Genomic DNA, 72,089 nt, shown 5'->3' with positions numbered 1-72,089 from the left:
AAAAAGGATTTTTTTTATTAATGTTAGACTTGGCTTTCCAATTTAAATTTTTACATGAAAAGTTATTAGTTAGTGGGTAAACAAAATAACTGAATTTGAATTCGCTCAAACGATCCACCGCTTTTGCTACAATTATAATGTTAATAAAATAAATTTAATTTGAACTCAAAAAGTTGAAGCTAGGCTAAGTTGGCAAATCGTTCAATCTTATGTAGTGCTCCAATGTGGTCGAAAGCGCCAACTTATTGAGTGCTTAGTTCGTGTTGAGATCAAACCGTAATAATCATGAAGAAATCGCAAAAGACAAACTGAAGAAAAATGAGAGAGGAGAGAACAACACCATCCATGTCAGCAACCGGGCCATGATTGGTTGCTGCTAGCATCGACAAGGCGAGGCCGAATTGGATGATGTTGGTTTAGTTGACATTGTGCTTGACATCGGCATGCGTTGTTCGTCAGAGGCGTGGCTGGGAGTGTTGCGGAGAAGTCAGGAAACTCGATGTCAATGGTGACAATAGGGAAATAGTGAAGGAGATCATTAATCACTAGAGAATGCTCTGTTGTATAAAGAGAGCACTAACATAATAATAAATTGCACCAAAATAGCAAGCATGCAGTAAACAGGAAAATAAAAGAGAGGTCGAGAAAATATATCTCCGGTTGAAGCGTCGGCGTGCCGACTATCTTTAGAGAATTTATTGCCGCCCACGCTGCAAGACTCTCCAGCAAAATCCTCCCAAGATCCGACAACCACTCGCGTCGTCCGTAGGTGCACTCTAAAACGAACGACGCACTCGGACTCAACCTCAGATCGCTAAAAACCAAGCCTCTGTAAGGAAGAAGACAAAGAGAGGGAAGGAGAGAAAGCAGACTGCTTCGGTGTGTCTTGAACCAGGAACAGAGGCAGTGTAATTATACACTCTGAAGCAGTGCATGAAGCAAAGCGTGCGTTGCTTCCGCTTCCTGACGCGTGGGTGCGTCGCTTCCTCACACGCGGGCAGGTGCGCCGCTTCCTCACGCGCGGACCAAACCCAAGTGTGCTTCCTCACGCTCAGGATAGAACCAAGAACTAGACCAAACCAGAGACTGGCAAAAATAAACCAGGCCGCCTGCAAGCGTGAGGCCCACGAGCTGGGGATTTGTACTCCCCCCCCCCCCTGCGCGCGATGATCGCGTGCGTCGCGCCTGATTTATGGATTTCCGGCTCGAACCCCCTGAAACCACTTGATTTGGGCTCGCCCCGCGCATGCGTGTAGGCCCCCTTAACATTGCTAAACAAGGATGAAAGGACTCCATATATAAGCTCTTTCAACCTTCTTGGCTTAGCAATGTGGGACTAAATGCATACACTTATGCATTACCAAAACATGAAAAATAGTTTGAATTAAATACATAAAACTCAACAATCCCCCACTAATTCAAATTATTTTGGTTGAAAACAAAGACTTGTCTTGAGGCTTGGTTGCAATGAGCTTTTAGTGAAAATACCTTTCGGTTTGAATTTTCACCTAAGTACACCAATCTTATTCACATAGGTTTGAAGTGAATTCAGTATTGAACTTAAACCTTTTATATATGAAAATCAATTGGTAACAACTCATCAAGAGCGACGGTTGAATCCTTCTGGGTTGGTGCATTACGGCCATGCTACCGAATCTTGTTTCATAAGTGTTAAGGAGAGTTGCCTAGACCCTCCACACTGCGGCCACACAGTTACACTTACATAAGTGAGTTCTCCAAGGATGTACTGCGAGCATCCTGTCATTAAGACCTTGAACTCATTAAGAGCTTCTAAGCTCATCCTTACTAGCAGTCAAGCATCTATCCAGGGAAGAGACTATGAGATTACATCTCAATCAATTTGATGCTTACGGTTCACCCTTATAACTTGTTTATACCACATTGAATCTATTTCTTAGGATCTCCATTCAGATAGGTTGGGTTGCCGCTATAGGTGAAACCAGGATAGGCCTCAGTCCCATTCCCTTACTGGATCTTTTGATTTTTTCAGAATCAAGTCCTTTAGTGAGTGGATCAGCAATATTATCTTTTGAACTTACAAAGTCCAATAACACCGCTCCAAGAGACACTAACTCACGAATAGACTTTAATCTTATTCGTACATGTCTCTTCTGTTTCTGGTTATACTTGGAGCTTCTAATCTGAGCTATTGTTGTTTGATTATCACAGTGTACTGAAATAGAAGGTATTGGCTTCATCATCAAGGGAATTTCAGAAAGAAGACCCTTAAGCCAATCAGCTTCAGTTATTGTGGTATCCAAAGCACACAATTCTGCCTCAGATATAGAACGGGTTATAACCGTCTGTTTAACAGACCTCTAAGCAATTGCACCGCCTCCAAGTATAAAGACATAACCAGTAACGCTTTTACACTCAGCAGTGTCAACTATCCAACTAGCATCACTATATTCCTCCAGGACTGCAAGGAATCTCCCATACCACAAGCCCAAGGATATAGTACCTTTTAGGTATCTGAGTACTCTGTCTAATGCATCCCAATGTGTTCTGTCCGGATAGCTGGTAAACCTGCTCAATTTCGTTATAGTAAAAGAAATATCAGGTCTAGAGCAATTTGCTAAATACATTGGACTAACTATTATTTGTGAGTATCTTAATTGAGACACTGCCACACCACTCTTATTCTTGTGGAGAGTTTTTGAAGGATCATAGGGTGTGACGACAGATTTAACTTGGCTACAGCCATATTTCTCTAATACTCTCTCAACATAGAGTAACTAAGAAATTGCTATTCCATCAGTTGAACGAGTCAACTTCAGCCCTAAAATAATGTCAGCACAACCCATATCCTTCATATCAAACTTACCACTTAAGAGGATCTTAGTCTCATTAATAATAGAAAGGTTAGAACCAAAAAGTAGAATATTATTTACATATAAACATAAGATAATACAATTATCACATTTCATTTTAGCATACACACATTTATCAGAGTCATTCATTTCAAAGCCAAATGATAGCATAGCACTATCAAGTTTTTCGTGCCACTGCTTTGGGGCTTGCTTCAAACCATAAAGAGATTTGACTAACCTACAGACTTTATTCTCATTTCCAGAAACTACATGTCCCTTAGGTTGATCTATATATATCTCTTCTTCAAGATCTCCATTTAGGAATGCCGTTTTGATATCCATTTGATGGACCTCAAGATGATATATGGATGCCAATGCTATTAACACTCGAATTGTAATAATTCTGGTAACAGGAGAATAAGTGTCAAAATAGTCAATCCCTTAGCAACTAGGCGAGCTTTGAATTTATCTACTGACCCATCAGGTTTTAGTTTTTTCTTAAACACCCATTTACATCCTATAGTGGTACACCCAGGAGGTAAATCTACCAACTCCCAAGTGGCATTAGAGATAATAGAGTCCATTTCACTTTTAATAGCCTCTTTCCAGTGCTTAGCTTCAGGAGAAGCCATAGCATCTCTATATGTCACAGGGTCACCTTCTATATTATAGGTGATAAAGTCTTGGCCTAAATCCGTAGACACACATTGCCTCTTGCTCCTTCTCAATTCTATATGCTCACTAGATTCATCTAGTCTAGAGTGACTTGAGGAAGGTGTACCTTCTACGGATAATGGAGCATCTACGGAATTAAGCAGACTTATCTCTAGTAGGAATACTAGATATAGACTGAGGTGTTCTCGTCTTCATAGGAAATATATCCTCAAAAAATGTAGCATCGCGAAGTTCTACAATAGTATTTGGATCTATTCCAGAAATTTCTGATTTATTAATCAGAAACCTATATGCAATACTATTTTGAGCATAACTCAAGAAGATACCATCAACGATCTTTGGACCAAGTTTTTTCCTTCTATGTTCAGGTACTAGTACCTTTGTAAGGCACCCCCACACTTTAAGCTATTTCAAACTTGTCCTCCGGCCTTTCCAAAGCTCATATGGGCTTTTATCCCTTGACCTCATGGGGACTCTATTTAACACATGGCATGCAGTGTACAGAGCCTCCCCCCACATGAAGTTGGGTAACCTAGAATTGCATAACATGGAATTAATCATATCTTCAAGGTTTCGATTTATTCGTTCTGCTATACCGTTGGATTGAGGACTATATGGAGCAGTTACCTCGTGAATTATACCTGCATCTTGATAAAATTTTTGAAACAGGTTCGAGGTAAACTCTCCATCCCTATAAAACCATAACCTCTTAACAGATTTATTTGTTTGATTCTCAGCTTCAAATTTAAAAATCATAAATTTATCTAAAGCTTCATCCTTAGTTTTCAGCAAATAAACATAGCAATAACGAGAGTGATCATCAATGAAGGTAATGAAATATCGTTTATGGTCTCTCGTTATTACACCGTTAAACTCACAATAGTCAGTATGAATCAATTCTAAAATATCAGAATTTCTATCAACTGAATTGAAGGGTTTACGGGGTTGTTTATATTGTACACAAACTTCACATTTTTTCTTATCATTTATAGCATGCTTAGGAATCATGTCTAGATTCATCATTCTTTTTATGGTATTAAAATTGACATGTCCTAATCTGTCATGCCATATATCATAAGACTCAATATTATATGAACAACCAATATCAGTTGATTTATTTAAGGTAGCATTTTCTACATTGAGTTTAAATTAACCTTCATTAAGGTAACCTTTTCCAATAAAGGTTCCTAAATGTAATATTACAACTTTATTACATTTAAAGTTCAACTCATAACCAGCGCGGACTAACTTTGGCCCGCTAATCAAATTCCGACGGACCGCTGAAACATGATGCACCTCATACAGTGACAGGACTTTTCTAGAGGTGAACCTCAGGTCAACTTGTCCTATCCCAAACACCCTGGCTGCAGAATAGTTCCCCATGGCCACGGAAGTGTCTGTTGGAGCAATCTAGGTGCCCTAGGTTTTAATGTTTGGGCAAAGGTTTAAGTTAGGTTTATTGTTGTATTTGATATGCATTGTGAGTGTGCAGGATACAGGTACAACAAGGAAAGTCCAAGTGTGATCTTGGCAAATGAGGAAAGTCCAAGAATGAATCTTGGCGGTGTAAGTCCAAGCATGTAGTCTTGGCAACGTAAGTCCAAGTGTGACTTGGCAATGGATGAAGTCCCGGAGGTGAGGAGCCTCTTGGCAAAGGAAGACTCAACAATATGGACAAGGCCGAAGGAAGCTCCAAAAGGCAAGATGTGAAGGATGGGGAGACATCCGAGGGGTGCGAGGCTGATGGAGGAGGCTAGAAGGCTAGGTCTACGTTGGTCGGGCGAGGACGAATGCTGAGTGATTGTACTCAGAGCAAAATTCTATATGTTTTTTTAGGATTACTATAGCAGCATTGTAGCGACACTGTAGCAATACTGTTGTGACACTGTAGCAGTACTGTAGCAGCCGACTGGTACACTGTAGCAGTCGACTGGTACACTGTAGCAGTCGACTAATAGCCGAACGTTGGGTAACGGTCGGCTTCACTTAAAGGACCAGTCGACTGGTGCATACACCAGTCGACTGGTAGCGGGAAAATAACTTAGTGTTTTCCTCTCATGCTCTATTTAATAGAGCTCGAGGTGCTTGGGCATGATTGATGAAATAGACTTGGTTAAAGCCTATTAGAGTCTCCCAAGCCTTCGTGTGATCGGTGTGCTTATATTCAAGTGTTTGTGGCGAGGTTTCTCCACCGACAAGGAGCTTGAGCTAGCCAGAGGTCTTCCGGGCAATCATCCACCGACGGATCGGGATCGTCCATCTTACGGACAACCGTGGAGTAGGAGTTTTATCTCTGAACCACGTTAAATCAACGTGTTAGGTTTGCTTTCTCTTGTTAGTATTTGTTTTTATATTTTCGCTGTGAACTAACATTATAGGAAGCGATCGATTTGGGTGAGACGTTATTCACCCCCCCCCCCCCTCTAGCAGACGTCAAGGTCCCAACAATTGGTATCAGTGCGAGGTCACTTTTCTACGGACTAACCGCCAAGAGAGCAAGAAGCTAGAGGAAGAGGAAGATGGAGTCCGAAGGACCGTTCGGATGGGATATCCGAATTCCACCTCCGTACGACAAAGAAGACTTCAATTATTGGAGGAAGCGGTTGGAGACATGGTTCCAAATGGATTGGAACCAATGGGTTGTCTTGAGTGACCCATTTGAGCCTCCAAAGGACAAAAGGGGAAGTGCCTCCGACCTCGATATTGGACCGAGCAACAAAGGGAGCAAGCGGAGGTGGATAAGAAGGTAACAAAAATTTTGTTAAATCTATTACCCTCTAACATAATTTTGAGTGTAGGTGAGTACGAGAATGCAAACGACCTTTGGAAAAAGGTAATTGCACTTCATGAGAGTCCTACACAAATCCAAGAAGAGGAGGAACCCAAGGAAAAGGACTCATTGGTCCAAGAAGAGAAGGACCAATCGAATGTTGACACGAGTTCAACATCCGAGGAGGAGAAGGAAGATGAGGAGGTATCATCGACATTTTCAAGGGAGGAAGAAGTGGAATCATCCACATCTTTAAGTGAAGAGGAAGAAGAGAAATCCAAGGAAGAAGAGATCTTGGAAGCTCAACCCTCCACCTCAACTACCAAGAAGAGCACAAAGGACCACATCAAATGTTTTGAGTGTGGTAAGATGGGGCACTAGAAGAGTAGGTGTCCTTCGCTCAAGAAGGTAAAGGAGGTAAACCCTAAACTCACTAAAGTTAATTTAGAAACTAATGTGAGTTGTAGGAAGAAGAAGAAGGAGAAGAAGCACATTAGGTGCTTTACATGTGGTGAGTGGGGTCACTACCACACAAAGTGGCCAAGGAGAGGAGAGCTCAAGAAATTGGTGCACTTGAAGAAGTGGGAGAAGAAGGGAGCTTCAAAGGTAAAAACCAAGGTATCATTTAATGAATCCATTCCATTGACACATGATAAAAAGCATGCTAGAAATAACTCTTATCATCTTAATGCTATTTATCATGAGAATAGGAGGCATAATAACCATAAGGATAAATGTATTCCTCCTAATGCTAGATTTACCACACCTAAGGTTAGGAAGGTAAATAACAACTTAGGCAATAACACCAAGAATTTTAGATATATGCCTAAAAATAGAAATGCTCAAGGATTCAATGAAAAACCAAAATCTAGGGATTTATGGAGTGAAAATCAAGTCTTGAGGACAAGACTTGATAATTTAGAAAGGGCCTTAGCAAGAATGGAAAACATGCTTAGGGGTCAAAATGAGCATAATCTATGAAAAGCTAGACAAGAGTCATCCAATGGCGATAGGGGTTTGGGATACAAACCTAAAGCCAAGGAGGATATGACTTCCTTTCATAGGGTTCCATATAGCTATGGGGCCAACCCTAGGTGTAGAGGTCAAGTCAAAGATATTAGGGAAGGAATCCCTAAGAGTACTTTTGACAAGACAAATGTGACTAAGACTTCTAAGAAGTCTAATAAAGTCACAAAGAAAGTTACAAGGGAAGTTATTTCTAGAAGTGACCTAGTAGAGGTGACCAGGGCTTCTAAGAAGCCTAGAAAAGAGGTCCTTAGGAAGGTATCTAGGGAAGTCATCCCTAGTGAGTACCTAGAGCATCCAAGGAGCACCAATAGGTTGTGGGTTTCTAGGAGCATATTTTCTACACCCTAGATAGGTTTAGAAAGTGCCAACTCCAATTGGAAGGGTAATTAACCCAAACTTGTTAAAGTTGACACTTGAGAGCATTTTCAAGGTTATTGTTAACCTTTAAAAATGAAAAGGATTGTAGAGTTACTCTTTGAAAGAGTAATATATTTGCCAAAATTTGAAGAGTTGAATTTAATCTAACTTGGCACACTTAAGAAAAGTATAAGAAAAATCAAGTTAGAATTTTGATACTTTCTTAAGGAATTAAGAGAAAACTCATGCTTTAATCAAATGTGATTAAAGCCTTGAAGAGCAAAATGTGTTAAAATTTGAAGAGTTAAATCTAATTAAAATTGACACACTAGAGAGAAGCAAAAGTAATGTCAAATTTGGAATTCGGCATTTTCTTATGGAATTAAGGGAAATGTAAACCTTAATCCAAATTGTCACTCTTGGAAAAAGTAACATGTGCCAAATCTTAAGAAATTATGTTTGAATTAAATTGGCACAATGTGGAAAAACATAAGAAATACCAAATTGGGGTTTTGGTATCTTCTTAGGGTAATTAAAGGAAAATTTAGGTCCTAAATGTAAGATGTTTACTCTTTGGAAGAGTAAAATGTGTCAAACTTTGAGGTTTTGAACTTAATTTAAATTGACACATTTAGAAAAGGATAAGAAATGCCAAGTTGGGGTTTTGACATTTTCTTAGAAGGTTAAAGGCAAATCTAAGTCTTAATTTGATTTTATTTACTCTTGGAAAGAATAAAATGTGTCATACTTTGAGGAATTTGTTTAATTTAAAATGACACAAATTTAGAAAGAAATTAAAGAAATGTCAAGTTGGGGTTTGACATTTTCTTGATGAAATTGGGCAATCTAGGGTTAAATTTTGAGTTAGCTAGGGTTAAGAATACGTAGATAGGTAATCTAGGTAAATTTTATTTATGCTAACTTGCCATGATTATTTGCCCATCATATGCCATGACATCATATTAATCATTCACATTTTATTATGAAAAATATAAAAATATCATGTCATGTCATACATACATCATGTAGCTATAGCATGCTTTGCTTTTGAAAATTACTTATTTTGATGTATGTCATTAATCATCATGCAGTATGTCAATTTCCTTGTAATTAAGGACAAAAGACATTTATTATATATGAAAGTATCCCAACAAGAGGGATCATATCAAGTGACATCCTAGATGGATGATCATGATTTTTACAATGCCTAGATAGAGATGCATGATCCCTTAGTTTAGGGGCAAGACCAAATATACATCTCACAAAGAACTATAAGGTGACTTGTATGTGTTTTAATACACGTTAGATACAAGTGAGATGTTAAGATGGTGAATAAAACTCAAGATGTTGATCTAGTGCATCTTGTTGAGTTTTAGGTTCATCAAAACACATAGTTATGTGTCTTCCAATCATTGGGAAAGCTAATGTACAAGTCATGTGCATTAAGCCCAAAGAACATGGTTGAATATTGGTTTTTAAAATGATTTCAAAATACTTTTGAAAAACCTTGGTGAAGACTATCTTTTGATAGTAATCATCATTGAAAAGTTAGACACAAATTAGGAGAAAACATTGAAGTTTTCAAGAGTTTTCAAATTTGTGTCAATCTTTGAAAATAAGAAGTATTTTCATAGAAAACTATTTTTCCCTGATAAAGTATACCCTAAATAATGTCTACATGAGTTTTCATGATGAAAACAAGTATGGATTGATTAAGAAAAATCAAAGTGAAGTTTCGGTTGAGGTTTAGTTTCATTATTGAATTTTGAACCTCAAAACTTCGAGTTTTGGTTTTCCTAATTATTTAGGAACCCCAAGTCATTGTTGGTGCAATGATAGAAGTTTGACCATGTTTTTAGGGAGAGTTACTCTTTGAAAACATAAAAATCTTTTCCAAGACCAAAAGGAGGTCAAGTGTTAAGGTAGCACATGACATTAGTATGGGAGGTGTTACCAAGGACAAGGGAGAGTCATCAAAGGCCAATAAGAAGGAATATGCTAAGGTAGCATATAATTATAGCAAGGATGAGGTGTCCAAGATTAAGGACAAGAAGAAATTAATCAAAGACAAGGTGTCTAAGGTTAAGAAGATGAGTTTAGTAGGCCAAGTGTCACTCGAGGTGCACCGAAGTGACCTAGCGATAGTGGATGAGTCACCGAGGGAGGTGACAAAGGTTAAGATTCCTAAGGTTAGGAAGAGCCTTTGGGACCCTTGATAGATGAGTTATGAAATGTGCCAAGTGGTTAAGAGACGGACTTAAGTCTCTAACCTAGTGGGTTAGCACAATTGGGATGTGTTTCATACATGAAAATATGACATTGGGGGTCATATTGCATAAAAATTAGTTTTTGATGTATAGAAGTTAAGTACAATATTGCTAATAAGGAAAAATTACCAACAATAAAAAGACTTAGAACAGAAAGGAAAAGCTTGTCGGAGATCGCACCGCAGCAGGAGCACAAGGAAGCAGATTCTTCGTTCTGAGAGTTGTGTCCTTGAAGCTTGCTCACCCCCTCCTTTTATAGCCCTTTGGAGGGGTCTCCAGAGATTATCAGATCCCAAAAATTCGGATCAGATGAGGAGAGTTCGAATCTGGCTGATCCGTATCGTCTCCAACTACTTGTTTGACATAGTCATCTTCCGAAGGTCATAACTTTTGACTCCGAACTCGGAATCAAGCTCTGTCAGTTTCTACGCGTGCAAAATTTGAAGCTCTACATTTGTATCTATAAAATAGAGTTAGAAAAATATATATATAGACATTTTATATAGATTTATGAGTTAGGTCCTGTCTTCCCGAGACCAGAACCTAGTCAGGGTCTCAATTTAGGGATCCAAAATGGACCTAAACTGAACCGACGCCTACTGTCCCTTAACTGGGATGCGTCCTCACAGTCACTCTCCTCCAGTAACTTACCTTTACTTACCTGCCAGACGTTGGGTCAGCTCTTCGACCCGTCTGGACTTTGTGCCAGCTATCCGGTCAGCCCGTCGACCTAGCTGGACTTCGTGCCAAGCGTCCGGTCAGCCCGTCGACCTACTTGGACTTCGTACTAGCTATCTGGTCAGCCCGTCAACCTAGCTGGACTTCTCGCCAAGCGTCCGGTCAGCCCGTCGACCCGCTTGGACTTCGTGCCAGACATCCGGTCAGCCCGTCGATCTGTCTAGACTTAGCCTGCATACTCGATCAAAGCATTAGATAACGACAAACCTAACTTAACCTATTTGTCATTCATCAAAACTTGGGTTAAATCGTTAATGCTAACCGCACCAACAGAAATCACAAAAGAGAAATTGAAGAAAATGAGAGAGGAGAGAATGACACCAGCCATGTCAACAACCGGGCCATGACTGGTTGCTGCTAGCATCGACAAGGCGAGGCCGAATTGGATGATGTTGGTTCCATTGATATTGTGCTTGACGTCGACATGCGTTGTTCATCAGAGGTGTGGCTGGGAGTGTTGCGGAGGAAATCGGTAAACTCGGTGTCAATGGTGACGATAGGGAAATAGTGAAGGAGATCGTCAATCACCAGAGAATGCTCCACCATATTGCTCATCCAAATATCGTGGTGGAAGCCTTGATTGATCTCCATGAATCTCTCCACACTAGAAAAAAAACACTTATATAGAAGCAGTTTATTAAGAGCAGTTGTAATACTGCTCTTCAAAATCCAAGAACAGAATCGGTTTGAACTAAATCATTTCTATTGTCTTACTTTTTTCATAACGATTTTACAACCACCCTTACTAAATAACTTTAGCACCGATTTAAATAAATTGTCACTGTAAACCACTCTTAATGATATAACTATTAGAAGCAAGGTACTCCAACTTTGATATTATTTACTATTAGAAGAAAGGAACTCTTAATTATATAAACCACTTCTATTGCTCCATTATTTTATAATTAATTTTCAAACTGCTCCTATTACATAGTTTGAACGTCGATTTTCAATAATCGCTACTGTAAACCGCTCTTAATGATACAACTATTAAAAAATAATCTTGAAACTGGTGATAATGGATACTTTTAACCGCATTTATGCATCAAACATTATTACTAATTGCTTCTATTGTTCTAACTGTTGGTGCAAGTTGCACCAGAATCAAACCTAAGTTTTGATGTTGTCAAAGGTTCAAGTTAAGTCCTGTTGTGATCTAACAAGTTGACTGAGTGTGTAGGATGTTTACTCAACCGGGAAAGACCTAGTTAGAGGCTAAGCAGGAGAAATCTTAGCAGATCGTGGAACCCAGGTGCAAGTCCAAGTGAGTCGAGGGGACAGGATACTTAGCGGTGGGATCGAGAGGTCTGGAGGACCGAAGATCAAAGAAAAAGTCCTGGGGAGCCGATCAAGGCTGAGTGAAAAGTCCAAACTAGATCTGGAGGATCTAAGTTTGGCAGGTAGGTTGAGGTAAACAAACTGGAGGAGCGACAGTGAGGTCGGGTTCCCGAAGAGAACAACCTTAGGTCGTTGATCCAACTGAAGGAACCGGGAAGGTTTCCAAGTTGAGATCAAGACAGTTCTACTGTCTTTTAATATTATTCTTGCATTATACTGTTACTGCACTAATTTCTGTTTTACAGGATGTTTTGCCTAATACTGTTTTGCATATCTGAGCTGATCGGTCGACCGAATAGTAGGATCGGTCGACCGAACCAAGTAGAATCAGCACAGAAATTAGATCAGATCAGAACTGAGTCCAAGTCAGATCAAAGCATGATCGGTCGACCGAACCATAGTGACTCAGCACAGGATAGATCATCAACATCGATCAGCAGCAAAGGAAATAAGCTGATCAGTCGACCGAACCTGGGGATCGGTCGACCGATCCAATCAGCATTTATTCAGCATTAAATGATGATCTCGGTAGAATCACGAGGAACAGGGAAGGAAGTTGTTCGGTCGACCGAACCATTAAAGACCAGTAAATATGAAAGATCGAGCCAGCTTCGAACTTCAGCCAGGAAGGAAGGGAGCGGGTTCGGTCAACCAAATAGTGGGATCGGTCGACCGAACCTCCAGTACATCTATAAAAATAGGCTCGAAGACAGAGGCCAGATAGAACTTTCTGATCATCTTCAAGTCTTCTCTGTGCGTACGGATTGTGCTACAAGTCTTCGACTCCATAAAACTACTCCGTCCGAAAGTGCCGACCGAGCTTCAACCTATACGTAATTGTCGGTATATTTTTATATTGCACTTAATTTCAATAAGATAGTAGGATTGTTACTATCTTATTTTATTTGTACTTGTACGATCTGCTTCTCTCCGAGGAAATCGGAGAGAAGAGTTATAGTGATTTGCTCATCGATGCGGTCAAGGATCGCGAGCCTTCGAGTAGGAGTCGAGCTAGGCTCCGAACGAAGTAAAAGAACGTGTCTTTTTGTTTAATCTTCGCTGCTTAACTTTGATTTTTAATATACGAAAAGAAGAGTTTTAAAAAGCGATATTCACCCCCCCCCCCTCTATCACAACTACTCGATCTATCAATTGGTATCAAAGCAGGTTAGCTCTGAAATTTCTTAACCGATTTTCAAAGCAATTTCTTTTAAAACTTTTCTCTTTTCTTTTAGAAATTTTTTTATTTTATTTTTCTTCTCAAGCACTACTAATCCCAAGACGAAAGTCTTGGAAATATTTTTCTCTTAATTCTTATCTTGAAAGGATGTCGAATTCTTATCAAAAAGGTTATAGCACCGTAAGGCCTCCACTGTTCAAAGGAGAAAACTTTAGTTATTGGAAAAATAGAATGGAGTGCTACTTGAAGTTCGACATCGAGCTCTGGTTCATAATCCTAAAAGGTTACACTATACCGACGAAAGACGGAACAACCCTAGAACCAGAAGAATGGACTCCTCAAATGATCAAGAAGTCTCAACTAAATTACAAGGCAATCAACACCATTCAGTGCGGGCTCACAATGGAGGAGTTGAACCGAGTCGGTCCCTACGACAACGCCAAGGAATTGTGGGACTCACTAGTCAAACTACACGAAGGAACCGACGACTCAAAGGTAAACAAAAGTTACTTTTAAACAATTTATTTAATATAAAAATGTTTCCTGGAGAGATGGCCTCGCAACTACACGCTTGTCTGAAGGACATACTCAACGGCCTCCACCTAATCGGACACAACTTGGAAAACCGCGACACTATAAGGTACGCTCTGAACGCTTTTCCGAGGAATGCTTTGTGGGTATCGATTGTTGATGCATACAAAGTTTACAAAGATCTTTCAATTCTTAAGTTAGACGAGTTATTTTGTGAATTGGAATTACATGAATAGTCTAACACAAGCCATGTCAAGAAAGGTGTAGCGTTGTATGCAAGTTCAAGCAAGGAAACAAAATAAAAAATGAAGGTCGAGTTAGAAAGTGAACCAGACTCGGACTCAACGAACGAAGAAGAATTAGTCAACATGGTCTGAAAGTTGCTGACTAAGAAGAAGTTTAGAAGAAGCACCAAGAAGACCCCACCGAACCAGATCTAAAACAAATTAGAAGTGATCTGCTATGGATGCAACAAGAAGGGGCATTTCCAAAATGAATGCCCAAATCGGAAAGAAGAAAGACCCAAATCAACAAGACGAAAGAAGGCTCTCCATGCAACATGGGACGAAACTTCTTCCGACGAATCTGACACGGAGCAAGCGAAGCACTCGAGATATCTTGCATTCATGGCAAGAAACGAAGATTCTGGGTCTGAGTCCGACGAAGAGTACGAATCCGAGATCGACATCGAATCCGACGAAAGCAACGGATCAGAAGATCCAAATATGGTAACAATTTATTCCAAGTCTAATTTACTTAAAGTAGTTAAATGTTTGTTTAAAAAATTGTCGAAATCTGAAAAACAAAATAACTTGTTACTTAAGGAAATAGACCACCTTAAGCAACAAGTTAACTTAAGTGACTCGACTAACCGAGTTCAAGTTGGAACTTCAACTCAAGTTGAAAAACTTGAGGAAGAAAATTTCGATTTGAAAGGTCAAGTCGAGCGACTCAAGAAAACGTTGGAAAGGTTTGAAATGGGATCCAAGTGTCTAAATATGGTACTTGGATCGCAACGAGCCGTGTACAACAAATCAGAACTCGGTTACAAACCCAAACTAACAAATAAATCATACTTATCCTTAATCAGTCAAAATACTAGAAGGCAAGTCCAAGCATGGGTTCAAACAAAATTTTAACCAAACAAATTAAACCAAATCTATACTTGGTCCCTAAGAGTCAAATCCATTACTTAGATAGACCTTATCTAAGCTATGACTCAGGGGGAGCAAGTAGAAAAATAATACAACCAACTTGACTAACCAAATTCAATACTTTGGACTAGGTTTATTTTCTGCTTAGAACGATTAGATGAAAAGGTTTACCAAACCCTACAACATAGCATCGAATGGATTGGGATGAGAGTACGTCAAGAAAACTTTGTCGAAGGCATGTCTAAGCTGAATATGGAATTCTACCTGGTGCACTAGACTTAGTAGATTTGACCAAAGCTACCCCAGTCAAACATGGGCTAGTTAGACCAAAATTTAGTATTAAGTTCTTTGGGCAGGAACAGTTTAGAAAGCCTTCAGCAAGTGGTCTAATGATATCCAAGTAAGTTGTATGTCTCGCCACTGAACTGAAAGCTTATCCTTAGGACGCATGCTTGATTAACCCAAAGCTAAGTTTGAATCTAACATGGGTTCAAAAATCTTTCTCGATTAATTAAATCAAAATTTTAATTCAAAATTAATTAAATTAAAACTCTAATTCAAACTTATTAAAAAGTATTTTTAAACTTATTAAAAACTATTCTAAACATATCTAAAATTATTATAAATTATTTTAAATTATTTTAAAAATTATTAAAATTTATCTTAAAATTATTAAAGAATTATTTTAAAAAAATAAAATGTTCCGCCAACGGAACAAATGGTTTGGTCGACCGTTCAAATGGAACAGCTTTTAATCCCACTTAATGATTGATTCAATTATTCGGTCGACCAAACCGTTTATCGGTCGATCGAAAACTTAAAATTTCATCCGTTCAACTACCCTCCACCCACCCTGTATCTGTGCCAAAGTAAATATATCGGTCGACCGAACATTTTTATCGGTCGACCGAACGTCTGCTCACCGGTCAAAAGGACGAGAAATTTAAGGGATCGGTCGACCGAACCCCTTATCGGTCGACCAATCGACCTCTATAAATACAGGTTTCGGCAGACCGAAAACCTCATCCCCCAAAATCCTCTCTTTTCTTTCTTCCTTGCATACGGAGTTTTTTCGCCGGTTTCAGTTCGTCTAGCAGCCCGACAATGCCTCAGTAACGATTTCTTTATTCTAAATCTTTTAAAATATTTATGCACAATTATTTATAGCTTTTTTTTATATATAGTGAAAAAAGTAGAGCTATTGCGCAACGAGAGGTTAGCTCTTTTAATCCCAGTCAAGACCCTAGGTTTTCTACTGAAGAGTTAAGGCAATCTTTTCCTAATAAAAAATTTAAGGTGATAGGTACTCGTTGTTTGGATCTCCAATTTTACCAAACTTTTTGTCCTGAAGCCATAGAGATCAATCAACACTATCAACTTGATAGCATTATCTTTTGTAGACATGCATACAATCATATTCTCTGTTCGAAATTTTACCACAACTTGTGCGAGCTTGATCCTCATCACTATAGGACTAGGGTTGCCACTAGAGAAATGCTTTTTGATCTGGATATGTTTCTTAGGTTTTTACGGATATGACCCTTAGTTAATCGTATCTTTTTCAGTGCTTCCATTCCAGATCCATTACCTACTCCATTTGCACATCTTACTCTTGATATTATGTATGCTGACTTCTTTGAGGGACCACGTCCTAAAAAGATGTCTAATGTACCACTTAGTCCAAGAGACAATGCTTTTTATAAGATGGTTGTCTCCTGCATTCATCCCCTGTCATCTAGAGATCAGGGTGTTTTACGACCGGCCCATCTTTTTTTGATGTACGCCTTACGACATAGACTAGAGTTTGACTTTGGCTACTGGGTGTTTCGGTCCATTATCTATTATTCGGGGTATAACACCTCGAATAAAGTTCATATGATCCAGTGTCATATTCTTACTGCCTATATTGCTTCTCTGGGTGTGGGTGTTCATCGGGGTGAGTTGATTGAGTTATCAGATTTTAATCTTGTCGGGGTTAGGCAATTGTCCTTGGCTAGGATTAAGACTAGCGACGAGGGTCTTGTGTTTAAACGGACTCATCCACATTACATTCCACCGGCTGTCGATGATCCTATTGCTGAAGATGATCCAGTCCCGATTACTACACCTCCTCCAGTATATATTGATCCAGGATTTGCCATGACACCCTACTTTGATTTTCCTCAGAGCAGTTCATATGCTCCTCGTCCTCCAACTAGTGACTTCTTTACCCGTCTGCGAGATGATATTTTTAATCTCTTTGACTCCTTGGAAACAAAAATGGATGATCAGTATAGCTCTCTTCAGGGACAAATTGTAGATTTTCGTCAAGAGATGATGGATCATACTGATGCATTAGAGAGGGAGCAGCGGAGGATGTTTGGTTTTTATCGAGATGATGAGGATGAGGATGAGTGATTAGGATCTGTTGCTTTTGACTTATTGTATCTATTGACTTGGATTATGATTAAGTTTAATCTTAAGCAATTTCTAGTTAGCAATATCTTTTGCTAAATTTTATAGAATAGGTTCTTTTGTTTTGGAAATTATTACTTAGTTTTTCAATATTATTTTTATAAAAATCCCCTTTCAAATTTTTGGTTTTCAAAATTTCTTTCAAATTATTTTAAATTTTCTGGAGTAGCCTAGGTCTTACCGTAGAATTGCATGATCCTATAGTCCTAGGAGCCAGCATCTGACAAGCACAGTAGGGTCCCTTGTTTGATAACTTAAAATGGGTGAGATGCTTAGGTCTTAGCTCTAGATTTCAGATGCTTATGTCTATGCATCGTTATAAATCTGGACTTTAAACAACATACATGAATCAATTTGGGTTAACTAACTAGTAAAAACCTAGTTAGTACTAAATACTCAAATTGACCAACCTGAGTCATCAGCTACTATCTTGTGGTAGTTAGCCTTGAACAAAGGTTGGACATTTCATCATAAGGACAAATTTTCCTTAGTTTTCTTTTTCCTACCCATGCTTGGACTTTTAGGAATTTGTCAATTTTAGGGGGAGCTTCAAAACAATTTGTTTTTAGCTTTATCATTTTCAAAATTTAATTTTTCAAAAACTTTTTCATAAATTTTAATTTATTTTTCGTTCAAATTTATTTGACTACAATTATTCTTATTATATAGTTACTTTTTCAGTTCTTTGTCCTCTCATATTTTTCAAAAAAAAAAATTTGACTTAGTTATTTTATTAGTAATATTTAAAAAAATAATAATAATATATTTTTTATTTTTTTAAGTTAGTGACCAAATCATTTTCAAAATATAATTTATTGTCAAAATATTATTTTCAAAATGTTTTTCAAAATTTACTCTTTTCAAAATTTTTATTGACTTAGTAAACTTTTTAATTGTTATCATTTTCAAAATTATTTTGCTTAGTAATGTTTTTCAAATTTTTATTCAACTTAGTAATATGTTTAAATTTTTTTACTTTATCAAATTTTTCAACAATTTTATTCAAAATTTACATTACTTAGTAAATTTTTTCAAAATTTCACTTGGCAATTTATTTAAAATTTTCAAAATTATTTTACTTAGTAAAGTTTTTCAAAATTTAGTAATATGTTTAAATTCTTTACCTAGTAAAATTTGTTCAAAAATTTTATTCAAAATTTATTTTACTTAGTTAAATTATACTTAGCAAATTTAAACATATTTTAATCATTTTACTTAGACACATTTTATGATTAAAATCTTACTTAGTTTTTGAGTCTACCCCTATTTTTGATGTGTGTCAAAGGGGGAGAGATAGTGAATTCAGGAGAAGTTGTTTAACTTAGGGGAAGAAAAGTTAAATTGGTGGTTTATTTTTTGCATATGTTTAAACTTAACTTTGAACCTTGGTTGCCAAACATCAAAAAGGGTGAGATTGTTGGTGCAAGTTGCACCAGAATCAAACCTAAGTTTTGATGTTGTCAAAGGTTCAAGTTAAGTCTTGTTGTGATCTAACAAGTTGACTGAGTGTGCAGGATGTTTACTCAACCAGGAAAGACCTAGTTGGAGGTTAGGCAGGAGAAATCTTAGCAGATCATGGAACCCAGGTGCAAGTCCAAGTGAGTCAAGGGGACCGGATATTTGGCGGTGTGATTGAGAGGTCTGGAGGACCGAAGATCAAAGGAAAAGTCCTGGGGAGTCGATCAAGGCTGAGTGAAAAGTCCAAACTAGATCTGGAGGATCTAAGTTTGGCAGGTAGGTTGAGGTAAACAAACTGGAGGAGCGACAGTGAGGTCGGGTTACTGAAGGGAACAACTTTAGGTCGTTGATCCAACTTAATTTTTACTTGCCACCAGTTTAATTTTTTTATAACCAAAGTTAGATTTGGCCAATAATATGTAATTTTTTACTTGCCAAATTTATTTTACCGGTAATGTTTAATTTATTATTCATTAAAATAAGATTTGAATATTAATATTTAATTTTTTACTAGTATAAGTTAAATTTCACTGATAAATTAAAATACTTATTGGTTATGCTTATTATTATTATTTTTAAAATTTATTTTAAAATTTGGACATGATATTTTTATGTTTATTTTTTACATAAAATTATATTTAATATTAAAATAGATTATTTCTCTTTAAAAGTTACTAGAGAATGCTCCACCACATTGCTCATCCAAACGTCCATGGTGGAAACTTTGATAGATCGATCCATTTCTGGTAGAGGAGGAAGAAGATTGCGTAAAGAGAATTAAAAGTTAACCCGGACTCGATCGTATTTATTTGAACAATCAGTTAACAGAAATAACAAAAAATTTAGGAGTTTATTCCGGAACTAATCTTAATTTTTTTTTCAAAAAGGATTTTTTTATTAATGTTAGACCTGGCTTTCCGATTTAAATTTTTACATGAAAAATTGTTAGTCAGTGGGAAAAAAATAACTAAATTTGAATTCGCACAAAAGATCCACCGCTTTTGCTACAATTATAATGTTAATAAAATAAATTTAATTTGAACTCAAAAAGTTGAAGCTAGGCAAAGTTGGCAAATCGTTCAATCTTATGCAGTGCTCCAATGTGGTCTGTAACGACCACCCTTCTTGCAAGTACTCTCTAAGGGCGACCGCTACCTAACTTTTACTCTACTTACTAGTGTCACTTATGCTAATATTAGCAACCCTTAGATTTATCACGACCCCAGAGGAAGTTCTACCGAAAAATTTCGGCAGAGTCTCCCCTGTACCGGTGACCAAATCAACCATACAAACACTATATACACAGCCACAGGCGGCTGGAACATACTTTTTTCACAACCACGCAGTATAATAACACAATAAGAAGACGGAAACTATTATAGAAATAGCAAACAACTATATCACTCCAACAATAGGACCCAACTACAAGTGCGGAATAAACTTAATTACAATCTCAACTCATAATAATATTTAAAGAAACTAAAAGAACTCTAAACAGAAGAGTCTTGACAATTTGCCAACAAACTCTGGATCTCTCCATAGTCTAGTCATCACACACCTTCATCACCACCACCTTGTCGCCTTCCTTTCATATTTTAGCTTTTCCTTTATCTGCAGTAGGAGGAAAAATATATCTATAAGCGAAACGCTTAGTAAGTACTATACTATCTCACAAAAACTCGAAGTGCATAAAAATACAAATGATACTGAAACTGAAATGCTAAAAGAAATCTACTCATGCTCATTTAATAGCAAAGTACTCAAATAAACTACATACTCATGATATACAAGAATAAAGCTGAATACTGGAAATAATACTAAACATGCTCACTAAACTGATAAGAAAGTAATGAAACAAATGATGTATGCTAAGAAATAAAGAAACTAAACTTCTGTTGATTCTAAACACAGGTGATACTTGTTTCATTTACTTATAGCTTTATACTTGAAATTAATCTTTAAATTTCTTTTACTTTTACTTTTCTTTCTTCTTCTTTTTCTTTGGGCTCAGGCTTAGTACCATCTTATGTGCGCACCCTAATAAAGATTGTTGTAGTCCCACAGGGTAAAGACCTCAGTCTTATCAGGGCCGAGACCTCGGAAACGGTCACCTAGATTTGTTTAACGACAACCTTGGAAGTCGGGTACTAGCCTCTTACTTTAATTTACTTGTTATCTCTTTTTAACTAAACCTTGGTCTTTTTCTTACTTATAGCTGCTCATTATAGCAAGGAAAGTCCAAACTAAATGCTATGTGCATACATGTATATGCTAAAATCTGTTCATGCATATCTTAAAGCAAAAGGAAACAAAAATCAGCATACTACTATATGTTATAATCTGTTCATGCACATCTTAAAGCAAAGGAAAACAAAAATCAGCATGCTACAATATGCTAAAATCTGTTCATATGAATACTAAAAATCTCCACATGTGAATAACAAAAATCTGCACACGTGAATCATTAAAAATCTGCGAATGAAACAGAATTAAAAATTAATACTGCTCATGTTATTCTAATACTGCCTACTTTAAATAAAGGCTACCCTTCTAACTAAATAAGGGTTGTTTTTGCCCCTTTGAGTTGCAAGGAAAATGCTAAACCATTCTAACTAATTAAAGGGTTGTTCTTGCCTTTTTGAGTAGCAAGGAAAATGCTAACTGCATGCTTAAATAACAAAGGTCATTCATGTTCAGAAACATGGAAATCCAAGGCTAAGATACTAAACTTAAAACTAATCATGTGCATGGGATTAGCAAAGATGAACTAAGCTACAATGAAAAATTCTGCATACAAAGAGATCCAACTACACTAAAATTCTGCACATGATATTCTAATAGCAAGAAAACTAAATTTCCAATGCTACTAAACAAGACTGATCATGTTTATTAAATAGCAAGAAAGCTAACACCATGTTCCTGGATCTAAGGCTGTTCGTGCCCGCTACTTAGCACAAAAGAAGGGTCTAACAGGAATGCGGATTATAGGGCTGTTCTTGCCCAATGCAAAGCACAAAAAGGCCTATACAAACTTATTCACAGCTTAAGTTATTATAGAGTAAAGGGAACCTTTTAGCATGCTTTAAACCAAACTGAAACCAAGCAATTATACTTATCCAACAAGCATCCCTAGCTGTTCATTGTTGTTTACTCGGCCCCAACGATTTAAAACTGCCTATCTAAAGGAATGGACAGAAACTGTACCAATTCTAATACTTAGCAAACATCAAAGCTTAATCTGGAATACTCCAAGGATGTTCAACAGAACAAAGCTTTATTTATGCAACCAGAAATGGCGCCTATGGGAAACTTGCTGGAATTTAAACAAACCTATACAACCTGTTTCGTTTGTTCAAAACTCATATTTTCATTGGGCAGTAGAGGTCTTAAAGCACACTACAGCAGGGATGAAAAAGGTGAAAACAAATCCGAAACCACACTTAAGCCTTCAGCAATCTCAATTCTGCGTGGTATAATTCAAACACTCAAAGGAAATAAAACATGTCCCTAGCAACCACAATTTAAACTGTAGATTTCGGTAACAAAAGGAAACCTAAACAATCTCTTCTTTCTATTTCCAGATCCCTTCTCTTACGGCAGTAACATCAAAAACCCCCAATCTCATAGCATGCTTCGGATTCAAGAAACTCAGGAAACAAGGAAACGAAACTGAAAGATCGGAGCAACTCCTACCACATGTGAGTAGTACTTACAACGCGTTCTTGAATTCAAACTGAATGACAGGCTGCTAGGGTTTTGAGTGGAGCTGGAAACTCGGCGATCCTTTGTGTTCCTGAGCTCCCTTCGTCGAGGTGACTTCGTACGGGTGAGGACCGGCAGGAAAAAGCCTTCGCCGGCCGCCGGAGGGATGCTTGCTTGCTGCCGCGGTTTCGCCCGAGAAGGAGTCGCGCCGTCGCGTGAGCAGAGGAGAGGTTTAGAGCTAGGGAAGAAAATTTAGGTCTTTTTAAAACTAGGGTTTTCCATTATAACTATACCTTAAATCTATTTCTCTCCATACTTGGTTAACAAAACCCGCGTAGCTCAGTTGGTTGGTTGCGTCCGGTTGGGTCAGGTTCGGCCGAAGGTCTTGGGTTCGAGTCTCACCTTCAACGATTTTTGTCAAAACTTCGTTCTTTTTGTAAACCTACTAAACAACCTCCAAAAATTAAGTAAAAATACTCTAAAAATTTCTAAAAATCTCTAGAATATTTTAAAAGCATTTCCAAATATTTTTATGGACTTTTAGAACTTGAAATCGAGAAAATTGGGTCGTTACAATCCCCCATACCTTATAAAAAGTTTGTCCTCGAACTTAAAATAGTTTTGAATATTTCTATCTCATACTGTCCTCACGCTCCCAAGTGACTTCCTCGTGCTTCTGGTTCTGCCAGATGACCTTCACTAGTGGTACTTCTTTATTTCTTAGTCTCTTGACTGCTCTATCCACTATCTGTGTAGGTCTGCTCTCATAACTAAGATCCTCTTGGATCTGCACTGACTGAGGCTGAATCACTTGGCTCGGGTCGTGGAGACACTTCTTTAGCATGGAGACATGAGATACATTATGTATTGCTGACATGTCCTGTGGTAAATCCAGCTTGTAAGCTACTTTCCCAATCCTCTCTATGATCAGGTAAGGTTCTACATAGCGAGGACTTAATTTGCCCTTCTTGCCAAATCTCATTACTCCTTCATAGGAGCAACCTTGAGAAACACTGAATCTCCTACTTAGAATTCCAGTGGCCTACGGCGTGTGTCAGCATAACTCTTCTATCTGCTCTGGGCAGTCTCAATTCTCTGTCTGATTTTCTGGATCGCCTGAGTAGTCTCATCTATCAGCTCTATCTGAATGCCCAGGTCTACTTCCATTTCTTTTCTCTGACCTGCTTCTTGCCAGCATATGGGTGATCTGCACTTCCTGCCATACAATGCCTCATAAGGTGCCATCTTGATGGTGGCCTGAGAGCTATTGTTGTAGGCAAACTCCGCTAAACATAGATATTTGTACCAACTTCCCTTGAAATCTAGCGCACAAGCTCTGAGCATATCTTCTAAAATCTGATTTACTCGCTCTGTCTGTCCATCAGTCTGAGGATGGAAAGCTGTGCTGAACTTGAGTTTGGTGCCTAGTGCATTCTGAACGCACTCCCAAAAGTGTGAGGTAAAGCACCCATCCCTATCAGAAACGATAGATTTAGAAACTCCGTGAAGCCTAATTACCTCCTTAACATATAGCTGGGCCAACTGCTCTATAGAGTGGGACACCTTGATGGCTAGGAAATGAGCAGACTTGGTCAATAGGTCTACTATTACCCATATCGCATCATTTCCATTGGTGGTTCTTGGGAGGCCTGTTATGAAGTCCATGGATATGTCTTCCCATTTCCACTCTGTTATTGGAAGAGGCTGAAGAACTCCTCCTATCCTCTGGTATTCTGCTTTGACTCTCTGGCATGTCAGGCAGGTACTGACATATTTAGCAACGTCTCTTTTGAGTCTTGACCACCAGAACCTCTGTTTCACATCTTGGTACATCTTGGTAGAACCAAGATGCATGGAGTATGGGGTGCTATGAGCTTCTTCTAAAATCTTCTTTCTCAGTTCTTCATCATTGGGCACGCAAATGCGACTCCCCTGATAAAGAATCCTACTGTCCGTCACTCGAAACTCTGACTTGTCTTCTTTCTGTATCCCTTACTTGATCAAGGTATTCTTTCTGACTTGTCGATGAACACAATGACAAATTTGTCAAGGTATTCTCTGAACACTCTGTTCATCAAGTCTATGAAGACCGCTGGTGCATTAGTCACACCAAAATGCATGACTACAAACTCGTAGTATCCGTATCTGGTCTTGAAAGTCGTTCTGGGTATATCCCTTTCTTTCACTTTCAACTAATGGTACCCAGAGCGCAGGTCTATCTTTGAGAACACTGTTGCCCCTCTTAACTGATCAAATAAGTCGTCGATCCTGGGAAGGGGGTACTTGTTCTTGATCGTCACTTGATTCAGAGCTTTGTAATCTATGCACATTCGCATAGATCCGTCCTTCTTGACAAACAATATGGGAGCTCCCCAAGGTGAGTGACTAGGGTGGATGAAGCCTTTGTCAAGCAGCTCCTGAAGTTGATCTTGTAACTCTTTCGGCTCTGCTGGAGACATGCAATACGGAGCTTTTGAAATTGGACCGGTACCAGGTACCAACTCAATTTCAAACTCCACTTCTCTGTCGGTAGGTAGTCCAGGTAGCCCTTCTAGAAATACCTTTGGATACTCACAGACTACCCGAACATCTTCCTGCTTGGGTCTTTCTTGTTATCTTTGTCCTTTCAGTTCTGATTACTTGACTGGGTTCTCTATTTCCCCACTGTCTTGTCTTCTATCTTGACTGGCTTGTGTTGCGTTTGTTGTGCCTTGTTGTTGTTCAGATAGTGCTCACTAATGCCCTGCTGACCAGCTCTTCACCAATCTATGGTCGGTGAGTTTCACTACTCACATTAGGTGTTATTTCTGGTCTCAGCATTCGGAGCGTCAGTCTGACTCATTCTTTCACTGTACTTACTAACTCTAGGCAAAGGTGAGCTAGCATGTTAAATCTTTTGACCGCTTCTTTTACTGGTAGGTCACCTTGTCTGAATTCCATAAGCTCCTCATACTATTTATTGGTGATCCGTTGACGGAAGAATTCTTCGTAAAACTCTATCTCGAAGTCAACCCAGCTCATCTAGTTGACTGCTCTCTTACTCTTAACTCGCTCCCACCACATACAAGCACCTCCAGATAGGCAGAAAGAGGCACACTTACCCTTCTCGACTTCTGGTCAGTCAAGAAGCTCCATTGTGCTCTCAAGTGTCTTGAACCAAGCCTGGGCATCCCAGGGCTCAGTCGTGCCTGAGAATCTTTCTGGTTTCAGCTTCAGCCACTGGATGAGGTATGCTTCTTGTCTTCTAGGTGTTGTGGCGACTTCTAGGGTAACCGATAGGACTTCAGTCACCACTGGGGTCTCCACATTAATGGTTGGGGGAGTGGGAGGAGCTGACTTCTGATTGGCCATTAGATTGGCAATCACTTGCTGCTGCTCGCTACTTGTCTCTGAAGTTGAGCAACAACTTCAGAGAGAATAGGCCTAGGGGTTCTGGGCTCTTCGTTCTCCTAAACTCAGTCCTCAGTATGAACGGTACGGGGACGTCCTCTTCTTGACATCTAATTATGCAGAGGAAAAGGCTTGATAGCTTCTCTAACCCTTCTAATCATACTTATATATGAATATAGAAAGGGAAACAAAATCTTCTATCTTACTTGAGCATTCAAAAACAAATACTCTATACTGCAGTTAAGAATAAGGAAAGCAGAATAAAGAAAGAATTTAAATACTTTCTTACTTGGAGATGGCAAGGCTGATGCTGATGTGTGTGTGATGCTGGAGAATGGAACGCTGCTATGATACCAACTGTAACGACCACCCTTCTTACTACTACTCTCTAAGAGCGACCGTTACCTAACTATTACTCTACTTACTAGTGTCACTTATGATAATATTAGTAACACTTAGATTTATCACGGCCCTAGAGGAAGTCCTACCGAAAAATTTCAACAAAGTCTCCCCTGTACCGGTGACCAAATCAACCATACAGACACTATATACACAGCCACAGGCTGCTGGAACATACTTTTTTCACAACCACGCAGTATAATAACACAATAAGAAGAAGGAAACTACTCTAGCAATAGCAAACAACTATATCACTCCAACAATAGGACCCAACTACAAGTGCGGAATAAACTTAATTACAATCTCAACTCATAATAATATTTAAAGAAACTAAAAGAACTCTAAACAGAAGAGTCTTGACAATTTGCCAGCAAACTCTGGATCTCTCCATAGTACAGTCATCACACACCTTCATCACCACCACCTTGTCGCCTTCCTTTCATATTTTAGCTTTTCCTTTATCTGCAGTAGGAGGAAAAATAGATCTATAAGCGAAACGCTTAGTAAGTACTATACTATCTCACAAAAACTCGAAGTGCATAAAAATGCAAATGATACTGAAACTGAAATGCTAAAAGAAATCTACTCATGCTCATTTAATAGCAAAGTACTCAAATAAACTACATACTCATCATATACAAGAATAAAGCTGAATACTGGAAATAATACTAAACATGCTCACTAAACTGATAAGAAAGTAATGAAACAAATGTTGTATGCTTAGAAATAAAGAAACTAAACTTCTGTTGATTCTAAACACAGGTGATACTTGTTTCATTTACTTATAGCTTTATACTTGAAATTAATCTTTTAATTTCTTTTACTTTTACTTTTCTTTCTTCTTCTTTTTCTTTGGGCCCAGGCTTAGTACCATCTTATGTGCGCTCCCTAATAGAGACTGCTGTAGTCCCACAGGGTAAAGACCTCAGTCTTACCAGGGCCGAGACCTCGGAAATGGTCACCTGGATTTGTTTAACGACAACTTCGGAAGTTGGGTACTAGCCTCTTACTTTAATTTACTTGTTATCTCTTTTTAACTAGACCTTGGTCTTTTTCTTACTTATAGCTGCTCATTATAGCAAGGAAAGTCCAAACTAAATGCTATGTGCATACATGTATATGCTAAAATCTGTTCATGCATATCTTAAAGCAAAGGGAAACAAAAATCAGCATACTACTATATGTTATAATCTGTTCATGCACATCTTAAAGCAAAGGAAAACAAAAATCAGCATGCTACTATATGCCAGTGTTGCAGATTTCGGCCTAGGCGCCGCCTAGGCGCTAGGCGGCCCCTAGCCGAACCGAAAACCTCCTATTCGGCCAAATTAGGCGGTACTATTTATGTGCGGTCCTAGGCGCCGAATAGGCAGTCTGTTTGGCCTAGCGCCGCCTAGACCAAACAGATTTCTTTTTTGTTTTGGACCAAACCTTTTTTTTATAATTATTTATGGCCTAAAAGCCCAAAACTACTATGTTTCTTTCCAGTTTTCCACAACTCCAACCCTAATCTCGCCGCTGCACATCTTTCTCCCGCCCACCTGCACATCTCTCTGCCGCCCACCCATCTTTCTCCCGCCCACCTGCACATCTCTCTGCCGCCCACCTGCAAATCGCTACACATCTCTCTGCCGCCGGCGTCTCTTCTATCGTTCTCTGCCACGTCTCGTTGGAATCTCTTCGGCGCCCTAATCTCTCTGCATAAAACTCGAAGAAGCAAGAATCTGCACCACTGGTGAGTTCTTATTCTGCATTCTTCCATGCTTTTTGCTTCCGTCCTCTTTGATCCTTCTTGGTTCTTCAATGCTTCATCTTGCTGCTGCCTTCTTGCTTCTGAGTTCTTCACTTCTTCTTTGCTTCTTCTTGTTCTTGGTTCTTCTTGGTGCTTCTGACTTCTTGGTTCTTCGATGTTTCTTGGTTCTTCGATGATTCTTAGTGCTTCTTCCGTCTTGCTTCTTTGATGTTTCTTAGTTCTTCGATGCTTCTTGGTGTTTCTTTCTTCTTGCTTTTTCTTTTATGCTTCTTGGTTCTTTGAGTGTACTGTGGTATTTTTTCCAGAACCAAAAGATATTTTTTTCATGCATCAGTCAGAAATTATTTTCTTGGATTTTAAGACCTGATGAGCATCTTCATCAGTAGTGTTTCTCAAGCTTATGGCGATTATTTTCATGCATCAGTTAATCAGTTATGGCATCTTCAACTGCTCCCGAGGGTTCAGGTTCGGGCTCGGTTAGTGTTTCTCAAGCTTCTCAAGATTGTGAAGTACTAAAACGAAAATCGAATGATGTTGGATGGGTGTATGGGATGTTAATTGATGCAAAGAACTTGGACAAAGTCAAATGTATTTTATGTGGGAAAGTTATGTCTGGAGGAGTTTACAGAATAAAAGAACATGTAGCGCACATAATGGGAAATGTGTCTGCATGTCCAAAGTCTTCAAAAGATGATCAAGCTAAGTGTAGGAATGCAATTAATGAGGGAAAGATGAAGAAGAGAAATAAGAAAATTGAAGAGGAATCTTTAAGATCAGATGTGAATATTCGAAAAGACATTGATGTGGATGAATTTCAAGAGTCTTTTGGAACCATGAAGCCATCACGTACCCTTGGTCCTATGGATAAGTTTTCAAGTGTCATTAACCCCCAGACTTCTTTGAACTTAGCAAAGAGCAAGCGGGAACAAAACATCAATGATGCTCTTTTCAAAGAAAGAACAAGTTTGGTTAAAGAATATGTTTGTAGATGGGCATATGAAGCTGGTGTTTCTTTTAATGCTGTTGATAGAGATAGCTTTAAGGTGATGATGGAGGCGGTTGGTCAATTTGGGCCAGGGTTTAAACCTCCTACTAGATATGAAATGAGCGAGCCGTATTTGAAGAAAGAGGTTGACAGGATTAAAGGCTTACTGAAGACAAATGAAGAAGAATGGAAATTGAATGGGTGCTCAATTATGACAGATGCTTGGAGTGACAGAAAAAGGAGGTCAATTATGAACTTGTGTGTCAATTCTAGATTAGGCACCGTTTTTCTTTCCTCTAAAGAATCTTCAGATGAAACTCATACAAGTCAACTAATTTATGAGTATGTAGAGAAATACATTCAACAGGTTGGTCCAGAAAATGTTGTTCAAATAGTAACTGATAATGCCTCAAATAACATGGGAGCTGCAAAGTTATTGAAGGAGAAGAGGCCATCAATCTTTTGGACCTCATGTGCTACTCATTCTATAAATCTTATGCTTGAAAGCATTGCAAGTATACCGAGGTTCAAGAAAGTCATTGATCAAGCCAAGGCATTAACTATATCTATTTATGCTCACCATAAGACCTTGGCATTGATGAGATCATATACAAAGAAGAGAGATATTGTGAGACCAGGGGTGACTAGATTTGCTTTAGCATTTCTAACTTTGCAAAGTATATTTGAGAAAAAAAGTCAATTAAGGGCAATGTTTACTAGCACTGATTGGGAAGAATGCAAATTTTCCAAGAGTGTTAAAGGGAAAACATCTTACACAACAATGTTGAGTATTGGATTTTGGACTGGTGTGTCATTGTGCTTGAAGGTTTTTGCACCTTTGGTGAAGGTGCTTCGAATTGTTGATGCCGATAAGAAACCATCTATGGGTTTTGTGTATGGTGAGCTTCTGCAAGCTAAGAAAGATATTAAGAATGCTCTAAGTAATGTTCCAAAAAACTATCAGCATATTATTGATATTATTGATGCAAAGATGAAAGATAGGCTAGATAGTCCACTGCATTTGATGGCTTATTTGTTGAATCCTTTTTATCATTATAAGGATCCACTTCTTTATTTAGATCAAACTGTCTCAATTGGGGTCATTGATTGTATGGATGTTATCTTTTTGGGGGATATTGATATGCAAAATATCATTTTGAGTGAGGAGTTACCCATGTATAAGAAAAAGGAGTCTATCTTTGGGAAACCCATTGCAGTAAAAGCATGTTCATTGAATGATGACAAGTTTGATCCAGGTAATTAAATAAATATTCATAATATTTCTATTGTTTGAGTGTATTAATATTATTCATGTTACTGACTTATTTTTTTCAATTACGTAGCAAATTGGTGGTCGACTTTTGGTGCATTGACTCCTAACTTGTAGAAAATTGCTATGAAGATCCTCTCTTTAACTACTAGTTCATCGGGGTGTGAAAGAAATTGGAGTACATTTGAAGGGGTTAGTAGCTTAAAGTCTTAAACTATTTTAATACTAATAGACTAATAGTTCATTATGTTCTCATAAATATTAATTGTATTTGTAGGTGCATACAAAGAAAAGGAATAGACTAGATACACATCGATTAAATAATCTAGTCTTTGTTCAATTCAATGCAAAACTGATGAACAAGAAAAATAGGGAGAAAGAGAGGAATATTGAGGTTCTTCTAGCAAGTGATGCAAGTTCTGCACAAGATTGGATTGTTGATGGGGCTGATGATGAAGTTGAACACGACACGGGCATGACTTGGAAAGTTGTTAGTGATGCTATGGGAGCAGATGAAGCGCTTAGGCCTAGAAGAAGTAATAGACTTAGAGAACTTGATGAGGATGACTTTCAATCCGAGAGTGAGGAGGAAGTGAGTGTGTATGAGTTTGATTTTGAATCAGACGAAGAGCATGTCATAGAAGAATATGGAGAAGGAGAGGAATTGTCCTAAGGATTTGTAGTACAAACTGATGTTATGATTGTTACCTTTGTAGTATGTACTTTGTAGTTTGTAGTTTGTACTAGACTACTAGTTTGTTTCCATGTTTTTTTCCTTTGAAGTTGGAACTTTGAATACTTTGATGTTATTTGCTATTTAGCTTAGGCTACTTGATGTTCATTTTGGTATCACTTGCTAGTTGTTACTTGTTTTGAATTTTGGTATTTTATTGAGATCAATGTGCATTTCACATTTTCACTAAAAGATCATATTGTATCTAGAGCGCCTAGGCGGCGCCTAGGCGCTCTAGGCGCTAGGCGCCAGTTGAGCGCCCGACTGGCGTCTAACGAAATCTGCAACATTGCTATATGTTAAAATCTATTCATATGAATACTAAAAATCTGCACATGTGAATAACAAAAATCTGCACACGTGAATCATTAAAAATCTGTGAATGAAACAGAATTAAAAACTAATACTGCTCATGCTATTCTAATACTGCCTACTTTAAATAAAGGCTGCCCTTCTAACTAAATAAAGGTTGTTTTTGCTCCTTTGAGTTGCAAGGAAAATGCTAAACCATTCTAACTAATTAAAGGGTTGTTCTTGCCTTTTTGAGTAGCAAGGAAAATGCTAACTGCATGCTTAAATAACAAAGGTCATTCATGTTCAGAAACATGGAAATCCAAGGCTAAGATACTAAACTTAAAACTAATCATGTGCATGGGATTAGCAAAGATGAACTAAGCTACAATGAAAAATTCTGCATACAAAGAGATCCAACTACACTAAAATTCTGCACATGATATTCTAATAGCAAGAAAACTAAATTTCCAATGCTACTAAACAAGACTGATCATGTTTATTAAATAGCAAGAAAGCTAACACCATGTTCCTGGATCTAAGGCTGTTCGTGCCCACTACTTAGCACAAAAGAAGGGTCTAACAGGAATGCAGATTATAGGGCTGTTCTTGCCCAATGCAAAGCACAAAAAGGCCTATACAAACTTATTCACAGCTTAAGTTATTATAGAGTAAAGGGAACCTTTTAGCATGCTTTAAACCAAACTGAAACCGAGCAATTATACTTATCCAACAAGCATCCCTAGCTGTTCATTGCTGTTTACTCGGGCCCAACGATTTAAAACTACCTATCTAAAGGAATGGACAGAAACTGTACCAATTCTAATACTTAGCAAACATCAAAGCTTAATCTGGAATACTCCAAGGCTGTTCAACAGAACAAAGCTTTATTTATGCAACCAGAAATGGCGCCTATGGGAAACTTGCTGGAATTTAAACAAACCTATACAGCCTGTTTCGTTTGTTCAAAACTCGTATTTTCATTGGGCAGTAGAGGTCTTAAAGCACACTACAGCAGGGATGAAAAGTAGAAAACAAATCCGAAACCACACTTAAGCCTTCAGCAATCTCAATTCTGCATGGTATAATTCAAACACTCAAAGGAAATAAAACATGTCCCTAGCAACCACAATTTAAATTGTAGATTTCGGTAACAAAAGGAAACCTAAACAATCTCTTCTTTCTATTTCTAGATCCCTTCTCTTACGGCAGTAACATCAAAAACCCCCAATCTCATAGCATGCTTCGAATTCAAGAAACTCAGGAAACAAGGAAACGAAACCGAAAGATCGGAGCAACTCCTACCACAGGTGAGTAGTACTTACAGCACGTTCTTGAATTCAAACCGAATGACAGGCTGCTAGGGTTTTGGGTGGAGCTGGAAACTCGGCGATCCTTTGTGTTCCTGAGCTCCCTTCGTCGAGGTGACCCCGTACGGGTGAGGACCGGAAAAAGCCTTCGTCGGCCGCCGGAGGGATGCTTGCTTGCTGCCGCGGTTTCGCCCGAGAAGGAGTCGCGCCGTCGCGTGAGCAGAGGAGAGGTTTCAGGCTCGGGAAGAAAATTTAGGTCTTTTTAAAACTAGGATTTTCCATTATAACTATACCTTAAATTTGTTTCTCTCAATACTTGGTTAACAAAACCCGCGTAGCTCAGTTGGTTGGCTGCGTCCGGTTGGGTCAGGTTCGGCCGGAGGTCTTGGGTTCGAATCTCACCTTCAACGGTTTTTGTCAAAACTTCTTTCTTTTTCTAAACCTACTAAACGACCTCCAAAAATTACGTAAAAATACTCTAAAAATTCCTAAAAATCTTTAGAATATTTTAAAAGCATTTCTAAATATTTTTATGGACTTTTAGAACTTGAAATGAGGAAAATTGGGTCGTTACAATCGAAGGTGCCAACTTATTGAGTGCTTAGTTCGTGTTGAGATCAAACCGTAATAATCATGAAGAAATCGCAAAAGTGAAACTGAAGAAAAACGAGAGAGGAGAGAACGACACCATCCATGTCAGCAACCGGGCCATGATTGGTTGCTGCTAGCATCGACAAGGCGAGGCCGAATTGGATGATGTTACTTTAGTTGACATTGTGCTTGACATCGGCATGCGTTGTTCGTCAGAGGCGTGGCTGGGAGTGTTGCAGAGGAAGTCAGGAAACTCGATGTCAATGGTGACAATAGGGAAATAGTGAAGGAGATCATTAATCACCAGAGAATGCTCTGTTGTATAAAGAGAGCACTAATACAATAATAAATTGCACCAAAATAGCAAGCATGCAGTAAATAGGAAAATAAAAGAGAGGTCGAGAAAATGTATCTCCGGTTGAAGCGTCGGCGTGCCGACTGTCTTTAGAGAATTTATTGCCGCCCATGGTGCGAGACTCTCCAGCAAAATCCTCCCAAGATCCGACAACCACTCGCGTCGTCCGTAGGTGCACTCCAAGACGAACGGCGCACTCGGACTCAACCTCAGATCGCTAAAAACCAAGCCTCGGTAAGGAAGAAGACAGAGAGAGGGAAGGAGAGAAAGCAGACTGCTTCGGTGTGTCTTGAACGAGGAACAGAGGCAGTGTATTTATACACTCTGAAGCAGTGCACGAAGCAAAGCGTGCGTTGCTTCCGCTTCCTGATGCGTGGGTGCGTCGCTTCCTCACACGCGGGCAGGTGCGCCGCTTCCTCACGCGCGGACCAAACCCAAGTGCGCTTCCTCACGCTCAGGACAAAACCAAGAACTAGACAAAACTAGAGACTGGCAAAAATAAACCAGGCCGCCTGCAAGCGTGAGGCCCACGAGCTGGGGATTTGCACCCCCCCTGCGCGCGATGATCGCGTGCGTCGCGCCTGATTTATGGATTTCCAGCTCGAACCCCCCGAAACCACTTGATTTGGGCTCGGCCCGCGCATGCGTGTAGGCCCCCTTAACATTGCTAAGCAAGGATGAAAGGACTCCATATATAAGCTCTTTCAACCTTCTTGGCTTAGCAATGTGAAACTAAATGCATACACATATGCATTACCAAAACATGAAAAATAGTTTGAATTAAATACATAAAACTCAACAATCCCCCACTAATTCAAATTATTTTGGTTGAAAACAAAGACTTGTCTTGAGGCTTGGTTGCAATGAGCTTTTAGTGAAAATTCCTTTCGGTTTGAATTTTCACCTAAGTACACCAATCTTATTCACATAGGTTTGAAGTGAATTCAGTATTGAACTTAAACCTTTTATATATGAAAATCAATTGGTAACAACTCATCAAGAGCGACGGTTGAATCCTTCTAGGTTGGTGCATTATGGTCATGCCACCGAATCTTGTTTCATAAGTGCTAAGGAGAGTTGTCTAGACCCCCCACACTGCGGTCACACAGTTACACTTATAAAGGTGAGTTCTCCAAGGATGTACTGCGAGCATCCTGTCATTAAGACCTTGAACTCATTAAGAGCTTCTAAGCTCATCCTTACTAGCAGTCAAGCATCTATCCAGGGAAGAGATTATGAGATTACATCTCAATCAATTTGATGCTTACGGTTCACCCTTATAACTTGTTTATACCACATTGAACCTATTTCTTGGGATCTCCATTCAGATAGGTTGGGTTGCCGCTATAGGTGAAACCAGGATAGGCCTCAGTCTCATTCCCTTACTGGATCTTTTGATTTTTTCAGAATCATGTCCTTAAGTGAGTGGATCAGCAATATTGTCTTTTGAACTTACAAAGTCCAATGACACCGCTCCAAGAGACACTAACTCACGAATAGACTTTAATCTTATTCGTACATGTCTCTTCTGTTTCTGGTTATACTTAGAGCTTCTAATCTGAGCTATTGTTGTTTGATTATCACAGTGTACTGAAATAGAAGGTATTGGCTTCATCATCAAGGGAATTTCATAAAGAAGACCCTTAAGCCAATCAACTTCAATTATTGTGGTATCCAAAGCACACAATTCTGCCTCAGATATAGAACGGGTTATAACCGTCTATTTAACAGACCTCTAAGCAATTGCACCGCCTCCAAGTATAAAGACATAACCAGTAACGCTTTTACACTCAGCAGTGTCAGCTATCCAACTAGTACCACTATATTCCTCCAGGACTGCAAGGAATCTCCCATACCACAAGCCCAAGGATATAGTACCTTTTAGGTATCTGAGTACTCTGTCTAATGAATCCCAATGTGTTCTGTCCGGATAGCTGGTAAACCTGCTCAATTTCATTATAGTAAAAGAAATATCAGGTCTAGAACAATTTGCTAAATACATTGGACTAACTATTATTTGTGAGTATCTTAATTGAGACACTGCCACACCACTCTTATTCTTGTAGAGAGTTTTTGAAGGATCATAGGGTGTGACGACAGATTTAACTTGGCTATAACCATATTTCTCTAACACTCTCTCAACATAGAGTAACTGAGAAATTGCTATTCCATCAGTTGAACAAGTCAACTTCAGCCCTAAAATAATGTCAGCACAACCCATATTCTTCATATCAAACTTACCACTTAAGAGGGTCTTAGTCTCATTAATAATAGAAAGGTTAGAACCAAAAAGTATAATATCATTTACATATAAACATAAGATAATACAATTATCACCTTTCATTTTAGCATACACACATTTATCAGAGACATTCATTTCAAAGCCAAATGATAGCATAGCACTATCAAGTTTTTCGTGCCACTGCTTTGGGGCTTGCTTCAAACCATAAAGAGATTTGACTAACCTACAGACTTTATTCTCATATCCAGAAACTACATGTCCCTCAGGTTGATCCATATATATCTCTTCTTCAAGATCTCCATTTAGGAATGCCGTTTTGACATCCATTTGATGGACCTCAAGATGATATATGGATGCCAATGTTATTAACACTCGAATTGTAATAATTCTGGTAACAGGAGAATAAGTGTCAAAATAGTCAATCCCTTCTTTCTGTTTGAATCCCTTAGAAACTAGGCGGGCTTTGAATTTATCTACTGACCCATCAGGTTTTAGTTTTTTCTTAAACACTCATTTACATCCTATAGTGGTACACCCAGGAGGTAAATCTACCAACTCCCAAGTGGCATTAGAGATAATAGAGTCCATTTCACTTTTAATAGCCTCTTTCCAGTGCTTAGCTTCAGGAGAAGCCATAGCATCTCTATATGTCACAGGGTCACCTTCTATATTATAGGTGATAAAGTCTTGGCCTAAATCCATAGACACGCGTTGCCTCTTGCTCCTTCTCAGTTCTGTATGCTCACTAGATTCATCTAGTCTAGAGTGACTTGAGGAAGGTGTACCTTCTACGGATAATGGAGCATCTACGGAAGCAGACTTATCTCTAGTAGGAATACTAGATATAGACTGAGGTGTTCTCGTCTTCATAGGAAATATATCCTCAAAAAATATAGCATCGCGAAGTTCTACAATAGTATTTGGATCTATTCCAGAAATTTCTGATTTAATAATCAGAAACCTATATGCAATACTATTTTGAGCATAACTCAAGAAGATACCATCAACGGTCTTTGGACCAAGTTTTTTCCTTCTGTGTTCAGGTACTAGTATCTTTGCAAGGCACCCCCACACTTTAAGGTATTTCAAACTTGTCCTCCGGCCTTTCCAAAGCTCATATGGGCTTTTATCCCTTGACCTCATGGGGACTCTATTTAACACATGGCATGCAGTGTACAGAGTCTCCCCCCACATGAAGTTGGGTAACCTAGAATTGCATAACATGGAATTAATCATATCTTCAAGGGTTCGATTTATTCGTTCTGCTATACCGTTGGATTGAGGACTATATGGAGCAGTTACCTCGTGAATTATACCTGCATCTTGATAAAATTTTTGAAACAGGTTCGAGGTAAACTCTCCACCCCTATAAAACCATAACCTCTTAACAGATTTATTTGTTTGATTCTCAGCTTCAGATTTAAAAATCATAAATTTATCTAAAGCTTCATCCTTAGTTTTCAACAAATAAACATAATAATAACGAGAGTGATCATCAATGAAGGTAATGAAATATCGTTTATGGTCTCTCGTTATTACACCGTTAAACTCACAACAGTCAATATGAATCAATTCTAAAATATCAGAATTTCTATCAACTGAATTGAAGGGTTTACGGGGTTGTTTATATTGCACACAAACTTCACATTTTTTCTTATCATTTATAGCATGCTTAGGAATCATGTCTAGATTCATCATTCTTTTTATGGTATTAAAATTGATATGTCCTAATCTGTCATGCCATATATCATAAGACTCAATATTATATGAACAACCAATATCAGTTGATTTATTTAAGGTAGCATTTTCTACATTGAGTTTAAATTAACCTTCATTAAGGTAACCTTTTCCAATAAAGGTTCCTAAATGTAATATTACAACTTTATTACATTTAAAGTTCAACTCATAACCAGCACGGACTAACTTTGGCCCGCTAATCAAATTCCGACGGACCGCTGAAACATGATGCACCTCATGCAGTGACAGGACTTTTCTAGAGGTGAACCTCAGGTCAACTTGTCCTATCCCAAACACCCTGGCTGCAGAATAGTTCCCCATGGCCACGGAAGTGTCTATTGGAGCAATCTAGGTGCCCTAGGTTTTAATGTTTGGGCAAAGGTTTAAGTTAGCTTTATTGTTGTATTTGATATGCATTGTGAGTGTGTAGGATACAGGTACAACAAGGAAAGTCCAAGTGTGATCTTGGCAAATGAGGAAAGTCCAAGAATGAATCTTGGCGGTGTAAGTCCAAGCATGTAGTCTTGGCAACGTAAGTCCAAGTGTGACTTGGCAATGGATGAAGTCCCGGAGGTGAGGAGCCTCTTGGCAAAGGAAGACCCAACAATATGGACAAGGCCGAAGGAAGCTCCAAAAGGCAAGACGTGAAGGATGGGGAGACATCCGAGGGGCGCGAGGCTGATGGAGGAGGCTAGAAGGCTAGGTCTAGGTTGGTCGGGCGAGGACGAGTGCTAAGTGATTGTACTCAGAGCAAAATTCTATATATTTTTTTTAGGATTACTGTAGCAGTATTTATAGCGACACTGTAGCAATACTGTTGTGACACTGTAGCAGTCGACTGGTACACTGTAGCAGTCGACTGGTAGCCGAACGTTGGGTAACGGTCGGCTTCACTTAAAGGACCAGTCAACTGGTGCATACACCAATCGACTGGTAGCGGGAAAATAACTTATTGTTTTCCTCTCAAGCTCTATTTAATAGAGCTCGAGGTGCTTGGGTATGATTGACGAAATAGACTTGGTTAAAGCCTATTAGAGTCTCCCAAGCCTTCGTGTGATCGGTGTGCTTATATTCAAGTGTTTGTGGTGAGGTTTCTCCACCGACAAGGAGTTTGAGCTAGTCGGAGTCTTCCGGGGAATCATCCACCGACGGATCGGGATCGTGCATCTTACGGACAATCGTGGAGTAGGAGTTTTATCTCCGAACCATGTTAAATCAACGTGTTAGGTTTGCTTTCTCTTGTTAGTATTTGTTTTTGTATTTTCGCTGTGAACTAACATTATAGGAAGCGATCAATTTGGGTGAGACGTTATTCACCCCCCTCTAGCAGACGTCAAGGTCCCAATAATTGGTATAAGAGCGAGGTCACTTTTCTACGGACTAACCGCCAAGAGAGCAAGAAGCTAGAGGAAGAAGAAGATGGAGTCCGAAGGACCGTTCGGACGGGATATCCGAATTCCATCTCCGTATGACAAAGAAGACTTCAATTATTGGAGGAAGCGGTTGGAGACATGGTTCCAAATGGATTGGAACCAATTGGTTGTCTTGAGTGACCCATTTGAGCCTCCAAAGGACAAAAAGGGGAAGTGCCTCCGACCTCGATATTGGACCGAGGAACAAAGGGAGCAAGCGAAGGCGGATAAGAAAGTAACAAAAATTTTGTTAAATCTATTACCCTCTAACATAATTTTGAGTGTAGGTGAGTACGAGAATGCAAACGACCTTTGGAAAAAGGTAATTGCACTTCATGAGAGTCCTACACAAATCCAAGAAGAGGAGGAATCCAAGGAAAAGGACTCATTGGTCCAAGAAGAGAAGAACCAATCGAATGTTGACACGAGTTCAACATCCGAGGAGGAGAAGGAAGATGAGGAGGTATCATCGACATTTTCAAGGGAGGAAGAAGTGGAATCATCCACATCTTCAAGTGAAGAGGAAGAAGAGAAATCCAAGGAAGAGGAGATCTTGGAAGCTCAACCCTCCACCTCAACTACCAAGAAGAGCACAAAAGACCACATCAAATGTTTTGAGTGTGGTAAGATGGGGCACTACAAGAGTAGGTGTCCTTCGCTCAAGAAGGTAAAGGAGGTAAACCCTAAATTCACTAAAGTTAATTTAGAAACTAATGTGAGTTGTAGGAAGAAGAAGAAGGAGAAGAAGCACATTAGGTGCTTTACATGTGGTGAGTGGGGTCACTACCACACAAAGTGGCCAGGGAGAGGAGAGCTCAAGAAATTGGTGCACTTGAAGAAGTGGGAGAAGAAGGGAGCTTCAAAGGTAAAAACCAAGGTATCATTTAATGAATTCATTCCATTGACACATGATAAAAAGCATGCTAGAAATAACTCTTATCATCTTAATGCTATTTATCATGAGAATAGGAGGCATGATAACCATAAGGATAAATGTATTCCTCCTAATGCTAGATTTACCACACCTAAGGTTAGGAAGGTAAATAACAACTTAGGCAATAACACCAAGAATTTTAGATATATGCCTAAAAATAGAAATGCTCAAGGATTCAATGAAAAACCAAAATCTAGGGATTTATGGAGTGAAAATCAAGTCTTGAGGACAAGACTTGATAATTTAGAAAGGGCCTTAGCAAGAATGGAAAACATGTTTAGGGGTCAAAATGAGCATAATCTATGAAAAGCTAGACAAGAGTCATCCAATGACGATAAGGGTTTGGGATACAAACCTAAAGCCAAGGAGGATATGACTTCCTTTCATAGGGTTCCATATAGCTATGGGGTCAACCCTAGGTGTAGAAGTCAAGTCAAAGATATTAGGGAAGGAATCCCTAAGAGTACTTTTGACAAGACAAATGTGACTAAGACTTCTAAGAAGTCTAATAAAGTCACAAAGAAAGTTACAAGGGAAGTTATTCCTAGAAGTGACCTAGTAGAGGTGACCAAGGCTTCTAAGAAGCCTAGAAAGGAGGTCCTTAGGAAGGTTTCTAGGGAAGTCATCCCTAGTGAGTACCTAGAGCATCCAAGGAGCACCAATAGGTTGTGGGTTCCTAGGAGCATATTTTCTACACCTTAGATAGGTTTAGAGAGTGTCAACTCCAATTGGAAGGGTAGTTAACCCAAACTTGTTAAAGTTGACACTTGAGAGCATTTTCAAGGTTATTGTTAACCTTTGAAAATGAAAAGGATTGTAGAGTTACTCTTTGAAAGAGTAATATATATGCCAAAATTTGAAGAGTTGAATTTAATCTAACTTGGCACACTTAAGAAAAGTATAAGAAAAATCAAGTTAGAATTTTGATACTTTCTTAAGAAATTAAGAGAAAACTCATGCTTTAATCAAATGTGATTAAAGCCTTGAAGAGCAAAATGTGTTAAAATTTGAAGAGTTAAATCTAATTTAAATTGACACACTAGAGAGAAGCAAAAGTAATGCCAAATTTGGAATTTGGTATTTTCTTTTGGAATTAAGGGAAATGTAAACCTTAATCCAAATTGTCACTCTTGGAAAGAGTAACATGTGCCAAATCTTAAGGAATTATGTTTGAATTAAATTGGCACAAAGTGGAAAAACATAAGAAATACCAAATTGGGGTTTTGGTATCTTCTTAGGGTAATTAAAGGAAAATTTAGGTCCTAAATGTAAGATGTTTACTCTTTGGAAGAGTAAAATGTGTCAAACTTTGAGGTTTTGAACTTAATTTAAATTGACACATTTAGAAAAGGATAAGAAATGTCAAGTTGGGGTTTTGACATTTTCTTAGAAGGTTAAAGGCAAATCTAAGTCTTAATTTGATTTTATTTACTCTTGGAAAGAATAAAATGTGTCATACTTTGAGGAGGAATTTGTTTAATTTAAAATGACACAAATTTAGAAAGAAATTTAAGAAATGTCAAGTTGGGGTTTGATATTTTCTTGATGAAATTGGGCAATCTAGGGTTAAATTTTGAGTTAGCTAGGGTTAAGAATACTTAGATAGGTAATCTAGGTAAATTTTATTTATGCTAATTTGTCATGATTGTTTGCCCATCATATGCCATGACACCATATTTATCATTCACATTTTATTATGAAAAATACAAAAATATCATGTCATGTCATACATACATCATGTAGCTATAGCATGCTTTGCTTTTGAAAATTACTTATTTTGATGTATGTCATTAATCATCATGCAGTATGTCAATTTCCTTGTAATTAAGGACAAAAGTCATTTATTGTATATGAAAGTATCCCAACAAGAGGGATCATATCAAGTGACATCCTAGATGGATGATCATAATTTTTACAATGCCTAGATAGAGATGCATGATCCCTTAGTTTAGGGGCAAGACCAAATATACATCTCACAAAGAACTATAAGGTGACTTGTATGTGTTTTAATACACGTTAGATACAAGTGAGATGTTAAGATGGTGAACAAAACTCAAGATGTTGATCTAGTGCATCTTGTTGAGTTTTAGGTTCATCAAAACACATAGTTATGTGTCTTCCAATCATTGGGAAAGCTAATGTACAAGTCATGTGCATTGAGCCTAAAGAACATGGTTGGATATTAGTTTTGAAAATGATTTCAAAATTCTTTTGAAAAGCCTTGGTGAAAACTATCTTTTGATAGTAATCATCATTGAAAAGTTAGACACAAATTAGGAGAAAACATTGAAGTTTTAAAGAGTTTTCAAATTTGTGTCAATCTTTGAAAATAGGAAGTATTTTCATAGAAAATTATTTTTCCCTGATAAAGTATACCCTAAATAATGTCTATATGAGTTTTCATGATGAAAACAAGTATGGATTTGTTAAGAAAAACCAAAGTGAAGTTTTAGTTGAGGTTTAGTTTCATTATTGAATTTTGAACCTCAAAACTTCGAGTTTTGGTTTTCCTAATTATTTAGGAACCCCAAGTCGTTGTTGGTGCAATGATAGAAGTTTGACCATGTTTTTAGGGAGAGTTACTCTTTGAAAACATAAAAATCTTTTCCAAGACCAAAAGGAGGTCAAGTGTTAAGGTAACACATGACATTAGTATGGGAGGTGTTACCAAGGACAAGGGAGAGTCATCAAAGGCCAATAAGAAGGAATATGCTAGGGTAGCATATAATTATAGCAAGGATGAGGTGTCCAAGATTAAGGACAAGAAGAAATTAATCAAAGACAAGGTGTCTAATGTTAAGAAGGTGAGTTTAGTAGGCCAAGTGTCACCCGAGGTGCACCGAAGTAACCTAGCCATAGTGGATGAGTCACCGAGGGAGGTGACTAAGGTTAAGATTTCTAAGGTTAGGAAGATCCTTTGGGACCCTTGATAGATGAGTTATCAAATGTGCCAAGTGGTTAGGAGACGGACTTAAGTCTCTAACCTAGTGGGTTAGCACAATTGAGATGTGTTTCATGCATGAAAATATGACATTGGGGGTCATATTACATAAAAATTAGTTTTTGATGTATAGATGTCATATAAACCCATGCTAGGGAAGTATTGTGATTTAGTATGGGCAGATACATCAAGAGGAAGCCAAAACTAGGACTTTAGGTCAATGTTCAATTGAACTATTTAGCTAGTTTTGAATTTTGTGTCAATCTTGAAATATGTGATAAATATATTTTTATATATATTTTTCCCAAGTAGATATAGATAAAATAGACTTTTTCACAAAATTTTAGATTTTTTGGAGGTCTGTGAAATTTTTGACGCATTTTTGAAAGTAAGTGAAAAAGGTTGATTTTTGCCCAAAAAGAGTACCAGTCGACTGGTACAGTTACCAATCGACTGGTAACAATATTTTTTAGCACAGAATGTCTCTGTAAGCTCATTTTGATGAGGCCAGTCGACTGGTTCTGATACCAGTCGACTGGTAACAATGTATTTCGAACACAGAAGGTTCTGTGAGTGGAAATCGAATGGGGCAGTCGACTGGTACCTAGTTCAATCGAATGATACCAGCCTAAAAGTATTTTTCAACGTTGTTCTTGACCGTGTCAACTCGTTTAAATGTATGAAATCCATGGGAGGTAAATACATGAGTTTAGGGTCAATTTGGATGACATGTTTTCAACAATTGGGATATTGTTGGAGCACTTTTTGATGTATGGCAAAGGGGGAGAAGTTTAGGTTTAAGTGGGAAACCTATACACCTTTGCAAGAAATCCTAGCTTGAGGGGGAGCTTAGATGAAGGGGAAGCAATTGTTTAGGTAAAGGGGGGGAAGTTTACCTTTGCGGGAAATCCTAGCTCAAGGGAAAGCTTAGGTGAAGGGGGAGCCTAGGGATTTAGGTTCCATTATTTATGCATGAGTTGATTTGCATATTTATTTTCATATGTATTGCATTTATATTTCCCTAACTTAAACAGGTTATCAAACATCAAAAAGGGGGAGATTGTTGGAGCAATCTAGGTGCCCTAGGTTTTGATGTTTGGGCAAAGGTTTAAGTTAGGTTTATTGTTATATTTGATATGCATTGTGAGTGTGCAGGATACAGGTACAACAAGGAAAGTCCAAGTGTGATCTTGGTAAATGAGGAAAGTCCAAGAATGAGTCTTGGCGGTGTAAGTCCAAGCATGTAGTCTTGGCAACATAAGTCCAAGTGTGACTTGGCAATGGATGAAGTCCCGGAGGTGAGGAGCCTCTTGGCAAAGGAAGACCCGATAATATGGACAAGGCCGAAGGAAGCTCCAGAAGGTAAGACATGAAGGATGGGGAGACATCCGAGGGACACGAGGCTGATGGAGGAGGTTAGAAGGCTAGGTCTAGGTTGGTCGGGAGAGGACGAGTGCTGAGTGATTGTACTCAGGACAAAATTCTATATATTTTTTAGGATTACTATAGCAGTACTGTTGTGACACTGTAGCAGTACTGCAGCAGTCGACTGGTACACTGTAGCAGTCGACAAGTACAATGTAGCAGTCAACTTCACTTAAAGGACCAGTCGACTGGTAGCGGGAAAACAGCTTAGTGTTTTCCTCTCGAGCTCTATTTAATAGAGCTCGAGGTGCTTGGGCATGTTTGACGAAATAGACTTGGTTAAAGCCTATTAGAGTCTCCCAAGCCTTCGTGTGATTGGTGTGCTTGTATTCAAGTGTTTGTGGCGAGGTTTCTCCACCGACAAGGAGCTTGAGCTAGCCGGAGGTATTCCGGGGAATCATCCACCGACGGATCGGGATCGCTCACCTTACGGACAGCCGTGGAGTAGGAGCTTTATCTCCGAACCACGTTAAATCAACGTGTTAGGTTTGCTTTCTCTTGTTAGTATTTATTTTTATATTTCCACTGTGAACTAACATTATAGAAAGCGATCGATTTGGGTGAGACGCTATTCACCCCCCCTCTAGCGGACGTCAAGGTCCCAACAGTGCCTTCAATTACCTGATAAGTAAGGAAGGCAGAGCGATCAGCACAACAGTGCACATTAGCACCTGTATCAACTAACCATTGATTGGGTTGATAGATCAAATTTAGTTCGGGTTTGAAGGTAACAAACCTATTGCTGGTATCGTCACTAGCAGTCACGACATTTGCTTGTGCCTTGATGTTGGACATATTGCTCTGGTTTTTCTTCTTAGGACATAATTTGGCATAATGTCCAACTTGTCCACATGCCCAGCACGGTTTGGTTCCATTTTTCTTTTGAATCTTTGGTTTGGGTTTCATCTTATTCTTCATTTTCTGATTTTTGAATTTTTTTCTTGTCAGATGAGACTACTACGTTTTCCTTTGGAATAAAATCCATAAGCATTCTTTTATCATCATCTTTATGTTGCTTCCGATGTTTTTCTTCAATATTTAAGGCAATCATCAAATCTTCTAGAGAGATTTTACCTCTCCTATGTTTAAGAGTCATGCCAAAATCTTCCCAACTCGGAGGTAATTTTTCGATGATAGATAAGACCCGAAATTTTTCAAGTAATGGCATATCTCCTTCAGCAAGACCATGAATTTGAACTTGGAATTCATGTGTCTGCTCAACCACAGATTTGCCTTCTACCATTTTGAAGTTTAGGAATTTTGCCACAGTATACTTTTCTAAACCAGAATCTTCAGAGTTGTATTTTTTATCCAAAGATTTTCACAGCTCTTTAGCCGAAGATGTTGAGCAGTATACATCAAATAGTGCGTCTGAGAGGGTAGACAGGATCCTCCCATGGCAGAAGTAATCCCTTTGCTTAAACCTCTGTAAGGCAGCACTATAGGCAGGTTCCTCTTCATCATGTGAAGGAGGATCTGTTTCTATAACGGAGAATAGCCCTAGTGTAGTAAGCCAAAATTTCATCTGTTGATGCCAACGTCTGAAGTTTTGCCCGAAAAATCTTTCGGGTCTAGCACTAGCCTCATTAGACCCCGTTACCCTATCATTTATCATGTCTACTGATGCTTGCAATAAATTCTCTAAAATTGTTGTATAAAGAGAGCACTAACACAGTAATAAATTGCACCAAAATAGCAAGCATGCAGTAAACAGGTAAATAAAAGAGAGGTCGAGAAAATGTATCTCCGGTTGAAGCGTCGGCGTGCCGACTGTATTTAGAGAATTTATTGCCGCTCACGGTGCAAGGCTCTCCGGCAAAATCCTCCCAAGATCCGACAACCACTCGCGTCGTCCGTAGGTGTACTCCAAGACGAACGGCGCACTCGGACTCAACCTCTGCTTCGGTGTGTCTTGAACCAGGAACAGAGGCAGTGTATTTATCCTTCCTCACGCTCAGGACATAACCAAGAACCAGACCAAACCAGAGATTGGCAAAAACAAACTAGGCCGCCTGCAAGCGCGAGGCCCATGAGCTGCGGATTTGCACCCCCCCCCTGCGCGCGATGATCGTGTGCGTCGCGCCCGGTTTATGGATTTCCGGCTCGAACCCCCCCGAAACCACTTGATTTGGGCTCGGCCCGCGCATGCGTGTAGGCCCCCTTAACATTGCTAAGCAAGGATGGAAGGACTCCATATATAAGTTCTTTCAACCTTCTTGGCTTAGCAATGTGGGACTAAATGCATACACATATGCATTACCAAAACATGAAAAATAGTTTGAATTAAATACATAAAACTCAACATGCTCCACCATATTGCTCATCCAAATATCGTGGTGGAAGCCTTGATCGATCTCCATGAATCTCTCCGCACTAGAAAAAAAAAACACTTATATAGAAGCAGTTTATTAAGAGCAGTTGTAACACTGCTCTTCAAAATTCAAGAACAAAATCGGTTTAAACTAAATCATTTCTATTGTCTTACTTATTTCATAACGGTTTTACAACCACTCTTACTGAATAACTTTAGCACTAATTTAAATAAATTGTCACTGTAAACTACCCTTAATGATATAACTATTAGAAGTAACTTTGAAATTACTAATATTGAATACTTGTAGCAGCGGTTTTATGTCAAATACTGCTATAAAATATTTCTATTACTCTAACTTTTAAGAACAATTATCAAAATGTTCCTATTGAATAATTCTAACATCATTTTGTGTAAAGTGCTACTATAAACCACTTCTATTGGTCCATTGTTTTAGAATTAGTTTTCAAACTGCTCTATAGATGTTGTTTTTTGTGCTGTAGAATTCTCCCAGTGGCATGCCATATAGCTATAGGCCAATTCATAGTGAATTCCAGTTTATGGTATTGAACCTAAACATGTGTAGCTAAATCTTCAGCTGCCTACTATCATGAGAAGTCAACATTTTCCCATATCCGTTTCTCATGTCTAGTTGGGACTGCAGTTATTTGTTAATGATTGGTGTGTGTTGCTATCTATAGACTCTATAAGGCTCTGTTTTCCCTCACGGATATGGAGACCCTTGAAGATCGACCATGGCAACCTTGCTGGCTGCTCTTGAGCCCTTCCAAGCAACAGATGAATGGGAAATCTGAGATTTCTCTCAAACTCCACAGGGGAAGTAGGATGTATGTCTAGTTATAGGAGGACGAGTTTTAGGAGGACTGCAGTAGTTTTAGTAGTTTTAGGAGGAAATCTGAGATTTCTATTGGCCTACTGTGCTGATGCTTTTCATACCAATTTTAAGCTACTTATACTTTGAGCTTTGCCTGAATTTTGATTTGCTGCTTCATCTTTGCAGTCGCTCCGGAAGTTACCCGAGCCACCTGTTAATAATCACCACACTATTAAAGCAGCTTGTTGCTCCCGGGAGGAAGGATTTCATCGAACTTCCAGATCTTAATGATCTGCCAACTGATTGCTGAGTTCCCAAATTAACTTGGTCAAGCCTATTGATTAATTGAAATATATAGGATGTTATGATCAATAGAAGGTGGTCTTCCTGAATCTTTGGATGGCTAACCATATATATCTGATGTAATATACAATGCGTAGAGGCGGTTCTCATGAGTGATTAACAGTATGTAACACCAAGAGTTTATTACCTTTAGGATTTGCAGAGATGATTTCTCCTTTTTATTTCACTACATTTTTTATATATATATATATATATATATATATATATATATATATATATATATAGATTTCGAGGAGTAAAGCTCCAATTCTTGTTCTACTCTGTGCTGGATCACGAAATATTTATTTTAGTATTTGATGGAAGCAGATGGATTAGGAACAATAGTATTACAACATCAAAGCAAAAGAAATAACCTATTGTGTTCTTTTTATATTATATCTGATGTAATATACAATGCGTAGAGGCGGTTTTCATGAGTGATTAACAGTATGTAACTCCAAGAGTTTATTACCTTTAGGATCTGCAGAGATGATTTCTCTTTTTTATTTCACTACATATTATATATATATATATATATATATATATATATATGTATATATATATATATATATAGATTTCGAGTTGTAAAGCTCCAATTCTTGTTCTACTCTGTGCTGGATCACGAAATATTTATTTTAGTATTTGATGGAAGCAGATCGATTAGGAACAATAGTATTACAACATCAAAGCAAAAGAAAACACTGGTACATAAAAGTAATTACAGGGGAAAAAACTTGAGTATGGTGCCTGCAATTTACAATTCCGAAGTAATCTTTATGATCCCTCACCAGGCCATAGACAATATTAGTGGAAATAAAATATTTATATAGTTCGAGACTCTCTTTCCCACTTCAGGTGTATGATTATTAGTAGAAAGTCAGATGTTTACTTTTAATTTTAAGTATTTAACCAGAATAGACAATTAAGCACGAAACTTAAAGTCTTCAAGGGGATGGATTAGGCGAAATAGTGCATGAACTGCATTGGGTAAGGCCAAGAATGAAAGTAATACTGCACCGGTTGCACTGGGTTGAACGGAGGAGCGCTCGCCGGCAGCAACACAGGAGAGCTGTAATTGACGACCACCGAAGACGACTGCGGCAGCTGCAGCTGCGGGATGGTCGTCTGTTCTACAGAAATCGTTGCATCATTCGCAGGAGGATGATAATTGACGACGCCATGGACCGGCGGGAGCCATTGCAGCAGGGGAGGAAGACTGCTGAGTCGTTGTGCCCTCTCGATACTCGCCTTGATCTTGAACTCCACGCAAGCTTTCTCCACCCCGTACAGCACCATGACAAATTGCGCCTTCTCGATCTCCCATCTCTTCTTCATCTCGGTGAACACCAATCCGATCACCATGCTGTCAAAGCCGGCCTGATGCGCAACGCCCTCTGCTTTTAGTTCCACCAACCTGGCCAACTTTGTGAGGCCGAGCTCGCCGCCAAGGAGCCCGGGGCAAGACCTAGCCACGTGCTTCAGGTCGTACAGTTCGCCGAAAATATTTCCAGCTTCGAATAGAAACTCCGGCAGAGTGTCAGGGAGTGGTCTTCCGGCGGTGAGCACCTTCATCAGGTAAGCGACGTCGTAGAGTCCATGGAAAGTTATGTACTTAGCGTTGTGGCCGCGGAACAGCTTGTGGCGTAGAAGAGAGTAGCATTGCGCCGACTTGATGCCGTTGCGGCGGTTCTTATGCAGGTCGTGGCCGCTCTCCTGCAAGAGGCGGATGGAGTTGGGCGAGGAAGCACTGAGGTCGGGGTCGAAGTCAGCGAAGTTGAATTGCCAGCAACAACCGGGCCATGGCTGGTTGCCGCTAGCATCGAACAGGGCGAGGCCAAATTGAATGATGCTGGTGCCGTCGACATTGTGCTTCACGTCGGCGTAGTGTTGTTCATCGGAGGCGTGGCGGGGAGTGTCACGGAGGAAGCCGGGAAACTCAGTGTCGATGGCAACGATAGGGAAATAACGGAGGAGATCCTCGATTACTAGAGACTGCTCCACCACATTGCTCATCCAAACGTCCGTGGTAGAAGCTTTGATAGATCGATCCATGAATTTCTGGTAGAGGAGGAAGAAGATTGCGTGAGTCTATTTATTTGAGTAATCAGTTAACAGAAATAATAAAAATTTTAAGAGTGTTTTTCGGAACTAATCTTAAATTTTTTTTTGAAGGATTTTTTTTTTTTTTTTAATGTTAGACCTGGCTTTTCAATTTAAATTTTTACATGAAAAATTATTACCTAGTGGGGAAAAAAATAACTGAATTTGAATTTGTCCACCGCTTTGCTACAATTATAATGTTACTCGGATTTTCCATGAATTAGTCAAATCTATTTTTACAATTTTTTACCAACTTTATCAGTAATATTTAATTTTTTTATAACCAAAGTTAAAATTTAGTCATGTAATTTTTTATCTACCAAATTTATTTAATCAGTAATATTTAATTTATTCTTCATTAAAATTAGATTTGAATTTAATAAAATTATATTTAATATTAAAATAAATTATTTCTCTTTAAATTTTATTTCTTTCTCAATTTCTCTCTTTGTTGCAACAATTTTTATATTATTGTTACTCTAGTTTATCTATTAATTGTTATCCCTATCTTTTTTTTGTAATCGTGGATGTTAAATATGAATTAATTATTAATTAAATATTTTCATCAAATAAATTTAGTTAATAACTTATATAAAACGCTACTATAAATCATTCTTTTTTAATGGGTAAGAATTAGTGCAGCATTATTGCATGATTTGAAAATTTCAAATTGCACCCATCTAAATTATACTAGTAGATAAATACATAATATAAAAAAAACGTGTAAACAATTTTTTTAAAAAAAATGTGAGGAAAAGTGTATAAAAAATTAAAAAGGAAAACCGTGTAAATAATAAAATAGAAAATGCATTTAAAAATAAAAAAGAAAAAAGAAAAAACGTGTAAAAAATTTTTAAAAAGAATATGAGGAAAAGCGTGTAAAAAATTAAAAAGGAAAACTATGTAAATAATAAAAAAAGAAATACATTTAAAAATAAACAATGGAAAAACTTGTAAAAATTAAAAATAGGCAAATTGTGTAAAAAAAAATAAAAAGAAATAGCGTGTAAAAAATTTAAAAATGGCAAACTGTGTAAATAATAAAAAAAGAGAATACGTGTAAAAAAAAGAAAAAAAAAATGTGAGATTGACTACATCGTGCTATTACCATTTATTCAGTATTAATAATAAAGGATTTGGAGAGCATATTTTGCTTAATTGGAAGATGGATTATTATCATGTGAAAGCTAAACTGCCATGTGAAAGTTAATCATAACAGTCAAATAATAAAATCATGTGCAAATACTACCCATTTGACATTCATTGTTGTTGCTATTTTTTTCTAGTTGAATAACTTTGATCTCTTGTGATGAGTTCATTGTTGTTGCTATTTTTTTCTAGTCGAATAAAATTTTTTTTCAAAGATTTTTATTTTATTAATGTTAGACCTAGCTTTCCAATTTAAATTTTTACATGAAAAATTGTTAGCCAATGGGAAACAAAAAATAACTGAATTTGAATTTGCTCAAACGATCCTCTGCTTTTGCTACAATTATAATGTTAATAAAATAAATTTAATTTGAACTCAAAAAGTTGAAGCTAGGCTAAGTGACAAATCGTTCAATCTTATGCAGTGCTCTAGCCTACTCGGGTTTCCATGAGTCGTCCAATGTTGTCAAATCTATTTTTGCAATTTTTTACCAACTTTGGTCAGTAATATTTAATTTTTTTATAACCAAAGTTAAAATTTTGTCATGTAATTTTTTACCTACCAAATTTATTTAATCGATAATGTTTAATTTATTGTTCATTAAAATTAGATTGAAACTGTAATATTTAATTTTTTAATAGTATAAGTTAAATTTCACTGATAACTTAAAATATTATTGTTATACTTATTATTAATTATTTTTCTATAATTTATTTTAAAATTTAGACATGATATTTTTATGTTTATTTTTTTAATAAAATTATATTTAATATTAAAATAGATTATTTCTCATTAAATTTTATTTCTTTCTCAATTTTTCTCTTTTGTTGTCAAGTTTTATATTATTGTTATGGTACTCTCTTTTTTGTTATCATGGATGCTAAAAATGAATTAATTACTAATTAAATATTTTCATCAAATAAATTTAGTTAATAACTTATCGAAGTTAAAATTGATCAATAGTATTTTTTTTAGAGGAGGAAGAAGCTTGCATGCAGAAAATTAAAACTTAACCCAGACTCGATCGTATTTATTTGAACAATCAGTTAACAGAAATAATAAAAATTTTAGGAGTTTATTCTGGAGCTGGTTTTAAAAATAAAAAATTTCAAAAAGAAACTTTTTTATTAATGTTAGACCTGGCTTTCCAATTTAAATTTTTACATGGAAAATTATTAGCAAGTAGAGAAATTTTTACATAGAAAATTGTTAGCCAGTGGAGGAAAAAAATAATTGAATTTGAATTCGCTCAAACGATCCACCGCTTTTGCTACAATTATAATGTTAATAAAATAAATTTAATTTGAACCCATAAAGTTGAAGCTAGGCTAAGTTGGCAAATCGTTCAATCTTATGTAGTCCTCCAGTCTACTCGGGTTTTTCCATGAGTCCTCAATGTGGTCACTACAACAAAAACCTTCATAGACATCGGTTTTCCACCGGTGTCTATTTCCATCGGCTCTATGTGACCCGGATTAAAAGTCATTATTTAGGGGTTAAAACCGATAGTATACTTAACCCCGGTCTTGAATCGGTTAATAATGTAGTATCATAACGTTTTCATCAACGATGTAAAGCCAGTAAACCGATAAATATTGTATGTTAATAACACGGTTTTAAATTTTAACGTGACCGACCGATGTAATATTAGTTAATAACACGATTTTGTTGAAAAACCGATGTAATAAAAAAAAAATACAAATATTCACAAATTATACAAATATTCTTCATTCAATATAATATCCATAAAATACACATATTCACAAATTATATAAATAATCTTCTTACAACAATATCCATAAAATACTCAAACATTCTTTTTACATCAAAAGCTAGCTAATAGATATCAAAATCAAGGTAGAACATTCTTTTAACACATCAAGATAGAACCGCACTTCAAATGTAATCTAGCATGCATTCAGCCCACTCGAACCGCACTTCATCAATTTCAACTCTGGAGTACTTGAGATTTGTAAACTGTAAAAACACATAAATCCACCATATGTCAAATAACTAAAACAAATGTGTACATGTATCAAATAAAATAGAATACTGAGTTTTTAAAGGCTGCTGTGGAAGATAACGAATATAACATAGAATCTAAAACTTTCATATATGGCACTTAGTATATGCTGCTTAGAATATAAGATAGATGATTTGCTCCTTCTAATTCAAGTGTACAGATTGATAAGAACCGACAGCATCATACAACAAATTACTAGGCATGATAATGGTTGAACAAAGAAATATGACTACACAACAAATCCAGTGAAGGAAGCATAGAAGAACAAAGTTACCTCTGATGAAGAGATATATACTATTTATTGTACTACCTCTGATGCCATCTTGATATCCTGAATATCCTGCACTAAGCCCCCTATTTTCTTTGATTTCTGCTACCAACCAGAAGAACTTCATTGTGATTTCTGTGATTTATTGTACTATTTATTGTACTACCTCTGATGCCATCTTGTTCTCTCTATTGACAAGACCATCAGCAGCAGTCTGCGAAGAACTTCATTGTAACAGGCTATCGCTTCTGCATAATTTCCCTGGTGTAATACAAGAGAACTATCAATTTCCAACTAGGGGCAAAGACAGCAAAGAAGATGATAGACAAATTATATGACTTTCTTCCATTAAATGAGGCAATATGCAGTAACTCTCAAACTAGTAATGAAAAAGGCAGATATAGTACTCTACCTGTTGCTTGTATATAATAGTCAAGTTGTTGAAGGGCGCAGATATCCCTGTTGTAACTGCTAAAGTTGCCTTATAGAATGATGCAGCAACACTCATCATGTTGCTGCATGAAGAGAAGTTTCATTAAGAAAAAAAAATAAAGTATCCGCACAGTTGTCATCAAACATTTCTAAAGCTTACCAATCCATGTATATGTTGCCAAGGCTTGACAATGCTGGTGGATGGTTAGATTGTAAAGCAAAGGATGACTTGGGAAAAATTATTAAAATGAAGTTATTCAACAAGGAAAAAAAACTTAAGAGAATAAAAATATCCAAATTAAAAAGTCACCCTATAATGTCCAGCGTCTTTGAGAGCATTCCCCTTTTAATCTGCAAGAAAGTCGATCATTAACTAACCTGACTCACCATCAAGAAGGATACCACATTTTGACATATTAGACCATTATCGACTTACCAGATTATTGTAAGCTTCAATAAAGGTAGAATCACAGTTGATAGCTTGCTTGTAATGCAGAATTGTCATGTCAAGTTGACTTTGTTCATAATAGATGCCAGCAAGGTTTCCTGCGTCCAGATATCCCCAATGCATAGTTGACATAATAAACTCTCTTCAGAGCATAGTTTGCAGCAAAGTTATCCACAAAATCAAAAAGAGATTAACAGTCCAATGACAAATGATAATCAAAGTGAAGAAATAAACAAGTAGATAATAGGTTCCATTATCACAACAGTTCAAAGAACCTAAACATTCTAAAAATACTAAATCTAAACAGTTCACAGAACCTAAACATTATCGTTGAACCAGTCAACAGGACCATCCCAGTTTAGTTCAAGCTGTTGGTGTAACCTTAGGTCAAGGTTGACCTGGTTGACCCGACTCGAGTTGACCTGACTCGAGTTGTATTTTGATGTTTGACGAGAATAGAAAAGTTGTATCTTAATGTTTGACAAGAATACAAACTTGGGAGATTGTGGGTGCAACCTTCGGTCAAGGTTGACCTGGTTGACCCGACTTGAGTTGACTTGATTCGGTAAAGTCCAAGTATGGAGACTTGGCACGGGAAAAGTCCAAGTATGGAGACTTGGCACGGAAAAGTCCAAGCAGGGAGCTTGGCACGGGGAAAAGTCCAAGTATGGAGACTTGGCACGGAAAAGTCCAAGCAGGGAGCTTGGCACGGGAAAAGTCCAAGTATGGAGACTTGGCATGGAAAAGTCCAAGCAGGGAGCTTGGCACGGGAGAAGTCCAAGTATGGAAGCTTGGCATGGGAAGTCGGAGAGGGCTCGGTAGGTCGTTCTCTGGACCGGATGAAGTCGGAGAGGGCTCGGTAGCTCGTTCTCCGGACTAGGTCAGAGAGGGATCGGTAGCTCGTTCTCTGGAGCAGATGAAGTCAGAGAGGGCTCGGTAGCTCGTTCTCCAGACTAGGTCAGAGAGGGCTCGGTAGCTCGTTCTCTCGAGCAGATGAAGTCGGAGAGGGCTCGGTAGCTCGTTCTCCAGACTAGATCAGAGAGGGCTCGGTAACTCGTTCTCTGGACCGGACGTGGAAGTCGGAGAGGGCTCGGTAGCTCGTTCTCCGGACTAGGTCAGAGAGGGATCGGTAGCTCGTTTCTCCATACTAGGTCAGAGAGGGCTCGGTAGCTCGTTCTCTAGACCGGGAAGGCTTTAGGATTTAGGGCTGGGAAGCTCTAAGGCATTGGATCGGTCTGGTGACCGATCGATCTCGATCCGGTGGTCCCGATCAATAACCAAAGTGGTTAGGTGGTCATAGTGGTTGTTGTGGTTGTCGATTGGTCGAAACCGTCGTATTCGTCGAGAGGTCGAGGACGTCTCGATCGTCCATCGACGGTCCGAATCCCATCACGGAGTGCTTTAAAGTCGTACCAGATCGGTAGGACCGACCGAACGTGATCGGTCAGCGTACTCGGGGGATGGGCAACCGATCGACGTGGGCAGTGAGACCTTAGTGAGCCCATGTTTCAGCTTACTTGTTCTTTGTTTCTTCACAGTGCGGCGGGTGCAAGATATATATCGAGGTCGAGGGCCTCCAGGAATAGTTTTGCTCTTCCTCCACTGCGATTTGAGCTTTCGATCCTGCTGTCAAGCTTCTGAGCTCTTGCTGAGATTGCCGAGTTGATTAGTTTCCGGTTGAAGTTGTCGCTCCATCAACGGACTTGACACGGGAGAAGAAGAACTTGGTAGAGTGTATTTACATTCATATTATCCATTGTTTCTTGCTTTATTTCTTTTCATTGCTCAGAAAGAGATTGGGTTTTCTCCACCGAAGGAGTTCTTATTAGCGGTTTGAGTCTCATCTACCGACGGATTGATAGGATTCGTCCACCTTACGGACACGCCGAGGAGTAGGAGTATCATCTCCGAACCTCGTTATATCGTTGCGTTTGAGGTTTGCCCTTTTCCATTTTCATTTCTACGTTTATTTCTGCTGCGCTAACCTAATTGTAGGAAGAAACGAAAATTTGGGGTCGGCTATTCACACCCCCCCTCTCTAGCCATCCGAAGGTCCTAACACAAGCCTGGTCCCACCTCGGTTCGACCATAAGATTAAGCCTAATTTGAACACGAGATTAACTTAAATATATCTATACCAGTTCTAACTCTCAAATATTGATTAATAAATTTCCAAAGGAAAACATGAAGCAAAGATGTCATCAAATTCATGCCCTTTGCTCCATAATAAAATGGATTAGATTGCTCAATAAGAAAATGGATTAGATTCTATAGGTTCAACAAAACCTATGGGAACTTAACAGTGGAGTGGAGTGGAATAAAAAGACGAGAGAGAAAGAAAACTAAAATAAAATAAAGAATAAAGCAAAAAAATAGCTATAAAAATAAATAGAAAATGGAGAGGAGTCCTAATTGTGAATGAACAAATTCACACACAAAATTTAAAAGGATCTTTCTAATACTCAGAAAAGAATAAGGGCCAAAGGAATGATCATGAAAGATTTCATGTTTTTAGCAGTTAAATTATAAAAAAGTTTCTAATTTTTAGGACTATTGTTTACTTGAAAAATAGTTGTAAGGATTTTTCAAAATTTTTTCAAGTAAACTCAAAGGAATTTTTCAAGTATTGAAGAAGTTTGTAAAAATTCTTTGACATATAATTTTAGGACTATTGTTAACTGCTAAAAATTTTGAAGAAGTTTACTTGAAAAATTCCTTTGAGTTTTTCTCAGAGTTGCATTCTGTTTCATTTTAATTCTCTTCGCCAGGCATCAAGGTTTGTTACAGAGCAATCTTGGCCTCTTTTGATAGTGTTCAGATGGAGTTGCAAATGATAGGTTTGTGACTTTCTACCCATTTTCTATGCTTAAAAGTTGGTTGGTGAACATTACTATATTGTTATGTATATCACACAAATGACAAATCCTTTGAATTGAATAGCAGTTATGAACTGGTTTATTGCAGAATACAAGAACTAAAGATAATCGAGAGGCATACATGATCTTTATCCTCCAATCATGATTTTTTTACTTGAGAGGGATGAACCTGGAGGAGTGAGTAGCACCAATACCAGGCCTTCCATGCTTCACGGGCTTGTATGATATTGAGAACTCAGCCAAGTAATGACCAATCATCTCAGGCTGATGTCAGAAAAATCAAAAATAAGATAACAATCTTGATTATGCACTAGTTAAACCTAGTAAAATAGTTACCTTGATTTCAACCTGATTGAAGGTTTTTCCATTGTATACGCCAATGATGCTGTTGATCATCTCTGGGACTATGATCATGTTCCTAAGATGCGTCCTCACAGGCTCTGGCTTTTCACCAGGAGGTGCATCTCGCTTCTGAATATTGTGTCGACAATAAACAAGGTGATTCAGTTAATAGAATCGCATACTAAGAAATCAGATATTGATATGAACAGCAATTTTGTGTTAAATTGGTTATAGAATCAGATACTGAGAATTCAGATTTTAATATGAATGGCAAATTTGTGCTAAATTCAGATATTAATATATAGAAATCCTTAGACATCACCCAGCTATTTAACTTGTGTTGTTTGGATGCCACATTTAGGCTATAGAACCATTACACGAGTCAGAAAGAAATAATGTTTAATACTATCTAAAACCTTAAGAGACAGGATGAATAACAAATACCTTTTGGCAACTTCATGGTTTTGGTAAATTCCAGTAACCAGACAAACTCTGTGTTGCAGGAACAGTGACATGGTAAATACTTTGAAACAACCTATCCAAAGATGTGTATCACCACAAAACTAGACACACAGAACCACACTTCCATAAACAATATATGTATGCATATGAATAATCTCAGAAGCAATTACACTTTTCGTAGTTTTTAAGGAACTACCATTATGCATATTTTAATGTATGTAATAAGGTTTAGAAGGCCTAATTTAAACAAGAAAATGTATCACTTAGCAAAACTACCTTGATGATTGCACCATTTAAGCTGATAATAAACTTTCATAAGAAATTTCACTAAACAAAATAAATGCTCATATTCCCACCAAGAAAATGCAAGACAAAACAAATTTACACTTCCAGCTAAAATTAGTATGTTGATGTGTTTTGGATTCTTATATTTTTATATGCAAGAAAAATAGGAACAATAATTAAAATTGAATTGTAAGCTTACAAAGAAAGCACCGATGGTGACAACATGTAAGCTTGAGCTCTGGCTTTGAGCCTGATATTTCCTAGAAATATACCTGATGAAACAGATAGCGATCACTTAATATATCATAATCAAAGAAGAAAGTTTAAGATCAACAGGTAGAAAGGCACGCAGAATAGCTACTTGTGATGAAGTATTTTAATGTTCAAAACAGAAATTGCTTCAAATACAATTGACCTATTAGCTGAATGTCAACACTTGCTCATTAAATCAGGAAATAGGGCAGAGCACAGACCCCATTTGGCAATGGCATCATGATAGTGGGCTTCCCTGGAGCGGAGCAAGAAGAGGACGTCGACCTCTATTTCCACTCGTACCTCGTGACTCCCAATCCCCTCTCCCTTGACCTCTCTCGCCTCAGCTTCTCTTCAGCCGAGAGATTATTCTCATCGAGGCCGCCTCCTTCAGGCAGGCAAAACACAAGCTCCTGCCGCAGTGAGGCAACATCAAAGGCGAAGACTTTACGGTGGAGGGTACCATCGGGGCTGAAGAGATAGGAGATCAAGTGCCCATCGGGGCTGAAGCTGATGGAAGAGGGAGCGACGTATCCCGTAAGAGGGTACTGGACGATCTCCTCCACGGGAAAGAGGAAAGAGTCTTCCTCGGAATCAGTAAGGGGTATCTCGACTTCGCAGTGGCGCGGCTGCTTCGGAAAAGAGGAAAAAGTCTCCTTCTCGCCGTCCTCCGCAGCCGCCTTATCCTGCATCAAGAATGGAAGATACGCAGGGGGAGAGGAAGGGCCGGAGAGGCCGCCGAAACAAGAAGGAGCCGCCGGACGTCGAACCCTAGGAGTTAGGATGGCGATCGGATTTGGGAAACGAGGGGATCTAGCTCTCACTTAATGGCGCTAGGCCCTCCTTGGAGCGGAGAAAGAAGGCTTGTACTTGTCCTGCACCTTATCCCGCATGATCGATCTCATCTTAAGGTTCACTGTCCGCTTGCCTTTCACTTCCGTCGAGCCCATCACCCACACGAACCAGTAGACCGCAACAGCGCCGACGACCGCCGCCATCCACATCGTCGTCGAGAGGTCCATTGCTCGTCTTTCAAATGGTAACTCCTAAAAGGAGGATGCAGAAGATTAGGGTTTCGATTTATGGTGGGCGAGGAGAAGCCCAAAAGAAATCGCGCTAAGAAAGTCCGCCAAAATTTTGGTTCATAGACACCAGGTTTTAAAAATCGCGTTTAAAATTGATGTCTATTAATGAAAAAAAGGCGCTCATAGACATCGGCTAAAAAAACCGATGTCTATGAGCGAAAATATGCGCTCATAGACACCGGTTTTTGGAAAAATCGGTGTAAAATACTCAAAGACATCGGTTTTTGCTTAAAACCGTTGTTGTTCCACCGATGTCTATGAGGGTTTTTCTTGTAGTGGGTCGAAGGCTCCAACTTATTGAGGGCTTAGTTCATGTTGAGATCAAACCGTAATAATCATGAAGAAATCACAAAAGAGAAACTGAAGAAAAACGAGAGAGGAGAGAACGACATCAGCCATGTCAACAACCGGGCCATGACTGGTTGCTGCTAGCATCGACAAGGCGAGGCCAAATTGGATGATGTTGGTTCCATTGACATTGTGCTTGACGTCGACATGCATTGTTCGTCAGAGGCGTGGCTGGGAGTGTTGCGGAGGAAATTGGGAAACTCGGTGTCAATGGTGACGATAGGGAAATAGTGAAGGAGATCGTCGATCACCAGAGAATGCTCCACCATATTGCTCATCCAAATATCGTGGTGGAAGCCTTGATCGATCTCCATGAATCTCTCTGCACTAGAAAAAAAACACTTATATAGAAGCAGTTTATTAAGAGCAGTTGTAACACTGCTCTTCAAAATCCAAGAACAGAATCGGTTTGAACTAAATCATTTCTATTGTCTTACTTTTTTCATAACGGTTTTACAACCACTCTTACTAAATAACTTTAGCACTGATTTAAATAAATTGTCACTGTAAACCACTCTTAATGATATAACTATTAGAAGCAAGGTGCTCCAACTTTGATATTATTTACTATTAGAAGCAAGGTACTCTTAATTATATAAACCACTTCTATTGCTCCATTATTTTATAATTAATTTTCAAACTGCTCCTATTACATAGTTTGAACGTCGATTTGCATTAATCGTTACTGTAAACCGCTCTTAATGATACAACTATTAAAAAATAATCTTGAAACTGCTGATAATGGATACTTTTAACCGCAGTTATGTATCAAACATTATTACTAATTGCTTCTATTGTTCTAACTTTTAGGGACAATTTTCAAATTGCTCATATTGAATTCTAAATTTAATTGTGAAATATTTTGTATTTTAAATTTTCAAAAAGTTTTAAAAGGATATCAAAACGGCATTGAATTGCTGATTAAACTCTAAAATAATCTATCTACGTGGCAATCATATAAAACAAAGGCAATGGATTGCAAGCAAGGTACTCCAACTTTGATATTATTTACTATTAGATTAAAACTGATCCAATAATTAAAAATTATTATCCCCTCCGTCCTACTTAATATCATTGAAATAGCCAATCACCGCCTTCTCTTTCTTTCCTATTTAAACCACATATTTAAACAACATGTTAGTTCGCCCTTTTAATCGCATCCAGCTCTTGATCTTCAAACCCTAATCTTGCAGAGTTAGATTTGATCGGTAATATTTAATTTTTTACTAACAAGAGTTAGATTTGACCAATAATATTTAATTTTTATACTTACAAATGTAATTTTTTTATAACCAAAGTTAGATTTGGCCAATAATATGTAATTTTTTACTTGCCAAATTTATTTTATCCGTAATGTTTAATTTATTGTTTATTAAAATTAGACTTGAATATTAATATTTAATTTTTTACTAGTGTAAGTTAAATTTCACTATAAATTAAAATATTTATTGGTTATGCTTATTATTAATTTTTTTTATAATTTATTTTAAAATTTAGACATGATATTTTTATGTTTATTTTTTTAATAAAATTATATTTAATATTAAAATAGATTATTTCTCTTTAAAAGTTACTAGAGAATGCTCCACCACATTGCTCATCCAAACATCCATGGTGGAAGCTTTGATAGATCTATCCATTTCTGGTAGAGGAGGATGAAGATTGCGTAAAGAGAATTAAAAGTTAACCCGGACTCGATCGTATTTATTTGAACAATCAGTTAACAGTAATAACAAAAATTTTAGGAGCTTATTCTGGAACTAATCTTAATTTTTTTTTCAAAAAGGATTTTTTTATTAATGTTAGACTTGGCTTTCCAATTTAAATTTTTACATGGAAAATTGTTAGTCAGTGGGAAAAAAATAACTGAATTTGAATTCACTCAAACGATCCATCGCTCTTGCTACAATTATAATGTTAATAAAATCAATTTAATTTGAACTCAAAAAGTTGAAGCTAGGCTAAGTTGGCAAATCGTTCAATCTTATGCAGTGCTCCAATGTGGTCGAAGGCGCCAACTTCTTGAGTGCTTAGTTCGTGTTGAGATCAAACCGTAATAATCATGAAGAAATCGCAAAAGAGAAACTGAAGAAAAACGAGAGAGGAGAGAACGACACCATCCATGTCAACAACCAGGCCATGATTGGTTGCTGCTAGCATCGACAAGGCGAGGCCGAATTGGATGATGTTGGTTTAGTTGACATTGTGCTTGACGTCGGCATGCGTTGTTCGTCAGAGGCGTGGCTGGGAGTGTTGCGAAGGAAGTCGGGAAACTCGATGTCAATGGTGACAATAGGGAAATACTGAAGGAGATCATTAATCACCAGAGAATGCTCTGTTGTATAAAGAGAGCACTAACACAGTAATAAATTGTACAAAAATAGCAAGCATGCAGTAAACAGGTAAATAAAAGAGAGGTCGAGAAAATGTATCTCTGGTTGAAGCGTCGGCGTGCCGACTGTCTTTAGAGAATTTATTGCCGCCCACGGTGCAAGGCTCTCCGGAAAAATCCTCCCAAGATCTGACAACCACTCGCGTCGTCCGTAGGTGCACTCCAAGATGAACGACGCACTCGGACTCAACCTCAGATCGCTAAAAACCAAGCCTCGGTAAGGAAGAAGACAGAGAGAGGGAAGGAGAGAAAGCAGACTGCTTCGGTGTGTCTTGAACCAGGAACAGAGGCAGTGTATTTATACACTCTGAAGCAGTGCACGAAGCAAAGCGTGTGTTGCTTCCACTTCCTAACGCGCGGGTGCGTCGCTTCCTCACGCGCGGGATACACGCGGGCAGGTGCGCCGCTTCCTCACGCACGGACCAAACCCAAGTGTGCTTCCTCACGCTCGGGACAGAACCAAGAACCAAACCAAACCAGAGACTGGCAAAAACAAACCAGGTCACCTGCAAGCGCGAGGCCCACGAGCTGGGGATTTGCACCCCCTGCGCGTGATGATCGCGTGTGTCGCGCCCGGTTTATGAATTTCCGGCTCGAACCCCCAGAAACCACTTGATTTGGGCTCGGCCCGCGTATGCGTGTAGGCCCCCTTAACATTGCTAAGCAAGGATGGAAAGACTCTATATATAAGCTCTTTCAACCTTCTTGGCTTAGCAACCTTCTCTGGTGATCGACGATAGGGAAATAGTGAAGGAGATCGTCGATCACCAGAGAATGCTCCACCATATTGCTCATCCAAATATCGTGGTGGAAGCCTTGATCGATCTCCATGAATCTCTCCGCACTAGAAAAAAAACACTTATATAGAAGCGGTTTATTAAGAGCAGTTGTAATACTGCTCTTCAAAATCCAAGAACAGAATCGGTTTGAACTAAATCATTTCTATTGTCTTACTTTTTTCATAACGATTTTACAACCACTCTTACTAAATAACTTTAGCACCGATTTAAATAAATTGTCACTGTAAACCACTTTTAATGATATAACTATTAGTAGCAAGGTACTCCAACTTTGATATTATTTACTATTAGAAGCAAGGTACTCTTAATTATATAAACCACTTCTATTGCTCCATTATTTTATAATTAATTTTCAAACTGCTCCTATTACATAGTTTGAACGTCGATTTGCAATAATCGCTACTGTAAACCGCTCTTAATGATACAACTATTAAAAAATAATCTTGAAACTGCTGATAATGGATACTTTTAACCGCAGTTATGCATCAAACATTATTACTAATTGCTTCTATTGTTCTAACTGTTGGTGCAAGTTGCACCAGAATCAAACCTAAGTTTTGATGTTGTCAAATGTTCAAGTTAAGTCTTGTTGTGATCTAACAAGTTGACTGAGTGTGCAGAATGTTTACTCAACCGGAAAAGACCTAGTTGGAGGCTAGGCAGGAGAAATCATAGCAGATCGTAGAACCCAGGTGCAAGTCCAAGTGAGTCGAGAGGACCGGATACTTGGCGGTGTGATCGAGAGGTCTGGAGGACTGAAGATCAAAGAAAAAGTCCTGGGGAGCCAATCAAGGCTGAGTGAAAAGTCCAAACTAGATCTGGAGGATCTAAGTTTGGTAGGTAGGTGTAGGTAAACAAACTGGAGGAGCGACAGTGAGGTCGGGTTCCCGAAGGGAACAACCTTAGGTCGCTGATCCAACTGAAGGAACCGGGAAGGTTTTCAAGTTGAGATCAAGATAGTTCTACTGTCTCTTAATATTATTCTTACATTATACTGTTACTGCACTAATTTCTGTTTTGCAGGATGTTTTGCCTAATACTGTTTTGCAGATCTGAGCTGATCGGTCGACCGAATAGTAGGATCGGTTGACCGAACCAAGCAGAATCAGCACAGAAATTAGATCAGATCAGAACTGAGTCCAAGTAGATCAAAGCATGATCGGTCGACCGAACCGACAGATCGATCGACCGAACCATAGTGACTCAGCACAGGACAGATCATCAGCATCGATCAGCGGCAAAGGAAATAAGCTGATCGGTCGACCGAACCTGGGGATCGATCGACCGATCCAATCAGCATTTATTCAGCATTAAATGATGATCTCGGCAGAATCACGATGAACAGGGAAGGAAGCTGTTTGGCTTAGCAACCTTCTCTGGTGATCGACGATAGGGAAATAGTGAAGGAGATCGTCGATCACCAGAGAATGCTCCACCATATTGCTCATCCAAATATCGTGGTGGAAGCCTTGATCGATCTCCATGAATCTCTCCGCACTAGAAAAAAAACACTTATAGAAGCGGTTTTTAAGAGCAGTTGTAATACTGCTCTTCAAAATCCAAGAACATAATCGGTTTGAACTAAATCATTTCTATTGTCTTACTTTTTTCATAACGATTTTACAACCACTCTTACTAAATAACTTTAGCACCGATTTAAATAAATTGTCACTGTAAACCACTTTTAATGATATAACTATTAGAAGCAAGGTACTCCAACTTTGATATTATTTACTATTAGAAGCAAGGTACTCTTAATTATATAAACCACTTCTATTGCTCCATTATTTTATAATTAATTTTCAAACTGCTCCTATTACATAGTTTGAACGTCGATATGCAATAATCGCTACTGTAAATCGCTCTTAATGATACAACTATTAAAAAATAATCTTGAAACTGCTAATAATAGATACTTTTAACCGCAGTTATGCATCAAACATTATTAAAAATTGCTTCTATTGTTCTAACTGTTGGTGCAAGTTGCACCAGAAGCAAACCTAAGTTTTGATGTTGTCAAAGGTTTAAATTAAGTCTTGTTGTGATCTAACAAGTTGACTGAGTGTGCAGGATGTTTACTCAATCGGGAAAGACCTAGTTGGAGGCTAGGCAGGAGAAATCTTACCAGATCGTGGAACCCAGGTGCAAGTCCAAGTGAGTCGAGGGGACCGGATACTTGGCGGTGTGATCGAGAGGTCTGGAGGACCGAAGATCAAAGGAAAAGTCTTGGGAAGCCGATCAAGGCTAAGTGAAAAGTCCAAACTAGATCTGGAGGATCTAAGTTTGGCAGGTAGGTTGAGGTAAACAAACTGGAGGAGCGATAGTGAGGTCGGGTTCCCGAAGGGAACAACCTTAGGTCGCTGATCCAACTGAAGGAACCGGGAAGGTTTCCAAGTTTAGATCAAGACAGTTCTACTGTCTCTTAATATTATTCTTACATTATAATGTTACTACACTAATTTTTGTTTTGCAGGATGTTTTGCCTAATACTGTTTTGCAGATCTGAGCTGAACGGTCAACCGAATAGTAGGATCGGTCGACCGAACCAAGTAGGATCAGCACAGAAATTAGATCAGATCATAACTGAGTTCAAGTCAGATCAAAGCATGATCGGTCGACCGAACCGACAGATCGATCGACCGAACCGACAGATCGGTCGACCGAACCATAGTGACTCAGCACAGGACAGATCATCAGCATCGATCAGCAGCAAAGGAAATAAGTTGATCGGTCGACCGAACCTGGGGATCGGTCGACCGATCCAATCAGCATTTATTCAGCATTAAATGATGATCTCGGCAGAATCACGACGAACAGGGAAGGAAGCTGTTTGGTCGACCAAAAGGCATGATCGGTCGACCGAACCATTAAAGACCAGTAAATACGAAAGATCAAGCCAACTTCGAACTTCAGCCAGGAAGGAAGGGAGCGGGTTCGGTCGATCGAATAGTGGGATCGGTCGATCGAACCTCCAGTACATCTATAAAAACAGGCTCGAAGACAGAGGCCAGATAGAACTTTCTGATCATCTTCAAGTCTTCTCTATGCGTACGGATTGTGCTACAAGTCTTCGACTCCGCAAAACTACTCCATCCGAAAGTGCCGACCGAGCTTCAACCTATACGTAATTGTCGATATATTTTTATATTGCACTTAATTTCAATAAGATAGTAGGATTGTTACTATCTTATTTTATTTGTACTTGTACAATCTGCTTCTCTCTGAGGAAATCGGAGAGAAGAGTTATAGTGATTTGCCCATCTGTACGGTCAAGGATCGCGGGCCTTCGAGTAGGAGTCGAGCTAGGCTCCAAACGAAGTAAAAGAACGTGTCTCTTTGTTTAATCTCCGCTACTTAACTTTGATTTTTAATATACGAAAAGAAGAGTTTTAAAAAGCAATATTCACCCCCCCCCTCTATCACAACTACTCGATCTATCAATTGGTATCAGAGCGGGTTAGCTCTGAAATTTCTTAACCGATTTTCAAAGCAATTTCTTTTAAAACTTTTTTCTTTTCTTTTAGAAATTTTTGTATTTTATTTTTCTTCTCAAGCACTACTAATCCCAAGACGAAAGTCTTGGAAATATTTTTCTCTTAATTCTTATCTTGCAAGGATGTCGAATTCTTATCAAGAAGGTTACAGCACCGTAAGGCCTCCACTGTTCAAAGGAGAAAACTTTAGTTATTGGAAAAATAGAATAGAGTGCTACTTGAAGTTCGACATCGAGCTCTGGTTCACAATCCTAAAAGGTTACACTCTACCGACGAAAGACGGAACAACCCTAGAACCAGAAGAATGGACTCCTCAAATGATCAAGAAGGCTCAACTAAATTACAAGGCAATCAACACCATCCAGTGCGGGCTCACAATGGAGGAGTTGAACCGAGTCGGTCCCTACGACAACGCCAAGGAATTGTGGGACTCACTAGTCAAACTACACGAAGGAACCGACGACTTGAAGGTAAACAAAAGAGATTTACTTTTAAACAATTTATTTAATATAAAAATGTTTCCTGGAGAGATGGCCTGGCAACTACACGCTCGTCTGAAGGACATACTCAACGGCCTCCACCTAATCGGACACAACCTAGAAAACCGCGACAATATAAGGTACGCTCTGAACGCTTTTCCGAGGAATGCTTTGTGGGCATCGATTGTTGATGCATACAAAGTTTCCAAAGATCTTTCAATTCTTAAGTTAGACGAGTTATTTTGTGAATTGGAATTACACAAACAGTCTAACACAAGCCATGTCGAGAAAGGTGTAGCGTTGTATGCAGGTTCAAGCAAGGAAACAAAATCAAAAACAAAGGTCGAGTCAGAAAGCGAACCAGACTCGGACTCAACGAACGAAAAAGAATTAGTCAACATGGTCCGAAAGTTGTTGACTGAGAAGAAGTTTAGAAGAAGCACCAAGAAGACCCCACCGAACCAGATCCAAAACAAATCAGAAGTAATCTGCTATGGATGCAACAAGAAGGGGCATTTCAAAAATGAATGCCCAAATCGGAAAGAAGAAAAACCCAAATCAACAAGACGAAAGAAGGCTCTCCATGCAACATGGGACGAAACTTCTTCCGACGAATCCGTCGCAGAGCAAACGAAGCACTCGAGCCATCTTGCATTTATGGCAAGAAACGAAGATTCCGGGTTCGAGTCCGACGAAGAGTACGAATTCGAGATCGACATCGAGTCTGATGAAAGCAACGGATCAAAAGATCCAAATATGGTAACAATTTATTCCAAGTCTAATTTACTTAAAGTAGTTAAATGTTTGTTTAAAAAATTGTCGAAATATGAAAAACAAAATAACTTATTACTTAAGGAAATAGACCACCTTAAGCAACAAGTTAACTTGAGTGACTCGACTAACCGAGTTCAAGTCGAAACTTCAACTCAAGTTGAAAAACTTGAGGAAGAAAATTCTGATTTGAAAGGTCAAGTCGAGCGACTCAAGAAAACGTTGGAAAGGTTTGAAATGGGATCCAAGTGTCTAAATATGGTACTTGGATCGCAACGAGCCGTGTACAACAAATCAGGACTCGGTTACAAACCCAAACTAACAAATAAATCATACTTATCCTTAATCAGTCAAAATACTAGAAGGCAAGTCCAAGCATGGGTTCAAACAAAATTTTTAACCAAAAAAATTAAACCAAAAAAATTAAACCAAATCTATACTTGGTCCCTAAGAGTCAAATCCATTACTTAGATAGTCCTTATCTAAGCTATGACTGAGGGGGAGCAAGTAGAAAAATAATACAACCAACTTGACTAACCAAATTCAATACTTAGGACTAGGTTTATTTTCTGCTTAGAACGGTTAGATGAAAAAGGTTTACCAAACCCTACAACATAGCATCGGAATGGATTGGGATGATAGTACGTCAAGGAAACTTTGTCGAAGGCATGTCTAGGCTGAATATGGAATTCTACCTGGTGCACTAGACATAGTAGATCTGACCGAAGCTACCCCAGTCAAACATGGGCTAGTTAGACCAAAATTTAGTATTAAGTTCTTTGGGCAGGAACAATTTGGAAAGCCTTCAGCAAGTGGTCTAATGATATCCAAGTAGGTTGTATGTCTCGCCACTGAACTGAAAGCTTATTCTTAGGACGCCAGCTTGATTAACCCAAAGCTAAGTTTGAATCTAACATGGGTTCAAAAACCTTTCTCGATTAATTAAATCAAAACTTTAATTCAAACTTAAATTCAAAATTAATTAAATTAAAACTCTAATTCAAACTAAAATTCAAAATTAATTATCAAACATATTAAAAATTAATTATTAAAAATTATTTTAAAACTTATTAAAAATTATTTTAAACTTATTAAAATTATTTTAAAATTATTAAAAATTATTTTAAACTTATTAAAAATTATTTTAAAACTTATTAAAAATTATTTTAAAACTTATTAAAAATTATTTTGAACTTATTAAAATTATTTCAAAACTTATTAAAAATTATTTTAAACTTATTAAAAATTATTTTAAACTTATTAAAAATTATTTTAAAATTATTAAAAATTATTTTAAACTTATTAAAAATTATTTTAAAACTTATTAAAAATTATTTTAAACATATTAAATATTTTAAACTTATAAAAATTATTTTAAAATTATTTTAAATTATTTTTATTAAAATTATTTTAAAATTAAAGAATTATTTAACTTATTAATTATTTTAAATATTTTTAATTAATATAATGTTTTAAAATTATTGTTATTAATTTAGTTAATTATTTTAAACTTATTAAATTATTTTTTTTAAAATTTATTTAAAATTATTAAAAATTTTAAAACTTATTAATTATTTTAATTATTTTTATTAAAATTAAAACTTATTGTTTAAACTTAATTTTTAGGACTTATTAAAATTAATTACGTATTACTTATTAAAATTATTTTAAAGATTAAAAATTATTTTAAAACTTATTATTAAAATTATTTTAAAACTTATTAAAAAATTATTTTAAAACTTATTAAAATTATTTTAAAATTATTTTAAAATTAAAATTATTTTAAAACTTATTAAAATTATTTTAAACTTATTAAAACTTATTAAAGTTATTAAAATTATTTTAAAACTTATTAAAAAAATTATTTTTAAACTTATTAAAAATTACTTATTCAAAATTATTTTAAACTTATTAAAACATATTTTTAAACTTATTAAAAAATTATTTTTAAACTTATTAAAAAAATATTTAAACTTATTAAAAATTATTTTAAAAAAATTTATTAAAAATTATTTTAAAACAGATTAAAAATTATTTTAAACTTATTAAAAATTATTTTTAAACTTATTAAAAACTATTCTAAACTTATCTAAAATTATTTAAAAATTATTTAAAATTATTTTAAAAATTATTAAAATTTATCTTAACATTATTAAATAATTATTTAAAAAAAATAAAATGTTCCATCGACCGAACAAATAGTTCGGTCGACCGTTCAAATGGAATAGCTTTTAATCCCACTTAAAGATTGATTCAATTATTCGGTCGACCGAACCGTTTATCGGTCGACCGAAAACTTAAAATTCCATCCGTTCGACTACCCTCCACCCACCCTGTATCTGTGCCAAAGTAAATATATCGGTCGACCGAACATTTTCATCGGTCGACAGAACGTCTGCTCACCGGTCAAAAGGACGAGAAATTTAATGGATCGGTCGACCGAACCCCTTATCGGTCAACCGATCGACCTCTATAAATACAGGTTTCGGCAGACCGAAAACCTCATCCCCCAAAATCCTCTCTTTTCTTTCTTCCTTGCATACAGAGTTTTTTCCCCGGTTTCAGTTCGTCTAGCAGCCCGACAATGCCTCGGTAATGATTTCTTTATTCTAAATCTTTTAAAATATTTATGCACAATTATTTATTGCTATTTTTATATATAGTGAAAAAAGTAGAGCTATTGTGCAACGAGAGGCTAGCTCTTTTAATCCCAGTCAAGACCCTAGGTTTTCTACTAAAGAGTTAAGGCAATCTTTTCCTAATAAAAAATTTAAGGTGATAGGTACTCATTGTTTGGATCTCCAATTTTACCAAACTTTTTGTCCTGAAGCCATAGAGATCAATCAACACTATCAACTTGATAGCATTATCTTTTGTAGACATGCATACAATCATATTCTCTGTTCGGAATTTTACCACAACTTGTGCGAGCTTGATCCTCATCACTATAGGACTAGGGTCGCCACTAGAGAAATGCTTTTTGATCTGGATATGTTTCTTAGGTTTTTACGGATACGACCCTCAGTTAATCGTATCTTTTTTAGTGCTTCCATTCCATATCCATTACCTACTCCATTTGCACATCTTACTCTTGATATTATGTATGCTGACTTCTTTGAGGGACCACATCCTAAAAAGATGTCTACTGTACCACTTAGTCCAAGAGACAATGCTTTTTATAAGATGGTTGTCTCCTGCATTCATCCCCTGTCATCTAGAGATCAGGGTGTTTTACGACCGGTCCATCTTTTTCTGATGTACGCCTTACGACATAGACTAGAGTTTGACTTAGGCTACTGGGTGTTTTGGTCCATTATCTATTATTCAGGGTATAACACCTCGAATAAAGTTCATATGATCCAGTGTCATATTCTTACTGCCTATATTGCTTCTCTGGGTGTGGGTGTTCATCGGGGTGAGTTAATTGAGTTATCAGATTTTGATCTTGTCGGGGTTAGGCAATTGTCCTTGGCTGGGATTAAGACTAGCGACGAGGGTCTTGTGTATAAACGAACTCATCCACACTACATTCCACCGGCTGTCGATGATCCTATTGCTGAAGATGATCCAATCCCGGTTACTACACCTCCTCCAGTATATATTGATCTAGGATTTGCCATGACACCCTACTTTGATTTTCCTCAGAGTAGTTCATATGCTCCTCCTCCTCCAACTAGTGACTTCTTTACCTGTCTGCGAGATGATATTTTTAGTTGCTTTGACTCCTTGGAAACAAAAATGGATGATCAGTATAGCTCTCTTCAGGGACAAATTGTAGATTTTCGTCAAGAGATGATGGATCATACTGATGCATTAAAGAGGGAGCAGCGGAGGATGTTTGATTTTTATCGAGATGATGAGGATGAGGATGAGTGATTAGGATTTGTTGCTTTTGACTTATTGTATCTATTGACATGGATTATGATTAAGTTTAATCTTAAGCAATTTCTAGTTAGCAATATCTTTTGCTAAATTTTATAGAATAGGTTCTTTTGTTTTGGAAATTATTACTTAGTTTTTCAATATTATTTTTGTAAAAATCCCCTTTCAAATTTTTGGTTTTCAAAATTTCTTTCAAATTATTTTAAATTTTCTGGAGTAGCCTAGGTCTTACCATAGAATTGCATGATCCTATAGTCCTAGGAGCCAGCATCTCACAAGCACAGTAGGGTCCCTTGTTTTATAACTTAAAATGGGTGAGATGCTTAGGTCTTAGCCCTAGATTTCAGATGCTTATGTCTGTGCATAGTTATAAATCTGGGCTTTAAATAACATACATGAATCAATTTGGGTTAACTAACTAGTAAAAACCTAGTTAGTACTAAATACTCAAATTGACCAA

At 37.8% G+C, this 72,089-nt stretch overlaps 3 protein-coding genes and 1 long non-coding RNA gene across 4 annotated transcripts; 2 read left to right on the top strand and 2 right to left on the bottom strand.

Moving 5' to 3' along the window:
* Positions 1 to 28,460: 28,460 nt before the first annotated feature.
* Positions 28,461 to 30,398, top strand: LOC121979644. The gene is made up of 2 exons (XM_042531637.1): positions 28,461 to 30,267; positions 30,355 to 30,398. Exons 1-2 carry the CDS (start codon positions 28,461 to 28,463, stop codon positions 30,396 to 30,398), a joined length of 1,851 nt encoding a protein of 616 aa, XP_042387571.1.
* LOC121979643 lies at positions 30,371 to 30,954 on the top strand. Its single transcript, XM_042531636.1, has 2 exons — positions 30,371 to 30,473; positions 30,559 to 30,954. Exons 1-2 carry the CDS (start codon positions 30,408 to 30,410, stop codon positions 30,952 to 30,954), a joined length of 462 nt encoding a protein of 153 aa, XP_042387570.1. The 5' UTR covers positions 30,371 to 30,407.
* A 17,743-nt stretch (positions 30,955 to 48,697) lies between these two features.
* Positions 48,698 to 49,753, bottom strand: LOC121979641 (putative CCR4-associated factor 1 homolog 8). The gene has a single exon (XM_042531634.1). It carries the CDS (start codon positions 49,751 to 49,753, stop codon positions 48,698 to 48,700), a length of 1,056 nt encoding a protein of 351 aa, XP_042387568.1.
* A 3,712-nt stretch (positions 49,754 to 53,465) lies between these two features.
* On the bottom strand, positions 53,466 to 54,031 carry LOC121982904. The gene is made up of 3 exons (XR_006112323.1): positions 53,874 to 54,031; positions 53,694 to 53,796; positions 53,466 to 53,542 (listed from the first exon to the last, which is right to left on the bottom strand). It is a non-coding gene; the product is annotated as an uncharacterized LOC121982904 (long non-coding RNA).
* Positions 54,032 to 72,089: the final 18,058 nt, after the last annotated feature.

The sequence above is a fragment of the Zingiber officinale genome, chromosome 5A, assembly GCF_018446385.1.
Source record: "Zingiber officinale cultivar Zhangliang chromosome 5A, Zo_v1.1, whole genome shotgun sequence".
NCBI classification, from domain to species: Eukaryota; Viridiplantae; Streptophyta; class Magnoliopsida; order Zingiberales; family Zingiberaceae; genus Zingiber; species Zingiber officinale.
Note: the sequence above shows the minus strand (reverse complement) of the source record. Positions and strands in the feature narration are given on the sequence as shown.

Bases quoted from the DNA above. Each gene is read 5' to 3' on its own strand.
- LOC121979644 (XM_042531637.1), top strand. From the start codon at position 28,461: ATGGCATCTTCAACTGCTCCCGAGGGTTCAGGTTCGGGCTCGGTTAGT. The intron at 30,268-30,354 runs GTAATTAAATAA...TCAATTACGTAG, and splicing joins TGATGACAAGTTTGATCCAG to CAAATTGGTGGTCGACTTTT.
- LOC121979643 (XM_042531636.1), top strand. From the start codon at position 30,408: ATGAAGATCCTCTCTTTAACTACTAGTTCATCGGGGTGTGAAAGAAAT. The intron at 30,474-30,558 runs GTTAGTAGCTTA...TTGTATTTGTAG, and splicing joins ATTGGAGTACATTTGAAGGG to GTGCATACAAAGAAAAGGAA.
- LOC121979641 (XM_042531634.1), bottom strand. From the start codon at position 49,753: ATGAGCAATGTGGTGGAGCAGTCTCTAGTAATCGAGGATCTCCTCCGT.